This window comes from Oncorhynchus nerka, linkage group LG10, assembly GCF_034236695.1.
Source record: "Oncorhynchus nerka isolate Pitt River linkage group LG10, Oner_Uvic_2.0, whole genome shotgun sequence".
Classification (NCBI taxonomy): Eukaryota; Metazoa; Chordata; class Actinopteri; order Salmoniformes; family Salmonidae; genus Oncorhynchus; species Oncorhynchus nerka.
This window is the reverse complement of record NC_088405.1, coordinates 42,325,049-42,377,967: the sequence shown is the minus strand read 5'-3', so window position 1 is coordinate 42,377,967 and position 52,919 is coordinate 42,325,049. Positions and strand designations below refer to the sequence as shown.

The window sequence follows — 52,919 nt, the reverse complement described above, 5'->3', positions numbered from 1 at the left end:
CCAGTATCTCTACTTGCACATTCATCTTCTGCACATCTATCACTCCAGTGTTTAATTGCTATATCGTAATGACCTCACCACTATGGCCTATTTTATTGCCTTACCTCATTGCACACACCGTATATATACTTTTTTCCCACTGTATTATTGACTGTATGTTTGTTTATTCCATGTGTAACTCTGTGTTGTTGTATGTGTCGAACTGCTTTGCTTTATCTTGGCCAGGTCGCAGTTGTAAATTAGAACTTGTTCTCAACTAGCCTACCTGGTTAAATAAAGGTGAAATAAAAAACATTTGAACTATTAACAAGGCGGGCAGGTCTCCATTGCCAACAATAGCAAAGCAGGCATTGTGACGTCGAACAGTAACCCGGGAATCGAACGTTCGGAAGGAGAGTTGGTCCCACGGTGTTCAATAGAACTAAGAGGAGCTGGCAGGGTGAAAAATGCCTTCAAGACTATGGCAAGCAGCTGGGACATATGGTGCTATTATGAAACTGGGCTCCACGGCGGATGCAGTGAACTCAGAACAAAAACATTGTTAAAAATGTCATATGTCCAGCCTACCACAGGTACACTCAGATCGACGTCGTAGAGGTTGGTGTTCAAAACATTGTTTGTTGTAAAAACTGCCTCCAATTATTGTGACAGCCTCGTACTGAACATATAATGCTTGTTATGTTGATCGTTTTGAGTATTTCGTGCGGTTCTGTCAGTCAAACTATCACGCTCTCAACTAAAAGTATCACAACTCGCCTCCCGCCACTAGCATGCGCTGGCGTCGCGCGAATGTTTCCGGAAATAGAAACACATTTATTTTCTTTCTTTATTATTATTTTTAACAACAAATCAATACAGAAAGTACATCAGGGAACACAATTATTTATATATATGTATATACAATGGACAATCGAGCTAGGGGGTACAATATTACATTACAATTACACAAGGACCTTAAGGGACATACATGCACTTATAATTCTAACAGCTTTTTTGTTCGGAGAGTATTTAATTTTCTTAAAATACAGTTCAATTTATTTTTGTAGAATAAGACAATGTGTGTTTTTTGTGTATATAATTTGGCCAAAAGAATAGAAACACAAATGGCATGTAACTCGCCGCGATCCACTGATGTTCCAAGGCGAATAGTGTTTTGCCACTGTCTGGTGGCGACTAGTTTGATCCAGTCTCCTGAACATGCGCAGTCGGTGTAAACAGGAAGAATCTGCGGAAACTAGGGCTAATCTAAAAAGACTAGTCGAGATATTCACAGGAACAAATATATACTTTATTAATCGTAAATGTATGTTTTTTTGTTGCGCACAAGTATGTCAACAGATATGCAATATGACATAATATTATTCTAAATTAAGTATTTTTTGCACAGCGGAAGGCAGAATTGCTAGCAACGTTAGCCAACGAGCAAGCTAACGCTACCTATTCATATTTTGACAGATTGGTAACTGAAGCTAGCTAACATCTAGCTGTCGTTTCGTTTTACTAGAAACTTGTTTGCGTGAATCTAATTTGAACAGACAAGCCGAGCAATATTTGTTGTGTTCTGCGGCCTGTGAGCATATCCTCAAATTCCTCGCTATCACCGGAGTTTCAGATCTTGTTCAAACATATATTTTTCTCTCTCAACCCTGTCTGGTGCTAGCTACGAGAACAGACCGTCTGTAGAAATGGTTCAGAAAGACACGCCGGTGGTGGATACGTCTCAAGCGGAGACTGAAACGAGCCCATGTTCGGGGCCATCTAAGGCTGGTTCCGAAGCATCTGGCCTTGTGGAAGAACCGATAAACATAGAGGTGGAGCTGTCGGGCCGCAGGAAATTCATTAGTGGAGTCGTGGAGGGTGAGCAGAACATATAACCTTCTTGATAAATTACGTTGTTTTGTTATAGTTACTGTCTTTGATGCATACATGATTTGCAGACTAGTCAGATGAGAGTGGCAGACACATTTGCCAGCTAACCATTACTTTTACAGCTGAGCTTGATACGTTTTAGAGAATAATTGTGATTATTCAGGACAACGTGTCATTAACTCTGTATTGTACAATTAACAATTGTTCAATTTCGATGACCCATCTATATGAATTATGGATGTCGTTATGTTTAAACCGATCAGCATAGCTGAATTTTATGTGGGGCAGAAATGAGCGTTTGAATCAGGAAAGACTCCTCTCACAAGCATGTCAATGGCACACTCCCATAAAACCTGAGACGTCTGTGGCATTGTGTTGTGACAAAACAGCACACTTTAGCGTGGCCTTTTGTTGTCCCCACCTGTGTAGTGATCATGCTGTTTAAATCAGCTTCTTCATATTCCACACCTTTCTGGTTGATGGATTATCTTGGCAAAGGATAAATGCTCACGTACAGGGATGTCTCAATTTTTTTGAACAAATTTGTTTACATTTTTTGTGCATATAGAACATTTCTGGGATTTTTTATTTCAGCACATAAAAACATGGGACCAACACTTTACAGGTTGCATTTATATTTTTGTTGAGTATATAATTGTAAACTTTTCAAAGCGCCGGTAGTTACTTCAGATTTCTATCACCTGAATCATGTGCACTAGATACAAATACATGCATACTTTCTGAGCTCGTGCACGTGTTTACATGGTTCTGCGCATGCTTCCGGTGAACGCATTACCAGCGCTTTGAAAAGTTGATGTAATAATACTTTCCTGTGGATATATTGTCTCACATTGCTACCGCCATGGCAAACGCGTGGCAGCTGAACGTACAAAGCCAGGGTAATAGATGGGGGTGGATGTCTGCAGACCTGAAATGTTTGCTATGTGTGTTAAAACTGACTGTTTGACTTTTGTTTTCAACAGGCTTCTACGGCCGGCCATGGACAATGGAACAAAGGAAAGAGCTGTTCAGGAGGTAATATAATGTCTGTGTACAGCAGGCTGGCGTATGGTGTTTACTAGTGCTCTATCATAATGGAATCGGTGAATGTACGGTCATTTTTAATGTCATTGGAAATGTTTTCAATGAACGTTGTCAATATGTTCTGTGATAAACAAAGCAAACCGTGTCACACAAAGCCTGTGTTAATCACAATATGTGTTGTGTTCCCCAGACAGCAGAAATGGGGCTTGAACACATACCTCTACGCTCCTAAAGATGACTACAAGCACAGGATGTTCTGGAGAGAGATGTACTCAGTAGAAGAAGCAGGTGAGCTTGTCTCATCATGGACATGGGTTGAAATGATTCCTGTCACATATACCTACATATAAAAGTGTACAGGTGTTGCTGTTTGTGCTTGTTGCACTAGATTTATTTTCGAATGAATGAGCTTACTCTGAAATACATCAGCAAGGGAAGGTTGCACAGTATATTTTCACAAATCTAGCAACTTAGATTGATATCCCATCAAAACAGTCTTTACGCAAAAGTGTATTTTAACAATAATAATACACTTCTATTTTTGAAATTTGAATTACATTTATCAAAAACTCATATACCAAAAATACATGGCAGCTTTGACGTCATGAGAAGAACTGGTAGGGGTGGCAGTGCACTGTTTACCTGCATTCATTTTGATAAAAAATGCGCTAGATGGGAAGACAGTCCTACCTCTTCGGGCAGACTAACAACAGCGGAAGAGTAGATTCAACATGAAGCTGATGCTAAGAAACCGCTCTTTGGCCACACTCAATGTAGGCTCCAAGTCCACTGACACCACCTGTGTTACTTACAGCACCACGGTGGGCGCTTTCGATGCTGGATGTGAATCGAGTAAGTAGGTACTAAAGTGCCAAAAGAGTTTTGGCATGTTAGGTTGTTAGTAGATGATGATAGCCAGCTAGCTAAGTGCCCGGGGCATGCAAAACGAACTTGCCTCACACGGATCTAGCGTGGGGTTTTGGGATGGAATAAGCTAGCTACAACAACAATTCCAACAGAATACTACACGTTTTGTAGAGATTAATGGTCGAATACCAATCGGATTAATGTCATTGTTATTGCAAGTACATCTTTATTTTTTCTGAACTGCCTGATCTTCATTGGCCTATATACAGTATACAAAAGTATGTGGATTCGGCTATTTAAGCCACGCCTGTTGTTGATGGGTGTACAAAATCGAGCGCACAGCCATGCAATCTCCCATTGACAAACATTAGCAGTAGACTGAAGACTTACTGAAGAGCTCATTGACTTTCAATGTGGCACCGTCATAGGATGCCACCTTTCTAACAAGTCAGTTCGTCAAATTTCCGCCCTGCTAAAGCTGCCCCAGTAAGTGCTGTTGTTCTGAAGTATAATCGTCTAAGTGTTGCAACCAAGGACAGACCATTTTTACGTCCTAAGCACTTTTGCACTTGCCGGGCTCGGCCCCAAATTGGTAGGAACGGAAGCACACAGGAACGGGACCGCCAAGTGCAAAAGTGCTTAGGATGTAAAAATTGTCTGTCCTTGGTTGCAACACTCACTACCGCGTTCCAAGCTGCCTCTGGAAGCAACATCAGCACAAGAACTGTTCGGGAGCTTCATGAAATGGATTTTCATGGCCGAGCAGCCGCACACAAAAGCCTAAGATCACCAACCGCCATTGGACTCTGGAGCAGTGGAAACGCGTTGTCTGGATTGATGAATCATGCTTCACCATTTGTCAGTCCGATGGGCTAATCTGGGTTTGGCGGATGCCAGGAGAGGGCCACCCACCAAAACTCAATGACCAGGCAAGGAGGGCATTAATCAGACAGGCAACAAAGAGACCAAAGATAACCCTGAAGGAGCTGCAAAGCTCCACAGTGGAGATTGCATTATCTGTCCATAGGACACCTAGACCCACTCCAATTTGCTTACTGCCCAAATAGGTCCACAGACGATGCAATCTCAACCACACTGCACACTGCCCTAACCCATCTGGACAAGAGGAATACCTATGTGAGAATGCTGTTCATCGACTACAGCTTGGCATTTAACACCATAGTGCCCTCCAAGCTCGTCATCAAGCTCGAGACCCTGGGTCTCGACCCCGCCCTGTGCAACTGGGTACTGGACTTCCTGACGGGCCGCCCCCAGGTGGTGAGGGTAGGCAACAACATCTCCTCTCCGCTGATCCTCAACACTGGGGCCCCACAAGGGTGCGTTCTGAGCCCTCTCCTGTACTCCCTGTTCACCCACGACTGCGTGGCCACGCACGCCTCCAACTCAATCATCAAGTTTGCGGACGACACCACAGTGGTAGGCTTGATTACCAACAACGACGAGACGGCCTACAGGGAGGAGGTGAGGGCCCTCGGAGTGTGGTGTCAGGAAAATAACCTCACACTCAACGTCAACAAAACTAAGGAGATGATTGTGGACTTCAGGAAACAGCAGAGGGAACACCCCCCTATCCACATCGATGGAACAGTAGTGGAGAGGGTAGTAAGTTTTAAGTTCCTCGGCATACACATCACAGACAAACTGAATTGATCCACTCACACAGACCGCATCGTGAAGAAGGCGCAGCAGCGCCTCTTCAACCTCAGGAGGCTGAATAAATTAGGCTTGTCACCAAAAGTACTCACAAACTTCTACAGATGCACAATCGAGAGCATCCTGTCGGGCTGTCTCACCGCCTGGTACGGCAACTGCTCCGCCCACAACCGTAAGGCTCTCCAGAGGGTAGGGAGGTCTGCACAACGCATCACCGGGGGCAAACTACCTGCCCTCCAGGACACCTACACCACCCGATGTCACAGGAAGGCCATAAAGATCATCAAGGACAGCAACCACCCGAGCCACTACCTGTTCACCCCGCTATCGTCCAGAAGGCAAGGTCAGTACAGGTGCATCAAAGCTGGGACCGAGAGACTGAAAAACAGCTTCTATCTCAAGGCCATCAGACTGTTAAACAGCCACCACTAACATTGAGTGGCTGCTGCCAAGACACTGACTCAACTCCAGCCACTTTAATAATGGGAATTGATGGGAAATTATGTAAAATATATCACTAGCCACTTTAAACAATGCTACCTAATATAATGTTCCCTACATTATTCATCTCATATGTATACGTATATACTGTACTCTATATCATCTACTGCATCCTTATGTAATACACGTACAGTGCCTTGCGAAAGTATTCAAAGTATTAACTTAAGGGGGCTGAATAATTTTGCACGCCCAATTTTTCAGTTTTTGATTTGTTAAAAAAGTTTGAAATATCCAATAAATGTCGTTCCACTTCATGATTGTGTCCCACTTGTTGTTGATTCTTCACAAAAAAATACAGTTTTATATCTTTATGTTTGAAGCCTGAAATGTGGCAAAAGGTCGCAAAGTTCAAGGGGGCCGAATAATTTCGCAAGGCACTGTATCACTAGCCACTTTAACTATGCCACTTTGTTTACATACTCATCTCATATGTATATACTGCACTCAATACCATCTACTGTATCTTGCCTATGCCGCTCTGTACCATCACTCATTCATATATCTTTATGTACATATTCTTTATCCCCTTACACTTGTGTCTATAAGGTAGTAGTTTTGGAATTGTTAGCTAGATTACTTGTTGGTTATTACTGCATTGTCGGAACTAGAAGCACAAGCATTTCGCTACACTCGCACTAACATCTGCTAACCATGTGTATGTGACAAATAAAATTTTATATTTGATTTGATTTAAGCCGTACACTCCACTGAAATGGGCTTCACGGAAGAGTGACCCGAAAAAAGCCATTGCTTAAAGAAAAAAAATAAGCGAACACGTTTGGTGTTCGCCAAAAGGCATGTGGGAGACTCCCCAAACATATGGAAGAAGGTACTCTGGTCAGATGAGATTAAAATTGAGCTTTTTGGCCATCAAGGAAAACGCTATGTCTGGCGCAAACCCAACACTTCTTATCACCTCGAACACCATCCCCACAGTGAAGCATGGTGGTGGCAGCATCATGCTGTGCGGATGTTTTTCATCATTAGGGACTGTGAAACTGGTCAGAATTGAAGGAATTATTATTATTATTTTTTTTTTTAATTTAACCAGGTAGGCTAGTTGAGAACAAGTTCTCATTTGCAACTGCGACCTGGCCAAGATAAAGCATAGCAGTGTGACAGACAACACAGAGTTACACATGGAGTAAACAATTAACAAGTCAATAACACAGTAGAGAAAAGAAAAAAAGGGGGGGGAGTCTATATACAATGTGTGCAAAAGGCATGAGGTAGGCGAATAATTACAATTTTGCAGATTAACACTGGAGTGATAAATGATCAGATGGTCATGTACAGGTAGAGATATTGGTGTGCAAAAGAGCAGAAAAGTAAATAAATAAAACAGTATGGGGATGAGGTAGGTGAAAATGGGTGGGCTATTTACCAATAGACAATGTACAGCTGCAGCGATCGGTTAGATGCTCAGATAGCTGATGTTTGAAGTTGGTGAGGGAGATAAAAGTCTCCAACTTCAGCGATTTTTGCAATTCGTTCCAATCACAGGCAGCAGAGTACTGGAACGAAAGGCGGCCAAATGAGGTGTTGGCTTTAGGGATGATCAATGAGATACACCTGCTGGAGCGCGTGCTACGGATGGGTGTTGCCATCGTGACCAGTGAACTGAGATAAGGCGGAGCTTTACCTAGCATGGACTTGTAGATGACCTGGAGCCAGTGGGTCTGGCGACGAATATGTAGCGAGGGCCAGCCGACTAGAGCATACAAGTCGCAGTGGTGGGTGGTATAAGGTGCTTTAGTGACAAAACGGATGGCACTGTGATAGACTGCATCCAGTTTGCTGAGTAGAGTGTTGGAAGCCATTTTGTAGATGACATCGCCGAAGTCGAGGATCGGTAGGATAGTCAGTTTTACTAGGGTAAGCTTGGCGGCGTGAGTGAAGGAGGCTTTGTTGCGGAATAGAAAGCCGACTCTTGATTTGATTTTCGATTGGAGATGTTTGATATGAGTCTGGAAGGAGAGTATGCAGTCTAGCCAGACACCTAGGTACTTATAGATGTCCACATATTCAAGGTCGGAACCATCCAGGGTGGTGATGCTAGTCGGGCATGCGGGTGCAGGCAGCGATCGGTTGAAAAGCATGCATTTGGTTTTACTAGCGTTTAAGAGCAGTTGGAGGCCACGGAAGGAGTGTTGTATGGCATTGAAGCTCGTTTGGAGGTTAGATAGCACAGTGTCCAATGACGGGCCGAAAGTATATAGAATGGTGTCGTCTGCGTAGAGGTGGATCAGGTAATCGCCCGCAGCAAGAGCAACATCATTGATATATACAGAGAAAAGAGTCGGCCCGAGAATTGAACCCTGTGGCACCCCCATAGAGACTGCCAGAGGACCGGACAGCATGCCCTCCGATTTGACACACTGAAATCTCTCTGCAAAGTAATTGGTGAACCAGGCAAGGCAGTCATCCGAAAAACCGAGGCTACTGAGTCTGGCCGATAAGAATATGGAGATTGACAGAGTCGAAGGCCTTGGCAAGGTCGATGAAGACGGCTGCACAGTACTGTCTTTTATCGATGGCGGTTATGATGTCGTTTAGTACCTTGAGTGCGCCTGGAGAAGCCAGGCGGAAGGCATGGCCAGCCGTTGAGAAATGCTTATTGAAGTTTTCGATAATCATGGATTTATCGGTGGTGACCGTGTTACCTAGCCTCAGTGCAGTGGGCAGCTGGGAGGAGGTGCTCTTGTTCTCCATGGACTTCACAGTGTCCCAGAACTTTTTGGAGTTGGAGCTACAGGATGCAAACTTCTGCCTGAAGAAGCTGGCCTTAGCTTTCCTGACTGACTGCGTGTATTGGTTCCTGACTTCCCTGAACAGTTGCATATCACGGAATGATGGATGGAGCTAAATACAGGGAAATTCTTGAGGGAAACCTGTTTGTCTTCCAGAGATTTAAGACTGGAATGGAGGTTCACCTTCCAGCAGGACAATGATTGTTTAACACTTTTTTGGTTACTACATGATTCCATATGTGTTATTTCATAATACAATGTAGAAAATAGTAAAAAATTAAGAAAAAGCCTTGACTGAGTTGGCGTGTCAACTTTTGACTGGGTGTGTGTGTGTATATTTATCATAGATTTTTTTGCTGATACAGAATTAAGAAAAACACAGGATATGATCGGATGATAAGTTGGCTTTATTCATAGTGCAAAATCTATTTTTCTAAAACAACCAGAGGACTAGGTATGATGTTGGTCTTCACTGTCTTATGTGGACAATGGCTTCACTCCTGCTGATATTCACTCGTGTGTCCTTTTCTTGACGTCACTTTTCCGAATGCTTTCCATCACGACTTCGGTCAAATTCAAATTAAGTATACATTTCTCCCAAAATACAAAGGTGAAGTGATATGTAATTTTGGGACTTTTATTTGGATGAAACAAATCAGGATGTTTTTAACAGTAACCTTATTCTGCAATATTTGCTTTATTTTCTTTTAAAGGGAATTAAGTTGCCTCCTTGAACATTCTCATAGCATTTCAGTTTTACATTTCTAGGTCTGAGCATCCCTTCAGCAAATTCATAACATATTTTATATGTTATAGTTATAATACAGCTATGTAATAAACAAACTGTCTCACATATTTCACATCAATACAAAGTGTGTGCGAGTGAGTGGCACATTGAATAGTAAAATTTAAAAAGACACTGCTGTGAAATAGTTGTGAAATAGTATCTATAACAACTAATGCATCTCTCTCTCATAGAACAGCTGATTACCCTGATCAGTGCTGCAAAGGAGTATGGGATTGAGTTCATCTATGCCATCTCCCCGGGCCTCGACATCACCTTCTCTAACCAGAAAGAAGTGTCCACACTCAAAAGGAAACTCGACCAGGTAACACAAACCTGTCTTAAAAAATGTATCCCAAGGCCTCCCGGGTGGCGCAGTGGTCTAGGGCACTGCATCGCAGTGCTAGCTCTGCCAGCAGAGACTCTGGGTTTGAGCCCAGGCTCTGTCACAGCCGACCGGGAGTGCCATGGGGCGACGCACAATTGGCCCTGTGGCGGGCCGGGCGCAGTGCATGCTAACCAGGTCGCCAGGTGCACAGTGTTTCCCCAGACACATTGGTGCGGCTGGCTTCCGGGTTGGACGTGCGCTGTGTTAAGAAGCAGTATGGCTTGGTTGGGTTGTGTTTCAGAGGACGCATGGCTTTCGACCTTCGTCTCACCCGAGCCTGTACGGGAGTTGTAGTGATGAGAAAAGATAGTAACTACTAACAATTGGATACCACGAAATTGGGGAGAAAGGGGGGTTCAAAAAATAAATAATAATCCCCAAAAATTAAATGCACCCCTCCTTCCCTTTCAGATAATGCACTAAAACCACTGCTAATGTGCTGATTGAGATGTTAGGATTGGGTTAGAGGAGAACTGTCTTGCTAATAACGGTAATATTTCATCACGGTCTATAGTCTTACATCCTTGACTGAGTACATAGTCTACCATATTAAATTACTAGAGTGGCTATGTTAATAGGTATAATCATGATTTTACTTACTTACAAGTCCCTAACCAACAATGGAGTTCAAGAAATAGTGTTAAGAAAACATTTACCAAATAATGAGGCAAAATGAAGGGGGTACCGAGTCAATGTGTAGGGGTACAGGTTAGTCAAGGTAATTTGTATGTGTAGGTAGAGGTAAAGTGACTATGCATAGATAATAAACAGAGAGTAGTAGCAGTGTAAAAGCAAAGAGGGGGTCCAATGTGATTAATTGTTCAGCAGTCTTATCGCTATATATGTCCTGGATGGCAGGAAGCTTGGCCCCAGTGATGTACGCTCCAGCAGGTGTATCTCACTGATCATCCCTAAAGCCAAAACCTCATTTGGCCGCCTTTCCTTCCAGTTCTCTGCTGCCAGCGACTGGAACGAATTGCAAAAATCTCTGAAGTTGGAGACTTTTATCTCCCTCACCAACTTTAAACATCTGCTATCTGAGCAGCTAACCGATCGCTGCAGCTGTACTTCACTATTGTAAAGTGGCTGTTCCACTGGATGTCATAAGGTGAAAGCACCAATTTGTAAGTCGCTCTGGATAAGAGCGTCTGCTAAATGACTTAAATGTAAATGTAAATGTACATAGTCCATCGGTATACAGCCCACCCAATTTACCTACCTCATCCCCATACTGTTTTTATTTTATTTACTTTTCTGCTCTTTTGCACACCAGTATCTCTACCTACACATGTTCATCTGATCATTTATCACTCCAGTGTTAATCTGCTAAATTGTAATTATTCACTCCTATGGCCTATTTATTACCTACCTCCTCATGCCTTTTGCACACAATGTATATAGATTATTTTTTCCTACTATGTTATTGACTTGTTTATTGTTTACTCCATGTGTAACTCTGTGTTGTTATCTGTTCACACTGCTATGCTTTATCTTGGCCAGGTCGCAGTTGTAAATGAGAACTTGTTCTCAACTAGCCTACCTGGTCAAATAAAGGTGGGGGAAAAAATGGCTGTACGCACTACCCTCTGTAGTGCCTTACTTGGTGAGAAAGGGGTGTTCTTGGTGTGTTTGGACCATGATAGTTTGTTGGGGATGTGGACACCAAGGAACTTATCTCTCGACCAAATCCTACAGCCCCGTCAATGTTAATGGGAGTCTGTTTGACCCTCCTTTTCCTGTAGTCCACGATCATCTCCTTTGTCTTGCTCGCATTGAGGGAGAGGTTGTTGTCCAGGCACTGCCAGGTCTCTGACCTCCTTCCTATAGGCTGTCTCATTGTTGTCTGTGATCAGGCCTATCACTGTTGTCCTCCGCAAACGTAATGATGATGTTGGAGTCGTGCTTAGCCACGGAGTCGTGGGGAGCAGGGAGTGCAGGAGGGGACTAAGCACGCACCCCTGAGGGGCCCCGGTTTTGAGGATCAGCGTGGCAGATGTGTTGTTGCCTACTCTTACCACCTGGGGGGGCCCGTCAGGAAGTCCAGGATCCAGTTGCAGAGGGAGGTGTTTAGTCCCAGGGTCCTTACCTTAGTAATGAGCTTTGTGGGTGCTATGGTGTTGAATGCTGAGCCTTGGTCAATGAACAGCATTCTCACGTAGGTGTTTCTTTTGTCCAGGTGTGAAAGGGCAGTGTGGAGTGCAATAGAGATTGCATCATCTGTGGATCTGTTGGGGCGGTATGCGAATTGGAGTGGGTCTGGGGTTTCTGGGATGATGGTGTTGATGTGAGCCATGACCAGCCTTTCAACGCACTTCATGGCTACCGATGTGAGTGCTACTGGGCTGTAGTCATTTTGGCAGGTTACCTTCGCATTCTTGGGCACAGGGACTATGGTGGTCTGCTTGAAACATCTAGGTTTACAGACTCAGTCAGGGAGCTGTTGAAAATATCAGTGAAGGCACTTGCCAGTTGGTCTGCGCATGTTCTGAGTACACTCCCTGGTAATCAGTCTGGTCCGCGGCCTTGTGAATGTTGACCCGTTTAAAGGTCTTGCTTACATTGGCTATGGAGAGTGTGATCACACAGTTGTCCGGAACAGCTGGTGCTCTCATGCATGCTTCAGTGTTGCTTGCCCCGAAGCGAGCATAGAAGGCATTTAGCTTGTCTGGTAGGCTTGCGTCACTGGGCAGCCCGCGGCTGGTTTTCCCTTTGTAGTCCGTAATAGTTTGCAAGCCCTGCCACATCCGAAGAGCTTCAGAGCCGGTGTAGTAGGATTCAATTTTAGTTCTGTATTGACACTTTGCTTGGTTGTTTGTTGAACTGAGGCAATTGTAGGATTTCTAATAAGTGTCCGGTTAGTGTCCCGCTCCCTGAAAGCGGCAGTTCTAGCCTTTTTCTCAGTGCAGATGTTGCCTGTAATCTATGGCTTCTGGTTGGGATATGTACTTATGGTCACTGTGGTGACGACTTCGTCAATACACTTATTGATAAAGCCAGTGACTGATGAGCTAAAATCCTTAATCCCATTGGATGAATTCCGGAACATATTCCAGTCTGTTCTAGCAAAACAGTACCCCAACCTTCTCCCTCTGTATCTCCGCATTTTCTTCATGCTAATGACAGGGATTTGGGCCTGGTCTCCGGAAAGCAGTACATCCTTTGCGTAGGACTCAGTAACTTTATGTACAAAATAAGTTATAAACAATGCGGAAAAAACGAACAAAATATAAAAGTTGGTTAGGAACCTGTAAAACAGCAGCCTGCGGCGTAATATATAATTATCAATACAGGTTTTATAGCACATTTTATGTATATATTGCCTCTAAAATATGTTAACCAATCATAAATGTCCACATTTGTGTTTTCTTGGAAAGAGGTGAGTGCAAATGTACAACTTGTCAAAGTCCTGTCATCAACTGATTTTGTCCAGTTTTTGGTTTGTTTGAGTGGAATGTTAGCATATTGGCAGTTAATTAGAAACATTTTTTGAATTATTTCAACTGACTGGCTAGCTAGCTAACAAACATACAGTGCAAATATATTCATTATTTTACACCATCTTATCACAGCACTGGCAAACCATGATTGACCCACCCCTTAACCAAAATGGCTGACCAATATCATCATACGGTTCATGTCCATTCTAATTCCTAATTCTATGGCCTCTACATCTTTGACTGTCTGCACTTACTCATTTACTGGAGTCTTAACACATCGTCTCATAATTAATACTCTCGCTCAGGTGACTCACTTTGGCTGCAAGTCATTTGCCTTACTGTTTGACGACATTGACCACAACATGTGCCCCGCCGACAAGGAAGTGTTCAGCTCCTTCGCCCATGCCCAGGTGTCCATCACCAATGAGATCTTTCAGTACCTGGGAGAGCCTGAGACCTTTCTCTTCTGCCCCACAGGTAACACACACACACACACACAAGCATTTCTTAGTTTATATGGTATCTCCTGGTTTCCCTCCTTTTCGGGATGTTTTCTTCAGTTTTGTGCCTACTGAACACGACCCTGGATAACCTGTATCTGTGTATCGACGTGCCCTGTGTTTATGTATGTAACTGAAATTTGGTCCGGATTCATAGTTGATGGAAGATATAGATTCTATGTATGTTTTTCTTTGTGTCTTACTAAACCAGAGTACTGTGGAACGTTCTGCTACCCCAATGTTGCCCAGTCCCCCTACCTGCACATAGTGGGAGAGAAGCTGCTACCTGGCATTGAAGTGCTGTGGACAGGTACAGTAGATCCGAACAAATTCAAATTACACATGTTTTGGCACTCATTAGATTAACCTTAAACACCAACAGACCTTGTAACATACTTTATAACTTTTATGACTCCTAGATGTATCTGAAATTATGTTTCCAGGTCCTAAGGTGGTATCGAAAGACATCACAGTGGAATCAATAGAGGAGGTCTCTAAAATCCTGAAGAGAGCTCCGGTAATCTGGGACAACATCCATGCCAACGACTACGACCAGAAGCGTCTGTTCCTGGGGCCGTACAAGGGGCGCTCCACGGAGCTCATCCCCCGCCTAAAGGGGGTTCTCACCAACCCCAACTGTGAGTTCGAGTCCAACTTCGTAGCCATCCACACCCTGGCCACCTGGTACAAATCCAACATGAACGGAGTGCGTAAGGATGTCGCCATGAGTAAGTCTGATTTAGACTTTAGTTTTAATCCCACAATAGATTTAATTTGTCCGTTCTGGCACTCTCGGGTACAGTGAAATTAGTCTGACTGGGATGGACTTTATTTATTTATTCTCTTTTAATAGATGTATTTTTTTCAGCGACATTATGTTCTGCAATTTGCCAGAGTTAACCTAAAAGGCAAACGTCTTAAAGCAGGGTTGTACAGCTTTGGTCCTCAAGGACTGCTGTTTGTGTTGGTTTTTTATTGTTGTCCTAAACTGGTGTGTTATTGCCAATTAATGACAATAATTGATCGATGAAGCGCCACAGAGAAACCAAGAGTAGTAGGATAGAAGTAACCCTTGTAATCAGTAATCATCCCGGTCTTAAAGGTGTAGGGTCTTTTAGCACTGTTATGCATGGTTAATCCACGTGTCTATTTGGAGGCCAAGTGAATGTTTGTTTTGGTGTTTATAGAGTAGAGTAGGGTCACACAATGGCTGTCCCCAAGTCTCATGTCTGTAGGTTTTTAGAATGACACAAAAAGATATGTTCTCGAAAGAGCACAGCATTCTGTCCGTTCAGATTACATGGCTTTCAGTTCCATCCAGTCACATGAGTGGTTTCTCCAATAGAGGAAGGGAAGGGGGCACTTTCACAGTATTCAAACAGGCCTGTACATTACACCTTGTTATGGTATCTATATCTATCCCTGTCCTTCCTTCCCCTTCTCTCCCTTCCTCCCTCTCTCTCCCTTCCTCCCTCTCTCTCCATCCTCCTCCATCCCTCTCAGCGGATGGAGAGGACAGTACTGTGTCTATCCAGATCAAGCTGGAAAATGAGGGCAGTGATGAGGAGTTGGAGACAGACATGTTGTATAGCCCTCAGCTCGCCCTGAAACTGGCCCTCTCAGAGTGGCTGGGGGAGTTTTTAGTGCCTCACCAGTACAACAGTAAGCACCGTGACCTACCTATCATCTTGCATATAACACCTGTGTATGTATTTCTGTTGCCTTACTTCATACTGTATCATTTGGAGCAATGTTAAATGCCTCTCAAATCCACCACTGGATTTTAAACACTCGTCAATCATCCATTAAAGCTAGACATTATATATTTTTCATAGTATGTTGATATTTGTTATTTAAGCCTTTATATATTTGTCGTGTATAGCATGTTGACATTGTCTCTGTTCTCGTCTCCTCTCCAGGTCGCCAGGTAACCCATAGCGGAGCTAAGAGTTCAGCTATTAACGTGTCATCACTAGGCGCCTCCTCCCTCTGCGCTGGTACTACAGTCACTACAGTGTTCCGACAGCCCATCATGGCCCCCACAGGTGCCCCCGACCCCAATAACCACCCCATGGCCAAGAGTCTGCAACAACAAGAGGTGGGGTAGTTAGTTACCAATTTAACTTAGATTATTTTAGATCATTTTAATATTAGATAGATAGTACATAAAGTATGTAATGCACATCCAATGGCTTTGAGCTCATTTCCCTTGTTTGTCTGTGTTGTCACTGAAGTCTCACATTAGTCTACATATGACAAAAAAAAAAAAAAAGATTTTCATTACAACCGATCGACAATAAACACGCAATAGTATGAAAAGATCCCCGGGGGATCACGGAGATAGTGAGGCGATAACTTGTTTCCCCAAACGCTTCTGTTGTTCAGGTGGATGTTGAGAAGAAGGAGTCTGACGAAGAGCCCATGGAGATGGTTGTGGAGAAACCATATGAGACGGAGCCAGAGCCAGACCCTGTAGCGGAGGCTGAAACTGAGACCAAGAACAGCCTGGTCCTTTTAGACAAGATGGTGGAGGATCTGAAGCCCATGGACACAGACCGGGAGGTCCTAGTTCCTGATTCCAAGTCTCCAGAGGAGGACATTGACATGGCCCCCATGCAGACAGACGAACAGCTCAAACAGGTAAGACGTTTGTGTGTGTCTCAGACCTGGGTTCGTATACGTGTGTATTTGATTGATTATTTGTTATTCTTATGTTCTGTGTATTTTAATATTTTAAATTATTATTTTCAAATACTTTTATTGGAATTTGAAAAGTATTTAAGTGTTTTCAAAACAATTCCTATAAATAATCTATTTATTTCCAAATACATTATGGGAGTAGTGTTGTCACGACACCGACATTTTACTAGCGATACCATGTAGGGGGGAGTTCTGCGCATGTGCTATGCAAAAACCTGTCACTGAAATTCACACTTCTACTCAATTCAACACATTTTAATTTAACTTCACGTGGTTCAGTGTGTAATATAATGCTGCGTATAATGGCATATTTGCAAAGGCCTACCTGTGATTTGGTTGAGGAGGAATGGGAGGAAGAGATATACAGTGCCTTTCGGAAAGTATTCGGACCTCTTGACTTTTTCCACATTTTATTAGGTTACAGCCTTACTTTAAAATTGATTTACATTTGTTTTTTCCACCTCACCAATCTACACACAATATACATGTTTGCTCATTTTAAAAAGATATCACATTTACATAAGTATTCAGACCCTTTATTCAGTATTTTCTTGAAGCACCTTTGGCAGCGATTACAGCCACAAGTCTTCTTGGTTATGACACTACAAGCTTGGCACACCTGTATTTGGGGAGTTTCTCCCATTCTTCTCTGCAGATCCTCTCACGCTCTGTCAGGTTGGATGAGGACTGTCGCTGCACAGCTATTTTCAGGTCTCTCCAGAGATGTTTGATCGGGTTCAAGTCCGGGCTCTGGCTGGGCCACTCAAGGACATTCAGAGACTTGTCCCGAAACCACTCCTGTATTGTCTTGGCTGTGTGCTTGGGGTTGTTGTCCTGTTGGAAGGTGAACCTTCGCCCCTAGTCTGAGATCCTGAGTGCTCTGTAGCAGGTTTTCATCAAGGATCTCTCAGCACTTTGCTCCGTTCCTCTTTGCCTCGATCCTGACTAGTATCCCCACAACATGATACTGCCACCACCTTGCTTCACCGTAGGGATGGTGCCAGGTTTCCTCCAGATGTGACGCTTGGCATTCAGGCCAAAGAGTTGAATATTAGTTTCATCAGACCAGAGAATCTTGTTTCTCATTGTCTGAGAGTCTTTTAGGTGTTTTTTGGCAAACTCCAAGCGGGCTGTCATGTGCGTTGTACTGAGGAGTTGCTTCCGCCAGGCTACTCTACCATAAATGCCTGATTGGCAGAGTGCTGCAGAGATTGCTTCTGGATGGTTCTCCCATCTCCACAGAGGAACTCTGGAGCTCTGTCAGAGTGACCATCGCATTCTTGGTCACCTCCCTGACCAAAGCCTTTCTCCCCCGATTGTTCAGTTTGGCCGGGCAGCCAGCTCTAGGAAGAGTCTTGGTGGTTGCAAATTTCTTCCATTTAAGAATGATGGAGGCCACTGTGTTCTTGGGGACCTTCAATGCTGTAGAAATGTTTTGGTATCCTTCCCCAGATCTGTGCCTCAACACAATCCTGTCTCGGAGCTCTACAGACAATTCCTTCGACCTCATGGCTTGGTTTTTGCTTTGACATGCACTGTCAACTGTAGGATATTATATAGACAGGTATGTGCCTTTCCAAATCATGTCCAATCAAATGAATTCACCACAGGTGGCCTCCAATCAAGTTGTAGAAACATCTCTGATGATCAATTGAGACAGGATGCATCTGTCCTCAATTTCATGTCTCATTGCAAAGTGTCTGAATACTTGTGCAAATAAGGTATTTCTGTTTTTTAAAATAATTTGCAAACATTTCTAAAAACCTGTTTGCTCAGGATTTTTATTTCATACATTTTGTAATAAGGCTATGAAGGAACAAAATGTGGGAAAAGTCAATCCGTCTGAATACTTTCCGAGGGCACTGTACATACAAATGTCTTTGAAAGTAATTGAAATACCCATAATTGTATTTGAACCCAGGTCTGGTTGTGTGTGTGTGTGTGTGTGTCTGACAATTACATACAAAGCTACTCAGATTATCCAAAGTGACTTACAATTAAATTACATATGTTTAAACAATTACATTTTGTTTGTTTTTCAGGATGTTTTTGTGCTTGGTCCCAATGAGAAGGTATTGTACACTGAAGAGTCTCTTTCTTTGGAGGACCTGATCCTGCTGGCTGAGCTCTTCTACCTGCCCTATGAGTACGGACCCAAGGCCCTACACATGCTCAAGGAGTTCAATTGGCTCCGGGCTAACTGCAGCACCGTCGGTGTCGACTGCAAGGGCAAGGAGCCAGAGAAGGTAGGTGGGGGGGAGGGGAGGATACCTAGTCAGATCCACAACTGAGTGCATTCAACCGAAATGTGTCTTCCGCATTTAACCCATACAAGTCTTAAGCTATATGGAATTGCTTTAAGAGTGTCATACCAAGGATCATTTTGTGGTTTGATTTTGATTTTTAAAACCCCTTGAAGTATCAAAATATATATATATTTTTTAATGTACATTATTTTTGACCTTACTGCTATTAGCCAGTACAAACGCATTGAATAACAGATTAGCTACATGGAAAAACAATTTGTGGAAGTTTGAAATGTCCTATAAGAATGATCAGGAAACATTTGTTATTTATGACATTTTTTGGGCTCTAAACAGTATCTTATTTATTTATCTATAATTTGTTTGGTACCGGGGGCAATGGTTCCCTCTGCGTGGTAGTCCCGGGGGAGCTGCGCAGCCTGCGCAAAGAAGCACGAGATTTAAATAACAGGATTGAAGTTCACTCTATCAATGTTTCCCTTTACTGTGGAAATTGTGATCGAACCAATGCAATATTAGCCACTTTCAATGCAACATACCTAAACAAGGTTTTGATGTAGGCAGAATGCACAGGAGTAGGATTATTTTGCATTGAAAGGCACGAAGGGGACCTTCTAAACAGGTCAACATTCACAAGAGCCAGACGGATTACCAGGACATGTACTGCGAGCATGCGCCGACCAACTGGCACGTGTCTTCGCTGACATTTTCACCCTCTCTGAGTCTGTAATACCAACATGTTTTAAGCAGACTGTTATAGTCCCTGTGCCCAAGAACACCAAGGTAACTAGAGAATCTTGTTTCTAATGGTCTGAAAGTCTTTAGGTGTCTTTTGGCAAACTCCAAGCAGGCTGTCGTGCCTTTTACTGAGGAGTGGCTTCCGTCTGGCCTGATATATATATATATGCCTGATTGGTGGAGTGCTGCATAGATTGTTGTTGTCCTTCTGGAGAAACTCTGGAGTTCTGACCATCGGGTTCTTTGTCACCTCCCTGACCAAGATCCTTATCCCCCGATTGCTCAATTTGGCCGGGTGGCTCTAGGAATAGTCTTGGTGGTTCCAAACTTCTTCCATTTAAGAATGATGGAGGCCACTGTGTTCTTGTGGACCTTCAATGTTTTGGTACCCTGCCCCAGATCTGTTCCTTGACACAATCCTGTCTCTTTTTTAAAGTAATTTATTGCATTGAACAACACAACATTTTCAGTCTCCTCCTTGTCTGAAGAACGAGTGGATAAACTGGTTAATGTCAAGCCCTGCATGTTTTTTTCAAAATGATCATGGAATGTAGGCCTACATTGAACACCACACATTGGCAGCTACTGTCAGCTTTTCTATCGTTCAGCCATTTCCATGTTAAAATGTTATGGGATGCATTTTCTCCATGGTTTTTGATGGTAGGCCCCTCCTGGTAGGCCTATTATGAACAAATAGCCACAGTAGCCTACTTGATCACTGTTAGTTTGAGTACAGCCTCAGTGTTCAGGGTAAACGCACACCGGAAGTTGCACGTATTTTGTGCTCAGCAGACCTGAAATTTGCTCAGTGCCGGAAAAACTGAGGCATCATTGACCGGGGGACCTTCAGACGAGTCTTGTGAGGTCTGTTGGTGTCCTAGAGCAAAACAACCAACATGTTCGTGAGAGGGTTCACCATAGAGTCATAGTCATAGTGTCATAATAGTTTGTAGGCCCAACTGTTCAGACGCTACAGGCGATTTTGTGAGAATACCGATTTTTAAGGATGTCCAATGGTCTGACAAACACCGCTCTCTAGCTCTGTCACCTTTTTCCCGCATGGCAGATTGTTCCACCTTCCACCGGCTATGGGATGCGAACCAGCGCCCTTCCAATTACTGGCCCAACGCTTTTAACCTGCAGGCCACCCAGGTATTGGTAGAGAGGAGGGAGATTCTATTTATGTTAATTTTGTTAGTCATTACATTTTCTTCTGATATTCAGAGCTGAAAAATATTCCGGGTTGATGGTGGTGACGACTGTGGTACAAAATGGTGTGTGTGTGGTATCCTGAGAGGTCTACCCCGGGGGGTGGTAATAGAAGGGAGGTACGTGCTGCAACGTTGGCTCCCTCTGCTGGGAGTACACGAGCTGGGCACCCCGACATGGATAGCTCCAAGTGGAGGTAATTAGGGGAAGTGCCAACCAGCTGTGGAGGCCACATAAAAGGAGCACTGTGGCACACCGCGGGAGAGACCGACACAGAACCAAAGCTGAGAAGGACTGTGCCAAACCTACGTGCTTTTCTTTGTTATGTTTATTTTATGGCCTAGTAAAGTTGTGTTTGCTGACTAAAACCTCCCGGTCTCTGTGTTAATCTCTGCACCCTCAACCCAACACCCCATGGTTTACCACAGGTGGTTGTGTAGTGTCTTTAAGCAGCCATTGAGATGTTTGTCTAAAACACCGAAACTTGATCCATGCAGTGGCACACACACTGGAAAGTCGATACATTTATTTCTGTCCAAGGCTGTGGATGAGTTCTATCAGTGACCATGTTACCATTGGATATGTATTTTAAAAGAGTCTCAACTGGCCCATGTTCATTAGTAGGACTAATGGCAGTCATGTGACCAAGGTCACAGTTATCATTTTTCAAATAGCCCACTTAAAAAAAAAAATCTCCACTCTGAACTAGAGACAACTGCATGTGTCATATTTTTTAAAGCCCGGCGGTCCCGTTTTCAGTCAGCTGTTTGTTCCACAACACAAAATTCTAAAACTTCCTGGTTTTTCCTCGTCTTGTCTATATCGGCTGTTATACCTAAACCAGGCTTACTTTGCTGCTTTTGGGTCAAGTTTATCGACTTTGAAATGAAATTGAAGGTTCTATTATTTTCATTACGGTCTTCATCCATAGTCGTCGATTACACAGTTAAACAAAAATCATCATAGCCCCTTCTGTTATGTGCCCTAATGAACACCGCCCTGTTTCCTGTCCTCCAGGTAGTGGAGTGGCAGTCCCGGGCGGAGAGGTTTGAGGAGATGTGTTGCTCGGTCATCCAGATGTTCACCAGGCTGTCTAACTCAGCCAACCGCACCATCCTTTATGACCTCTACCCCTACATCTGGGACATCAAGAGCATCATGTCCATGGTCAAGTCCTTTGTCCAGTGGCTAGGTACGCATGGACACACACACTCTCTCACAAACACACACACACACACACTGAATAGGTACATACGGTATGGACACCTGAAACGGTACAGCTTGACTCCGACTTCTCAGAGCCTCAGAAACAGTAAGTGTAGGACATGAAACACATATACAGTACTTGTCAAAAATTTGAACACGCCTACTCATTCCTGGGTTTGTCTTTATTTTTACTATATATATATATATATATATATATATATATATATATATATATATATATATATATACGAGCATATGATATATATATATATATATATATATATATATTTATTATTATTATAAAAAATAAAAAATCCAACATGTATCATAATAGTGAAGACATCAAAACTACACTGCTCAAAAAAATAAAGGGAACACTTAAACAACACAATGTAACTCCAAGTCAGTAACACTTCTGTGAAATCAAACTGTCCACTTAGGAAGCAACACTGATTGACAATAAATTTCACATGCTGTTGTGCAAATGGAATAGACAACAGGTGGAAATTATAGGCAATTAGCAAGACACCCCCAATAAAGGAGTGGTTCTGCAGGTGGGGACCACAGACCACTTCTCAGTTCCTATGCTTCCTGGCTGATGTTTTGGTAACTTTTGAATGCTGGCGGTGCTTTCACTCATGAGACGGAGTCTACAACCCACACAAGTGGCTCAGGTAATGCAGCTCCAGGATGGAACATCAATGCGAGCTGTGGCAAGAAGGTTTGCTGTGTCTGTCAGCGTAGTGTCCAGAGCATGGAGGCGCTACCAGGAGACAGGCCAGTACATCAGGAGACGTAGAGGAGGCCGTAGGAGGGCAACAACCCAGCAGCAGGACCGCTACCTCCGCCTTTGTGCAAGGAGGAGTACTGTCAGAGCCCTGCAAAATGACCTCCAGCAGGCCACAAATGTGCATGTCTGCTCAAACGGTCAGAAACAGACTCCATGAGGGTGGTATGAGGGCCCGATGTCCACAGGTGGGGGTTGTGCTTAGAGAACACCAAGATTGGAAAATTTGCCACTGGCACCCTGTGCTCTTCACAAATGAAAGCAGGTTCACACTGAGCACGTGACAGACGTGACAGAGTCTGGAGACGCTGCTGAAATCAGATGACCTGGCCTCCACAATCACCCGACCTCAACCCAATTGAGATGGTTTGGGATGAGTTGGACCGCAGTGTGAAGGAAAAGCAGCCAACAAGTGCTCAACATATGTGGAAGCTCCTTCAAGACTGTGAAGCTGTTAGGTTCGATTACTCGTTGGTTATTACTGCGTTGTCGGAACGAGAAGCACAAGCATTTCGCTACACTCGCATTAACATCTGCTAACAAAGAAAAACCCATGCATGAGTAGGTGTGTCCAGGCTTCTGACTGGTGCTGTAGGTATGGGAAAAATATGTCAAGTCTTTAAGCTTCATGGTGAAGTCTCATGGTTAGTTTAGATAAGCTCAATACATACACAAAGGTGAATATCATTTTGGTAAGCTTCTGTATGAGCATTAAAGATGTGTGTTTGGCCACATTGCAGTTTCTCCATGATAAGATTGATAGTGCCACAGTATGATCTTTCATCTGCCATCCAGTCTTTGGTAGTTTAGTCATGCACATAGGGGTGGCAGGGTAGCCTAGTGGTTAGAGTGTTGGCCTAGTAACCAGAAGATTGCAAGTTCAAACCCCTGAGCTGACGAGGTACAAATCTGTCGTTCTGCCCCTGAACAGGCAGTTAACCCACTGTTCCTAGGCCGTCATTGAAAATAAGAATTTGTTCTTACCTTTATTTAACCAGGCAAGTCAGTTAAAATAAAAATATTAATGAATCATCTGAAAATGTACTGTATCTATAGTGCCCACTCCCCAGTCTGCTTAACAGATGATTAAGCATGTTTGTGGACTTGGCGATGCAACATTTTAATCTCTGTCGCCTTTCACCTGTGTTCAAGGTGAGTCTAGAGCAGACAGACTCACTCTTATTGTCAGCTCTCCCAGTTAGTTTTAGGATCACTTCGGCTTCACTTATATATCCATCAGCGACAGACATTGACATCCGCTACATTGCTTTTCAATTGTTGTTTTTATTCTGTTTTAGTGCACTTTTTGATTTGTTAATTTTTACTTTGACTAACTGAATGCCGCTTGCACTGCTAGTCACCCCCTACAGTAACCCTAAATGAATTGGTCCACCACAACTAAGTGAATTGTCAGTATCAGTAGTGACAGGTCCAGAGATGGGGTACTGCTGCTTGCTGTGTGTGGTGGCTTCTGCGTTCACACACACGCACACACAGACACACACAGACAGAACCTGCTGCCAGCCTGTGTCTGGGGTGGGACGCAAGGGTAACCCCCCCCACACACTCTGTGAGCTTGGAGAGCGAGGTGACTGACAGTGAAAGGCCATTCTGGTGCATGAATAGATAGTGATCGAATATCTGAGCCAATTTTATTAGCGATCCGCATTGAAACGATTCATTTCATAAAATGCCCTCACTGAGTAATGCAGAGGTCAGCAAAGTCGGCGACGAGCCTATTCTCAGCACATGCTCTATGTACCAGTGTTATTGCTGGCTCAGAGTGCTTAGCCTCCACTGAATACTTTCTTCTATCTGTATCAAAGCCCATACTCCTTGAAATTAAAATCACTCCAACTCACACACTACTCACGGATGCATGAACGCACATGTGCGCACAGACACACTTCACCTGCATGTAACATGTCTTGATAAGAGTCAGAACAACATTTCTGTGAGTGATCTTCTGTAGCCATTGGAAGCTATTTTGATCAACGCTGAAGCACCAGCATGGCCTGTATGTTACACAATAACCATGTTTCATTCACAGGTTTTTGTCCAGAGCTGAGAGCTCTAACCTATACAGTACACAGCAGGCAGCAAACCCACACTGGCAGAACTACAGCTAAATCGAAGCTATAACAGCGTTATGAACCCTTAAACCAGTAGAACAATTTAGACGCTAGAGAACCATTTTGTAGGTCTTTCTAAAGCGTGACCAGCTGGGGGCTAGCTAGACTAGAACATAAAGCAATCTAAAGGCTTTCCCACATCCGGTGAACCAGTCGGTATGTAGATGACTTGTCACGCTTCTCTATTATAACTAAACCGCGCTCGAGGCCCGATCAAAGAGCTTATGTTCTATGTATCTGTCCCCTTATTGGTCTGTAGCTGTGCAGCCGGCAGTCAGTCTTACCTCCTCCCCCCTGGTGTTGTGACTGAGACACATTTACTAACGACTATCTTCTACTGTTCTCTCCCATCACCGTGTGCAGATGGACAAATCCTCAGTACCAGTTTCTACTGCTAGTGGATCACCACTGGCCAATGTCTGCGCAGGCCACCTTTTCTGATTTGGTTATTGTTTTTAATTGTTTTTTTGATTTTCATATCAGATCCGGATGTTTTGATATGGGTGATGGAATGACAGTCACATTTTGCGCAGCGAACTTGAGGAGCGGAGAGATAAACGTCAATGTTTTAGATCTTCTTTTCTCTGGCGCCGTTCATTTCTCTCTAACATGTTTGTTTTTACAAGTAGGCCTTTTCATGGAAGAGGCTTAAACCAGCACTGGATGCACCTACACACTGGAGTTCACATCTGGCTTTCAGAATGTTAGTTTCTCTACTGTCTCTCGCAGTCTGGTGTGTACTAACTATAGTACACACCGTATTTTCCAAATGCTGCTTTGAAAGTGACTAGTCGTTTGTTCACAAAAGCGACGAGCAACTTGCATTGCAATGTGAAACACTGAGACAAACAACTGTGAAATAACTGTTGTTTTATTTACATAGATATGTGTCTCCAATAATTATTTGATATCAACAAATGGCATGTGGTGCTGCTTTACTCCCAAGCACCTGAAAGCGAGCTGTGAATTCCTCCCTGTGGATGCATCTGTATGCTGAGTGGGGCCAGCCTCACCAGAGGAAGTGTTCTAGGTGTCAGGGTGAGGTTGCTACTGGATGTTTATAGCAGGAGCGTTGACTCTTCTGTCCTCTTCTCGCGCTGTGTCTGTCTCATCACATGACAGGAGACCTCATCACCAGGTTTGGGATCGTCTATCAATCTAATCTTACTCTATAGCACCTTTTTTTGTCACAAACTGCTTCACAGGCACAGCAACCAATGATGGCAATGGCAATCATTCATATGTTTTGAAAGGTGTGACTGACAATAGTAGGTTCAAGGTTGCTCTCGTAAGAACGGAGCGGCGTGCCAACACCAAAGTAGGTGTAGGCACTTGAGGTGCACTGAACTTTGCACCCCTTTTAGTTTTGTGTCTTTGCACAGAGCTGTCCTCTCCTAGTTGTCCTCTCTTCCTGTTTTGAGTCCTGCTCCCTGGTCATGTGATGAGGCAGGTTAGATGAGAATGTGACTTCAGATGAGGTGCTGGGGGGCAACGGCAGCTGAAGCTTACACGGTAGGACGAGTTCCCCCTAGACACTGATCCAAGGTCAGATTAGGCTAGTTGGAGCGTGAATGACTTGGAAGTTCTCACTGCAAGTGAACCGGAATCCGACTGTCGAATTGATTCAGGCTTTATAACCTCAATGATTCCTCTCAGTTGAGAAACACCAAAGTAAGCTTTAGTTGCTCGAGCCCAACGTCCAACCAAACCATTTTCATACGAATATATATATATATATTTTTTTAAATATAATTTTAAAAGCATTTTCTTTGGAGTGATGGGTTATCATTATTTTCCAAAGTCCCCCCCCCACCTGCGACCTGTCAGTTAGTCCCGTTTTATCTCTGGTCCCCATGGTAATGATGTGTCCCTCCGCCACTGTGTGCTCCTAACAGGGTGCCGTAGTCAGGCTACTGCACAGTTCCTTAGTGGAGACCAAGAGCCTTGGGCCTTTAGGGGCGGTCTAGCAGGAGAGTTCCAGGTATATGCTTACGCACTGACTTCACAGATTATAAAACTGTTTGTAATGCTAGTAAAGAAAATGAATTACGGGTTTTGTGTTGAAGAGAAAGTGGTTTGTTGTGCAACAGCAGATGTGAAAGGGTTTGGTCTGTCTAAGGTGGGCTGATCATGACTAGGAAGGGTTTATACCTCTGAATCATGAGAATTTTTTAATAAAATGTCCATGTCTTGGACAGTGTGCCTGTAAGTTTCTGAAGGCATTGGTCCAACCAGCATCTGGTATGGTCTGATCAGTCTGAAAAGGGCGAACTGACACCATAAAAAGCTGAAGGAGTCCCTCCAAGGCAGTGTTTTTCTAAAATTTGAATTTCTCTCAGCCGACTGCCCAAAGGAGATGCTGCTTTTCCATGGGGCACGCATATTCTGCCTATTCTCTGCGTGGCATTGCTAGGGTTAGATTTCCATGGCATCTCATTTATTTGCAGGAAAAGCTTTGCAAAATTCTACCCTTTTGCACACGCAAGGGTATGCATCGTAGCACCAACGAGAACGCAAGTGACACCGCCCGCCTAGAAAAACTCCATGAGCAAACACAATACTCCTAGACTAACATCAGATATCCCATGTTTATTTTTTATTTGTAGTAGTTGATCTTTAAAAGACTCGGTGGTTGGTCTTCAAATAAAAATCAAATCAAATGTTAATTTGTTACATGCTTCGTAAACAGCAGTTGTGGACTAACAGTGAAATGCTTACTTAAGGGCCCATACCAACCATGCAGAGAGAAAGAAAATGGAGAGAGAATAGAAAAGTAAAACGTGTAACAATACTATTAATACTAGATTTTAAAAAACTACTAACGATAGCTGATCGATACCGATCAATGTGCAGGGGTCTGAGGTAATGTAGGTAGATACAGGGCATTCGGAAAGTATTCAGATGGGTCCCTTTTCCCACATGTTGTTATGTTACAGCCTTATTCTAAAATTGATTACATAATTGTTTTCCTCAATCTACACACAATACCCCATAATAACAAAGCAAAAACATTTTTTTTTTTTTAAATGTTTGCAAAGGTATTCAAATTAAAAAACAGAAAACTTATTCACATAATTATTCAGACCCTTTATGAGACTCAGTTGAGCTCTGGTGCATCCTGTTTCCGTTGATCATCCTTGATGTTTCTACAACTTGATTGGAGTCCACCTGTGGTAAATTCAATTGGTTAGACATGATTTGGAAAGGCACTCACCTGTTTATATACGGTCCCAGAGTTGACAGTGCACGTCATTACAAAAACCAATCCATGAGTTTGAAGGAATTGTCCGTAGAGCTCCGAGACAGGATTGTGTCGAGGCACAAATCTGGGGCAGGGTACCAAAACATTGAAGAACACAGTGGCCTCCATCATTCTTAAATGGAAGACGTTTGGAACCACAAAGACTCTTCCTAGAGCTGGCTGCCCGGCCAAACTGAACAATCGGGGGAGAAGGTCCTTGGTCAGGGTGGCGACTAAGAACCTGATGGTCACTCTGACAGAGCTCCAGAGTTTCTCTGTGGAGATGGAAGAACCTTCCAGAAGGACAACCATCTCTGCAGCACTTCACCAATCAGGCCTTTATGGTAGAGTGGCCAGATGGAAGCCCCTCTTGAGTAAAAGGCACATGCCAGCCCGCTTGGAGTTTGCCAAAATACACCTAAAGGACTCTCAGACCATGAGAAACAAGATTTTCTGGTCTGATGAAACGGAGATTGAACTCTTTGGCCTGAATACCAAGCGTCACGTCTGGAGGAAACCTGGCACCATCCCTACGGTGAAGCATTGTGGTGGCAGCATTATGCTGAGGAGATGTTTTTCAGCAGCGGTAACTGGGAGACTAGTAAGGATTGAGGCAAAGATGAACGGCGCAAAGTACGGAGATCCTTGATTTAAAACCTGCTCGAGGGGCTCAACCTCGGACTGGGGCAAAGGTTCACCTTCCAACCGTACAACGTCCCTAAGCACACAGCCAAGACAACGCACAACTGGCTTCGGGACAACTCTCTGAATGTCCTTGACTTGCCCAGACTTGAACCCGATCGAACGTCTCTGGAGAGACCTGAAAATAGCTGTGCAGCATCGCTCCCCATCCAACCTGACAGAGCTTGAGAGGATCTGCAGAGAAGAATGGGAGAAACCTCTCAAATACCGGTGTCCCAATCTTGTAGTGTCATACCCATGAAGACTCAGGGCTATAATCGCTGCCGAAGGTGCTTCAACAAAGTACTGAGTAAAGGGTCTGAATACTTATGTAAATGTGATATTTCAGTTTTTGTATTTTTGGAAATGTGCAAAAAATTCTAAAACCTGTTTTTCCTTTGTCATTATGGGGTATTGTGTGTAGATTGATGGGGGGGGGGGGGTGTTATCCATTTTAGAATAAGGTTTTAATGTAAAAATGTGGGAAAAGTTAACTTTATGAATGCACTGTGTGTACATATAGCTGTGAATAAAGTGACAGATAGTAAACGATAGCAGCAGGATATGTGATGAGTCAAAGTTTGTGCAAGAAAGGTCAATGCAGAAAGTCCGGGTAGCTGTTTGGTTAACTAGAAGTTGTTCAGGGTCCTGTTGGTTCCAGACTTGGTCTTTAGCTGTATCTAATGTTTAATATACTGTCACTGATGAAAATTTACACCCCTTGCACAGTTTTCACATTTTGCTGCCTTAAAATTCAATCGAAAAAGGGATAAAATTAGAAGAAGAAAAAAATATTCTCCAATCTACACAATCTACTACACATTTTTAAAGTGAAAGAAAAATTATAGAAAATGGACAGCAATATTCAAACCTTGTCTATGATTTTCAAGCAAGTCATGACTGAGACTGGACCACTCAGGAACACTCAACACGTCTTGGAAAGCCATTCTGGTGTGTCATTGAAGAAGATCTATCGCAGGGCTAGGTTTTCAGAAGACTGAGTTGGGTGTTTCTCCAACTTTTTACCTGGGCTTTGGTCCGTTTCACATTTTTTGGGATCCTGACAAACTCCCCCAGTCCCTGACGATGACAGCATACCCATAACTTAATGATGCCACCAAATATAGGGTTTCACTCTGTGTTGTATTGCATTTGACCCAAACCTGTTTCTCTTTAAATTTAGGACCAGAAGTTATTGTGTTTGCTGTGTTGCCTTGCAGTATTAATTAACACAGGATTCCTCCTTTTCACTTTGTCATACATGCCTGTAATGTGGAGTGAATGCAATGCTGTTTATCGTCTGTGTTTCCTAAGTATTGTGGTGGTGGCATCATGTTATGGTGTTTGTCACCGTCAGGGAATGGGGAGTTTGTCACAATCTAAAAAAAAATCTAAAAGGAGAATGGCTCAGTTAAAACGTTAGAGAAAACCCCGCCTCAGTCTTCTGAACACCTAACCCTGGATTTTTCAGTGGGAAAATACAACACATTTTAATGCCAAATACACATTAGAATTACTTTCCAATAGTTGTTGAGTGTTCCTGAATGATCCAGTCTTAGTCCTGACTGAAATCTGCTTGATATCAGAGACGAGGTTTGAATATGGCTGTCCATCCATGATCCCCAACCAAGTTGACTTACCTGGAGCAATTTTGACAGAACCAATGGACTTGTCCAAAGCTGGTAGAGTCTTATTCAAACTGGTTTCCTAAGGTGCTTCCACCAAGTACTGCGGGGTGAAAACATACGCAAACAAGACCTCTACGTTTTATTTGATTCATTTGGAAAATGTTTTATCATTTTTCTTTCACTTTGTTTTCCTACTGATGTACACAACCTACTCCACCTTTTCAATCGAATTGAATGTTTTTTAATTTTTTAATGACATTTTAAGGCGGCAAAATGTGAACATTGTGCAAGGGGTGTGTAGACCTTCACGAGGCATTGTATGTTAGAATAGTGTTTTGCTCCTGGAGTTTTGTCTCATTGTCAGCGCCAGCATCATGACTTTTCTCTACAGGAGGGCCACGGGCCCGGCCCTGCGCAGCACGGCAGCTCGAAGCGATGCCTTAGACCAGCCACGGGGAATGGATCAGCAACATCTCCTTTAGCCAGCAGCACCTTTTCTGAGACCAAGCCTTTGCTCTTCCAATATACACCTATAACTCATATTCCTGTCTTTAAAAAGAAAACATGCTGTATACGCTATGCTCTCATAAGAACAGATGTGATGATTTGCTGCTGCTGTTCACTGTTGAGCCAAAAGTACCACAGAAGCCCAGCAGTAAGTCTTGGACCATTGGCTGGTTTTAGCCTGCCTTTGACATGCAGCTGTTGTTGGTGCCACAGTGTCCCAGCAGTAGCAAAGGTGTCTGAAACGGTGAATGCAGAGACCCGGTGCCTGGTGTCAGTTTGACTGAAACGGTTTCTTTTGATCCCCGACAGAGATTTTTGCCGATCGACGGTGCAAACGATCTTTTCTTCCAGCCTCCCCCCGCACTGCCAACATCCAAAATCTATTCCATCAGGCCCTGCTATCCTAAAGATGAGGTGAGGAGAGTTTAATTTTTATTTTATTTTAATTACAGCATTTTCCCTCTACATCAGTGGGTGTGTCTGTGGGTATGGGTGAGTGTAATTTCCCCTCTGGATCACTGATTCCTGTATTCACTCAGTGATTAGCTGAACATACTGGGTGTAACGGCACGCTGTTGGTATTCCCATCTGAGCTATCCTTGTTTTTAAATACTGCTTCTAGGCTCATCTGTGTGTGTCTGTGTGTGTGTTCCAGCATGCAGTGTATAAGATCTGCAGAGAGATGTACTCTGAAGGAGTGGAGGAACTGCCCTTCGGTGGAGAGGAGCCAGACCTCATAGGAGACAGGTAAGGTCCTTTTTTTTACATTTTAGTTGTCGCCCAACATTATTTTGAAGGGAAAAAAATGGAAGTGGAGACAATTCACCCTAATGAAGGTTCTATTGAGATTGAAACAATGGTTACAAACAAACAAAAAATCATTAAATCTGTGCAGCAAAATGATTGGTGGGCTGGAGTTTCTTTTCAATGTCGTATACCTAACTAACAGTATGTTTCTCTGTTTTTCCAGGTTAGTAGGAGGGTTCCTGAACCTGAGTCCAGACTATGGGTTTGTCCTGGAGGACGAGGAGGGGATCTGCGGTTATGCACTGGGCACCGTGGACGTCAAGCCCTTCGTCAAGAAGTGTAAGATGAGCTGGATCCCCTCCATGCAGGAGAAATACAACAAGCCTGACTGCCAGAAGGACCTTTCTGATGCTGAGGTAGGAGACTGGGTTCACTCCGTTTCTTTAACTTTTTTTTTATTCTAACACACTGACACTTATTCTTTTTTATAAGCTGTACAATGAACGCGATATCTGTTGCCTACTTTGGTCAAATGCACAAATATCCCTTTCACACTATTGAACTGAGCCAATCAGAGCTGCACTAGACTGGCCTGTGAAAGGAAAATAACCAAGCCAGTACGGTTCAGCTGGGCATTGTTCCCCTGGAAAGGGTATTATTGTACGTTGCCCTGGACGAGAGCATCTGCTCAATGTCTAAAATGTCAAACAATTTCTCTTTCCTTCCTGTAGAAGATGATGTTGAGTTTCCATGAGGAGGAGGAGGGCCTCCCAGAGTCGTTCCTCTCCAACTTCCCTTCCCTCATTAAGATGGACATCCATGCCAAGGTCATCGATCCCAGCGTGGCCAAGAGCATGATGGGATGCCTGCTTTCCTGCCTCAAGGCCAATGGTAGGTGGTGTCTACAGAACCTGTCTCAATAAAGCACATTTGCTAGTCTATGAATGGTCCCTCGCAACCATCTATGAATCTACTATCGGAAACTTCAGTTGTCCGCATCCCAATTCTAACGCATAAGGATGGTTGTCATGAGCATGTAGGACCCACTTATTGTAAAGTTGTATTATCATCTCGTAATGGTCCTAACTATAAGTGCCAGCCGTTTTGAGTCATACATAGACGTGACATTATTAGCCTTATAATAGTACATTCAGGCTCACACATGCTTATAACAAATGACATAAAGCATGTCAGCAGGTTTGAAGTAGTGTTACCGTAACTGTTACTTGACGTCCCCCCCAGGTTCCATCGGTGCGTTCTGTGAGGTGCGTCAGGCGGACAAGAGGATGATAGACTTCTACAGTAAGCTGGGCTGCTTCGAGGTCGCCAAGATGGAGGGCTTCCCCAAAAACATCATAATCATGGGCCGCAGCCTCTGAGGACAACGACGACATCACGGGACGCAGCTCCTGAGACAGCCCGGCGAGCCAAGCAACCACGGAGCTGTGTAGAGCGCTTCAGTCATCTGGGCCTAAGGATAACTGTCTGTTACTTTTACAAACCTACCGGTACTTGACGATTTTACACTTCAACCACCTGGACTAGACAAGGCTAGAGGCATCCCTGTTTTTAGATAGTGATCAGAAACAAAGCGGCTTGTACAGATTCACTGTGCTGCCACTAGAGGCCCAGAGCTCTGCCGGAATGAAACAGAATCCAAAACTGTAAGAGCCAAAGTAGTCGTCTGCAGCCCTGTAAAGCCGTGTGTGTTTATGGTGGACGGTTTCCCTCTTGTCATTGGTGTCCAGAGTGGAGTGGCAGTGACTGATCCCCATGCGGCTCCATGAAGTAGGAGCTGGTCAGGTGCCATCTACTCCCATTAGCCTTTCAGACCATGTGACCTGACTGTCAGCAGCCGAATGGGCGTCTGTGCCTGTCTCTCACAGACAGTCGGGGGGTGTATTTAGATACTGCTGCATCTCAAATTGCGCTCTCTTCTCAATGTAACACGTTATTTTTGTCTGGTCGAAGGTAGTGCAGTGTATAGAGTATAGGGAGTGATTTGCGACTTGGCCGTATATGCTGACACTTTGGTATAGGCCTAGCTGACGGGGGGGAAAGGGACCTTTGAGCAGGTGGTCCCTGTAGCTTACAGAGTAAAGAGCGGTTTATGCTTCCACCTATACTGTAGTTTAACTCCCGAGTGATGTGTTACAGGTTCTCTTTGTGGTGTGTTACAGGTTCCTCAATAGTTTACTTAAACTTAAGTGACTTGCATGCAGAGGAAAGCATACGCTTGAGTGTTCAAGGAGATGTACGGAGACTTCCTGGAAACCCACCGGAGTAGAAATGAATAACCCCGAAGATGTGGAATTGGCCACGTGTGTTTCCACTCACTAAAAACATGGTTCTCAGTCTAGTCCCTTAACCCTTTTTGTTTTTGGCCATGCTTTTTTTTACAGTGCTATTTTTATGTTTATGTATTGCCTGCCTTTCAATAGGACTTTTGTACCTGTGGAGATCTCCAAGGGGCCTATTGCACTGTACTGTAGATCGCCGATGATTACCACGCACTCTTATCTACTGTCAATCCACCTGACAAATACATTAGGGGACATGAGAATGGGATGCGTTCATTTTAGCTTGCCCGGTTGCCCTTGGATGGTCTAAAATGGGCAAACTCCACCCTCCCGGTGCACGCTAAAACGAACGCGCCTCGCCTCAAAAGGTGGGCCATCGGCTCGAAAACGTCTCTCGCTTTTCTTTTTTTGTTGGTCACCAATCCAGTGCTCTGGCCCTTTAACCAAGAGAGACGAGCCCTAACCTCCAAATCGTTTTCAAATTGTGAAGATGTGACGAGACGGTTTAGACGCTTCAGCGCTCCTTCTGTAATGCAGCTGCTCTCGTTCTCGACTTCACGAGGCGCGGCCAGGAACATGTACCACTAACCAGCTGCTTATCCGGGAGGACAGAACGTTCAGGTAGAAAGATACTATGTAGAACAGGTGGGATTCCATGCTAAGCAGAATGAGGGAACCATGTCGGCTGTGTACGCCACATTTCCATCTGCGGCGTCATACGTTGCAGGCACTTGAATGTCTACTGAGCTACTGAGCGACGGCTCTTCTCCTGGTTAGGACACTACCTACATCGACATGTCAATTCAAATATGCTTTTTAAAGGAATACCTCGTTACCTGATTTGTCTTCTGCCAGCCTGGATGTTTATAAATGAGTCTGAACGTTGAGCTAGTTCGATTGCAGTCCTTTTAGTCTGCTTTATTCATCCAACTCATCGCCCTCTGGACTAGTATTCTGTGGTGGACAAGTACGTTTCCCAGAGAGAATAGCAACATGTATCCTAGTTCTCCACTGGTATTAAATGATTTCCTTTAGTGTGTGTGTTTATATATATAACAGACATTTTGTCATTGCTTGTGCTATTGTGAACTTTTGCTTTTTTTCCCCCTGCATCTGCTGATTTTATGTTTAGCTGCAATTTGAAAGGGTTTCAATTATAGGCCTACATTGATGATCCATACATTGTTCGGTTTTTTTTTTTTGGTGGGGAGGAGTTTATCGATTAAAATGTACACTTTGTATGTGAAAGGAAAATTGTTAATAAATATTAACTCATGGAAAGGTGATATGATTTCTTAACTCGACACCCAGTCATATCAGGAAGCAGCTGCAACAATGTAATAACAGTTATAACGGTGCACTCGCAAATTATTCAGACCCCTTGACTTTTTCCACATTTTGTTACGTTAGACTTATTCTAAAAATCCACACACAATACCCCATAATGACAAAGCAAAATCTGGTTTTTAGAAATGTTGGCAAAAAAATCTGAAATCACATTTCACTTAAATATTCAGACCCTTTACTCAGTACTTTGTTGAAACACCTTTGGCAGCGATTACAGCCTCGAGTCTTCTTGCAGATCCTCTCAAGCTCTGTCAGGTTGGATTGGGAATGTTGCTGCACAACTATTTTCAGGTCTCTCCAGAGATGTTCGATCGGGATTAAGTCCGGGCTCTGGCTGGGCTACTCAAGGACATTCAGAGACTTGCCCCGAGGCCACGCTTGCGTTGTCTTGGCTGTGTGCTTAGGGTCGTTATCCTGTTGGAAGGTGAACATTCGCCCCAGTCTGAGATCCTGAGCACTCTGTAGCAGGTTTTCATCAGGGATCTCTCTGTACTTTGCTCCGTTCATCTTTCCCTCGATCCTGACTAGTCTCCCAGTCCCTGCCGTTGAAAACATCCCCACAGCATAATGCTGCCACCACCATGCTTCACCATAGAGGTGGTGCCAGGTTTCCTCCAGACGTGACGCTTGGCGTTTAGGCGAGAGAGTTCAATCTTGATTGCATCAGACCAGAGAATCTTGTTTCTCATTGTCCTTTAGGTGTCTTTTGGCAAACTCCAAGTGGGCTGTCGTGACACTTGGTGGTTCCAAACTTCCTCCATTTAAGAATGACGGAGGCCAATGTGTTCTTGGGGACCTTCAATTCTGCAAAAATGTGTTGGTACCCTTCCCCAGATCTGTGCCTCGCCACAATCCTGTCTCGGAGCTCTACGGACAGTTCTTTTGACCTCATGGATTAGATTTTCAATTCCCACATATGCTGAGCACTTGTTGGCTGCTTTTTCTTCACTCTGCGGTCCAACTCATCCCTAACCATCTGAATTGGGTTGAGGTCAGGTGGTTTTCGAGGCCAGGTCATCTGATGCAGCAATCCATCACTCTCCTTGGTCAAATAGCCCTTACACAGCCTGGAGGTGTGTTTTCGGTCATTGTCCTGTTGAAAAACAAATGATAGTCCCACTAAGCGCAAACCAGGTTGGATGGCGTATCGCTGCAGAATGCTGTGGTAGCCATGCTCGTTAAGTGTGCCTTGAATTCTAAATAAATTACATAGTGTCACCAGCAAAGCACCAACACACCTCCATGCTTCACAGTGGGAACCACACATGCAGAGATCATCCGTTCACCTACTCTGCATCTCACAAAGACATGGCGATAGGAACCAAAAATCTAATTTGATCTCATCAGACCAAAGGACAGATTTCCACCAGTCTAATGTCCATTGCTCGTGTTTGTTGGCCCAAGCAAGTCTCTTCTTCTTATTGGTGTCCCTTCATAGTGGTTTCTTTGCATCATTTTGACCACAAAGGCCTGATTCCTGCAGTCCCTTCTGAACAGTTGATGTTGAGATGTCTGTTACTTGAACTCTGTAAAAGAATGGACATTAGACCGGTGGAAATCTGTCAGAGGACCAACACAATCACCGACCTCAACCCAATTGAGATGGTTTGGGATGAGTTGGACCACAGAGTGAAGGAAAAGCAGCCAGCAAGTGCTCAGCATATTTGGGAACTCCTTCAAGACTGTTGGAAAAGCATTCCAGGTTAAGCTGATTGAGAGAATGCCAAGAGTGTGCAAAGCTGTCATCAAGGCTACGGGTGGCTACTTTGAAGAATATATTTTGGTTTTTTTCAACAATTGTTTTAATTATTTAAATATTATTCTACAATGTAGAAAAAATTTAAAATAAAGAAGGTCCCTTAAATGAGTAGGTGTGTCCAAACTTTTGACTGGTACTGTGTGTGTGTGTATATATATATTACAGACACACTACTGTTCAAAGGTGTCAAAACATGTCTGTCTTAGGGTCAGTTAGGATCACCACTTTATTTTAAGAATGGGAAATGTCAGAATAATAGCAGTGAATTATTTCATTTTTTACTTCTTTCATCACATTCCCAGTGGGCCAGAAGTTTACATGCACTCAATTAGTATTTGGTAGCATTGTCTTTAAGAAGAATGCTTGGGGTCATTGTCCATTTGGAAGACCCATTTGCGAACCAAGCTTTAACTACCTGATGTCTTGAGATGTTGCTTCAATATATCCTCATGAAGCAATCTATTTTGTGAAGTGCACCAGTCAACATGAGCACCCCCACAACATGATGCTGCCACCCCCGTGCTTCACGGTTGGGATGGTGTTCTTCGGCTTGCAAGCCTCCCCCTTTTTCCTCCAAACATAACGATGGTCATCATGGCCAAACAGTTCTATTTTTGTTTCATCAGACCACAGGACATTTCTCCAAAAAGTATGATCTTTGTCCCCATGTGCAGTTGCAAACCGAAGTCTGGCGGTTTTGGAGCAGTGGCTTCTGCCTTGCTGAGCTGCCTTTCAGGTTATGTTGTTATAGGACTCTGTTTCCTTCAACATCTTCACAAGGTCCTTTGCTGTTCTGGGATTGATTTGCACTTAACGCACCAAAGTACGTTCATCTCTAGGAGTCAGATCGCATCTCCTTCCTGAGCGGTATGACGGCTGCGTGGTCCCATGGTTTTTATACTTGCGTACTATTGTTTGTACAGATGACCATGGTACCTTCAGGCGTCTGAGGCCTTGGCTGATTTATTTTTCCTGTGATGTCAAGCAAAGAGGCACTGCATTTGAAAGTAGGCCTTGAAATACATCCACATGTACACCTCCAATTGACTCAAATCAAATTTATTTATATAGCCCTTCGTACATCAGCTGATATCTCAAAGTGCTGTACAGAAACCCAGCCTAAAACCCCAAACAGCAAGCAATGCAGGTGTAAAAGCACGGTGGCTAGGAAAAACTCCCTAGAAAGGCCAAAACCTAGGAAGAAACCTAGAGAGGAACCAGGCTATGTGGGGTGGCCAGTCCTCTTCTGGCTGTGCCGGGTAGAGATTATAACAGAACATGGCCAAGATGTTCAAATGTTCATAAATGACCAGCATGGTCGAATAATAATAAGGCAGAACAGTTGAAACTGGGGACAGCAAGGAGTCATCATGTCAGGTAGTCCTGGGGCACGGGCCTAGGGCTCAGGTCCTCCGAGAGAGAGAAAGAAAGAGAGAATTAGAGAGAGCATATGTGGGGTGGCCAGTCCTCTTCTGGCTGTGCCGGGTGGAGATAACAGAACATGGCCAAGATGTTCAAATGTTCATAAATGACCAGCATGGTCGAATAATAGTAAGGCAGAACAGTTGAAACTGGAGCAGCAGCATGGCCAGGTGGACTGGGGACAGCAAGGAGTCATGTCAAGTAGTCCTGGGACATGGTCCTAGGGCTCAGGCCAGTTGAAACTGGAGCAGCAGCATGGCCAGGTGGACTGGGGACAGCAAGGAGTCATCGTGTCAGGTAGTCCTGGGGCATGGTCCTAGGGCTCAGGTCCTCCGAGAGAGAGAGAGAGAGAGAAAGAAAGAGATAAGGAGAGAATTAGAGAACGCACACTTAGATTCACACAGGACACCGAATAGGACAGGAGAAGTACTCCAGATATAACAAACTGACCCTAGCCCCCCGACACATACACTACTGCAGCATAAATACAGGAGGCTGAGACAGGAGGGGTCAGGAGACACTGTGGCACCCCCGGACAGGGCCAAACAGGAAGGATATAACCCCACCCACTTTGCCAAAGCACAGCCCCCACACCACTAGAGGGATATCTTCAACCACCAACTTACCATCCTGAGAGAAGGCTGAGTATAGCCCACAAAGATCTCCGCCACGGCACAACCCAAGGGGGGGGGCGCCAACCCAGACAGGATGACCACAACAACTCAAATGATGTCAATTAGCCTATCAGAAGCTTTTAAAGCCATGGCAGTTTCTGGAATTTTCCAAGCTGTTTAAAGGCACAGTCAATTTAATTTATGTAAACTTCTGACCCACTTGAATTGTGATACAGTGAATTATAAGTGAAATAATCTGTCTGTAAACAATTGTTGGAAAAATAACTTACGTCATGCACTAAATAGATGTCCTAACCGACTTGCCAAAACTATAGTTCGTTAACAAGACATTTGTGGAGCGGTTTAAAAATGAGTTTTAATGACTCCAACCTAAGTGTATGTAAACTTCCGACTTCAACTGTGTATCATTCCATCCAACCCATAACACAATGGTCACTACCCCTAATGCACTTCTACAGTTGTAAACATACTGAAACATTCTCAAATCAATTAGTAAATATACATCAATCCCTCCTCTGGAACACCTAAAAACATGTTGACTTGAACAGGGAATGAGAAAAATGGATGTTTAATAATTTCACACCACCCTTGATGAGACTAAGACTGAGGAAAGAACCGTCCAGCCGTTCCATTCTATGCCCATGGGATGCTAGTCTCCATGCCCGTCTCCTTAATTTTCATCCTTTTTGCTTACGCAAAGACACAGAACATATTTGTAAGTCGCTCTGGATAAGAGCGTCTGCTAAATGACTTAAATGTAAATGTAAACATGAGTCTTGTATGCAATTAATTGTACCGTATCATCCAGCAATCCATATGTATTGATGCGATTTAACATACAAATTCTGACGACATGGTAAAACAAAAACCCATTCATGGTTGACTCAAGCTATCATCTAGTGTTCTCTAATTACCTCCCTCTTCAGAGGACAGTTGGAGAAGGTTTCTAGAGACAAAACCCTCCCTAGACCCAGCAGTTCACCCACCCCTCACAGTTTGAGAGCAGTGCTTTCTCTCGCTGTATCGAAATAATAAATTATCCAACCCAAATGTAGAATGACAGTCCTTAGTGCTTTACTTTGAGTAGCTCACTCGAATTCAAGCCCCTCTACCCAGCACACATCGTCACGGTTTCAATGTACATTTACAAATGGGACCATATGTTACCGGTATTAAATGTTCTCATTTACAACCCTCATTTGTCCATGGTGTCATGTTGTGAGTGGCATGGTAATGAAAGATCGGTATCTCAATGCATTCTTAGTATAAATTACTATGAATTTCTCATTTTGCATTCCTCTTCAATAAACCTGACACCCCAACTAAACAATTACGGGCACCGTTGACCACCCCCCCTCTTCTCCTGGCACTTATCCTTCTAGCGTGTCTTCATTGGTTCTTCTTCAGATAGCGTTACAGTTGGTCTTCCCAACGACACACATGTAACTTTTGCCTGTCACATTTGATATCCAAATAAATTCATCTGTTTTTTTTTTCCAAATACACGAATCTCTCACCTGAGCCACCACCATCATTCTGTCTGGTCCATTTTTACACCAGTACGCCAGCAGTATGAGACAAGTTTGAATGTGATCTCTCTCTCTCCATGCTCACTCCACATTCACGGTCTCAGGATTCATGGCACACTCCTGCCGCACGTACCCAGGTTTATGACTCGGACTCAGGTCACAGGTCGTATTAAACGCCTTTGTCGCTCTTCCTTCAACCGGTTAGGGAGCGTTTTGAGGTTCACACACTGTTCGTGGTCAAATGATCCCTTCCATGAATCAAGACACCATCTGACGCCACCCTTGCCATTACTTGAGAGAGGACAGAGCAAAACAACACTTCTGAATCTGGAAATCCAGATCGTCCTTTCACTGTATGATCAATTATTACATTCCCAATTTTCTTAATATCATTATCTCTAAGACATGTCAAAGAGCATACTGCTGAAACCATTTTCAAAATGAGTTCATACGCCCTTATTTTACTGGCGACCTCTCTGAAGAGTCATCAGATCAGGGAGTTAAAACTCCAACCCATCGGGGAAATCCAAAACAATCCAGCAGAACCCAATCTGGTGAAATTTGTATCGAAACAAAAATGAAATCAGCAATAAACATATCACAGTCCAGTTGGCTTAACTGTCAACCCTTATTAACATGTATTTTTCCTTCTATTTGCAGACTGAACAAAATACATTTGTGTTTTTACCAAAGGGCCAGGGCTCCAGGGAACTGGTAATTCCCCCTTTGAACACATGATTTACATCGTTAACTAAAAAAGAAAGAAATTAGAATAACCAATCAACTTAGAATTACAACTCTTGATAACTCCATAAGGAAATAATGGTATCCCGTAAGGTAATGGTGAAATAGACTAGAGACTGATGTCACTCCTTCATATTATTATTATTATTTTATTTTTTTATTTCACCTTTATTTAACCAGGTAAGCAAGTTGAGAACAAGTTCTCATTTACAATTGCGACCTGGCCAAGCTAAAGCAAAGCAGTTCGACACATACAACGACACAGAGTTACACATGGAGTAAAACAAACATACAGTCAATAATACAGTAAAAAAAAACAAGTCTATATACAATGTGAGCAAATTAGGTGAGAAGGGAGGTAAAGGCAAAAAAGGCCATGGTGGCAAAGTAAATACAATATAGCAAGTAAAACACTGGAATGGTAGTTTTGCAATGGAAGAATGTGCAAAGTAGAAATAAAAATAATGGGGTGCAAAGGAGCAAAATAAATAAATAAATTAAATACAGTTGGGAAAGAGGTAGTTGTTTGGGCTAAATTATAGGTGGGCTATGTACAAGTGCAGTAATCTGTAAGATGCTCTGACAGTTGGTGCTTAAAGCTAGTGAGGGAGATAAGTGTTTCCAATTTAAGAGATTTTTGTAGTTCGTTCCAGTCATTGGCAGCAGAGAACTGGAAGGAGAGGCGGCCAAAGAAAGAATTGGTTTTGGGGGTGACGAGAGAGATATACCTGCTGGAGCGTGTGCTACAGGTGGGAGATGCTATGGTGACCAGCGAGCTGAGATAAGGGGGGACTTTACCTAGCAGGGTCTTGTAGATGACATGGAGCCAGTGGGTTTGGCGACGAGTATGAAGCGAGGGCCAGCCAACGAGAGCGTACAGGTCGCAATGGTGGGTAGTATATGGGGTTTTGGTGACAAAACGGATTGCACTGTGATAGACTGCATCCAATTTGAGTAGGGTATTGGAGGCTATTTTGTAAATGACATCGCCAAAGTCGAGGATTGGTAGGATGGTCAATTTTACAAGGGTATGTTTGGCAGCATGAGTGAAGGATGCTTTGTTGCGAAATAGGAAGCCAATTCTAGATTTAACTTTGGATTGGAGATGTTTGATATGGGTCTGGAAGGAGAGTTTACAGTCTAACCAGACACCTAAGTATTTGTAGTTGTCCACGTATTCTAAGTCAGAGCCGTCCAGAGTAGTGATGTTGGACAGGCGGGTAGGTGCAGGTAGCGATCGGTTGAAGAGCATGCATTTAGTTTGACTTGTATTTAAGAGCAATTGGAGGCCACGGAAGGAGAGTTGTATGGCATTGAAGCTCGCCTGGAGGGTTGTTAACACAGTGTCCAAAGAAGGGCCGGAAGTATACAGAATGGTGTCGTCTGCGTAGAGGTGGATCAGAGACTCACCAGCAGCAAGAGCGACATCACTGACGTATACAGAGAAGAGAGATATTATAATGAAATCCCACCTGACTCGATCATTTCTAGCGAGGTTGATCACGCCTCACCAGATATTCAGGACGCAGGTCATTCAACACCATTAATATTTTCTTTCACTGTTCTTCAGAGACCATTTACAAACATTTCCATCATTCTACGTACACAGTTTAAAACCAAATTGAAAAGACCCCACACAATAAATCCCACAGTATTAACACCGATAACAAACATGCATAACTGGTGAGTGGTGTGTGCATGCTGGTGTGTGTGTGTGGTAAACCATAGGTCAAAAACATACACACGAACAGGCCTTACTTATCTGGGAGCCCCTTCTACGGACTAATCCGGGGACTTTTATACTTATAAAACTGCCTAATATCACTAACTGATCTCCCCAAGACCATAGTCTCAGGAAACATTCCAAAGAGATAATGAATCCCCCTCTTCTTCTGGAAAAGAAAGTGTACAGTTCGTTAGCATTCACTACATCTTAATCAGCAATCCAAAAGTATTAATTATAAACCAAACATGATAATGGTATATCCACTGTCCTCACTCCAATCATTAAACGTTTGTTTTAATCCACCCCGTCGTTTATATATCTCTTATTTGGCATGTACCACCCTTTAGACTCGGTGGCGAGATAATGACGCCGTGTCTAACGATTCACTGGTCTCTTTTCCCCATGATTCTCCATATCCACCACCATATCCACATTGCTCTTCATGTTCATGAACTAAAAAAAAATGTAAAGTTCATTTTAGGTTTGGAAACCCCAATGCAAATTTCTCTTGACCCCTTCTCCCTTTCGTCCATTCTATAAATCTATTACAGAATAAGACATAAAACGTAAATCTATTTCATAATAAAACAACATAACATGTCTCACGAGATTAAAACCCCCCCAAGGTTTTCTGAGTTGGCAAGGAGTGTTTGGCCAGATAACAAATTCTAACAGATTCTTCAAGACAAAATACTTTTTCCTGAGGCAATTTTTGCCAATTTCTCATCATAAGGAATCAGTGATATTTGATCCCTGGCATCAATTAAAAAGTTGTAAGACGTGAGCTCCTACGTCTCCCCTCACTAAAAACTGTCATCTCTATGAACCGCTAACAATCGAACCGAGGCCATACACTGGCCATTACAGTCTTTTATGTCCAACAAGTCCAGCACCCAGTGACACAGGAAAGCCAAGACAATCATCCAAGACCTCAGCCACCAGAGCCACGGCCTATTCACCCCACTAACATCTAGAAGGCAGAGACAGTACAGGTACATCAAAGCTGGGACCGAGAGACTGATAAACAGCTTCTGCATCCAGGCCATCAGGCTGTTAAACACTCATCACTAGCCGGCCTCCGCCCCGCCCTGAACCCTAGTCATGGTTATTAGCCGGCTCCCACCCGATAATCTACCCTGCGCCTTAGTCTGTTGCCCTATGTACATAGTCATTGAACACTGGTCACTTTAATAATGTTTACATACTGTTTTACCCACTTTATATGTACAGTATATACTGTATTCTAGTCATGGCTCATCCTATATAACTGCTTTTGTACACACATTTCCTGTTCATATACTGTCTATACACAAATTCCTAATATTGAGTTGCCCCCCACACCTTTTGCCCTCAGAATAGCCTCAATACGTCCGGGCATGGACTCTATGGTGTCGAAAGCGTTGCACGGGGATGCAGGCTCATGTTGACCCTAATACTTCCCACAGTTGTGTCAAGTTGGCTGGATGTCCCTTGGGTAGTGGGACCATTCTTGATACACACGGGAAACTGTTGAGTGTGAAAAACCCAGCAGCTTTGCCGTTCTTGACACAAACCGGTGCACCTGGCACCTACTACCATACCCCGGTCAAAGGCACTTAAATCGTTTGTCTTGCCCATTCACCCTCTGAATGCCACACACACACAATCCATGTCTCAATTGTCTCAAGGCTTAAAAATTATTCTTTAACCTGTCTCCTCCCCTTCATCTACACTGACTGAAGTGGATTTAACAAGTGACATCAATAAGGGATCATAGCTTTTACCTGGTCAGTCAATATCACGGAAAGATGTCCAACAATAAAACACTTAGATATCTTGAGGAGCCAAATAAAATCGCCCGCTGACCAAATTCGGCCAGCCGTCCGCCAGTTGGGGAATCCTGAGATACAGTGTTTGCTAGCTAGCATGTACTAGCTACCTGCACACGCAACATTGGTTGGCATAAACGCCCTGGACCAGAGCTTGTGTGCCAACTGGTATGTGCATAGCACACTGACGCTCTGGAACAAAGCTACTGACTCATGCTATTCACACGAAACCAACAAATGTCTACATGTTGTGCACGCACATACCAATTCAAATGCAAAAATACAATTTGGGACGCATATGCTTTGAGGTTCGCATATCAAACGCTGTCAGCGCACGTAATCTGCAGCTGGATGCTTCACCTTTGTTTTGATTCCAAACATTCTTTATGTTGGGGTAATGAAAGACATACTGTCTTAGGCTACACAACTGTCATTTGACCAAAAAGATCTTTCAACTATAGAGTCTAAATTGATTGGGTGAAGTGATCAAAGTATCTGATGTGTCAATGACTGTTAAATTCAACAGTTGGTAGTTAGTTTAATGAATGTATTTGATGCGGTTAACAGTTGTATCTCTTGGTTTGTTTGAAACAACTGCCTTTTTGACAATTTCCCAACAAGTCAGGCAAAAACGCAGAGCGCCGTCTACTTATCAAAAAGTTGTACACAAGCAACTTAATCCGGATCGGTCTACACATTTTAAACTTTGAATGGGGTTTCTAGTGTTTGTGTGTGTGGAGTAGACTCCTCTCAGAGATACTGCTGGCCCCTGTTCTACACAGCTGGCCAGAGAGAGAATGAGAACAGGAGAAAGGAATGGGCAAAGGATGTAGGGCAAGGTTCAGGGCCAACATTCCTATGACTTGAACCAGAAGGAGAGGGATGTAGAGATGGATACAGGGGTGGGGTATATAGGGGTGACGACTGACACTCCCTTCCGTAGAAATCCAAGAAAAGAAAGAGAGAGGAGGGAGGAGTGTTGCTATGCAGTCTTGACGTGTCACCTTCTTAAAAATATGTGTCTGTACGTGTGGGCGTGCAACCTTTTTCTCCCCCATTTCCTTATTCATAAAGTCTGAGTCGTCCCGAGGGTTCAGGGGCAGACATGAATGAACCAGATAACATCCTGTTGCTACATAGGCCTCCACCCACACACAGTCACCACTTTCTGTTTGACTGATCGACATCACCAACCGTAACTCATGGCACTGGGGTGATGGGGCAATGCTCAGATGAAAAGGATGAAGTTTTCACAAATTTCCATAGACTAATCTAAGGTCAGTATTGAATCCCCCCCCCCCTAACCAGAGATAATGCCGCAAAGATATGAGCAATAACTGTCTTGTTAAGTGATTGAGAGAAAATGCCTATTTGTCAAATGAGCAGACACCTGTTTCTGAATTGATGATGATAAACATTATCAGGATGAGGACAAGGATGTGCATTTGATCAGACATGCAGACATGTTTGATCAGACACAGATGTGATCGACTGGTATTGAACGTGTTTCTCTAGACCTTGTTAGCCCGCTGAGCTAAAGCTTGAGAACCAACATGATAACATAGATATCAGATGACTAATTTCAAGAACCACTGCTACTATAATGACACACTCAGTATGCTTTATTTCTCGATGCATCGGTGTAGATCTGACATTTACATAAAAAATATGCAAACTTCAAGAGCTTCAAAAGCATTCTGTCGGGCTGTATCGCCGCCTGGTATGGCAATTGCATCGACCTGGGGCGACAGGGTAGCCTAGTGGTTAGAGCATTGGACTAGTAACCGGAAGGTTGCAAGTTCAAACCCCCGAGCTGACAAGGTACAAATCTGTCGTTCTGCCCCTGAACAGGCAGTTAACCCACTGTTCCTAGGCCGTCATTGAAAATAAGAATTTGTTCTTTCCTTGTTATAAAAAAATGTTTTTAAACACAGTGCTCTCCAGAGGGTGGTGCGTTCAGCCCAACACTGCCTGCCTTCTAGGACATCTACAGCACCCGGTGTCACAGGAAGGCCAAGAAGATAATCAAAGACCTCAGCCACGTCCTGTTCACCCCGCTAACATCTAGAAGGCGGAGACAGTACAGGTGAATCAAAGCTGCGACCGAGAGTCTGATAGAAGCTATTTATCCCCAGGCCATCAGGCTGCTTAGCAGTCATACCCTGCCCTGAACCTACTACTACCCGGTACTCTACCCTGCACCTTAGAGACTGCTGCCCCTCTGTACATAGTCATTGAACACTGGAAACTGTTGAGCATGAAAAACTCAGCAGCGTTGCAGTTCTTTACACAAACCAGTGCGCCTGGCACCTACTTCCATACTCCGTTCAAAGGCACCTAAGTATTTTGTCTTACCCATTCACCTTCTGAATGGCACACATACACAACCGACAAATCCATGATTATCGAAAACTTCAACAAGCATTTCTCAACGGCTGGCCATGCCTTCCGCCTGGCTACTCCTACCTCGGCCAACAGCTCCGGCCCCCCCGCAGCTCCTCGCCCAAGCCTCTCCAGGTTCTCCTTTACCCAAATCCAGATAGCAGATGTTCTGAAAGAGCTGCAAAACCTGGACCCGTATAAATCTGCTGGGCTTGACAATCTGGACCCTCTATTTCTGAAACTATCCGCCGCCATTGTCGCAACCCCTATTACCAGCCTGTTCAACCTCTCTTTCATATCGTCTGAGATCCCCAAGGATTGGAAAGCTGCCGCAGTCATCCCCCTCTTCAAAGGGGGAGACACCCTGGACCCAAACTGTTACAGACCTATATCCATTCTGCCCTGCCTATCTAAGGTCTTTGAAAGCCAAGTCAACAAACAGGTCACTGACCATCTCGAATCCCACCGTACCTTCTCCGCTGTGCAATCTGGTTTCCGAGCCGGTCACGGGTGCACCTCAGCCACACTCAAGGTACTAAACGACATCATAACCGCCATCGATAAAAGACAGTACTGTGCAGCCGTCTTCATCGACCTTGCCAAGGCTTTCGACTCTGTCAATCACCATATTCTTATCGGCAGACTCAGTAGCCTCGGCTTTTCGGATGACTGCCTTGCCTGGTTCACCAATTACTTTGCAGACAGAGTTCAGTGTGTCAAATCGGAGGGCATGTTGTCCGGTCCTCTGGCAGTCTCTATGGGGTGCCACAGGGTTCAATTCTCGGCCGACTCTTTTCTCTGTGTATATCAATGATGTTGCTCTTGCTGCGGGCGATTCCCTGATCCACCTCTACGCAGACGACACCATTCTATACACTTTCGGCCCGTCATTGGACACTGTGCTATCTAACCTCCAATCGAGCTTCAATGCCATACAACACTCCTTCCGTGGCCTCCAACTGCTCTTAAACGCTAGTAAAACCAAATGCATGCTTTTCAACCGATCGCTGCCTGCACCCGCATGCCCGACTAGCATCACCACACTGGATGGTTCCGACCTTGAATATGTGGACACCTATAAGTACCTAGGTGTCTGGCTAGACTGCAAACTCTCCTTCCAGACCCATATCAAACATCTCCAATCGAAAATCAAATCAAGAGTTGGCTTTCTATTCCGCAACAAAGCCTCCTTCACTCACGCTGCCAAGCTTACCCTAGTAAAACTGACTATCCTACCGATCCTCGACTTCGGCGATGTCATCTACAAAATGGCTTCCAACACTCTTCTCAGCAAACTGGATGCAGTTTATCACAGTGCCATCCGTTTTGTCACTAAAGCACCTTATACTACCCACCACTGCGACTTGTATGCTCTAGTCGGCTGGCCCTCGCTACATATTCGTCGCCAGACCCACTGGCTCCAGGTCATCTACAAGGCCATGCTAGGCAAAGCTCCGCCTTATCTCAGCTCACTGGTCACGATGGCAACACCCATCCGTAGCACGCGCTCCAGCAGGTGTATCTCATTGAGCATCCCCAAAGCCAACACCTCATTCGGCCGCCTTTCGTTCCAGTACTCTGCTGCCTGTGACTGGAACGATTTGCAAAAATCGCTGAAGTTGGAGACTTTTATCTCCCTCACCAACTTCAAACATCAGCTATCTGAGCAGCTAACCGATCGCTGCAGCTGTACATAATCTATTGGTAAATAGCCCACCCATTTTCACCTACCTCATCCCCACAGTTTTTATTTATTTACCTTTCTGCTCTTTTGCACACAAATATCTCTACCTGTACATGATCATCTGATCATTTATCACTCCAGTGTTAATCTGCAATATTGTAATTATTCGCCTACCTCCTCATGCCTTTTGCACACATTGTATATAGACTCCCCTTTTTTTCTCTACTGTGTTATTGACTTGTTAATTGTTTACTCCATGTGTAACTCTGTGTTGTCTGTTCACTCTGCTATGCTTTATCTTGGCCAGGTCGCAGTTGCAAATGAGAACCTGTTCTCAACTAGCCTACCTGGTGAAATAAAAAATAAAATTAAAAAATCCATGTCTCAAGGCTTAAAAATCCTTCTTTAACCTGTCTCCTCCCCTTCATCTACATTGATTGAAGTGGATTTAACTTGTGACATCAAGTACACCACCATGTTCATGAAACGGTTCGCTCCTACATATAGTGAGTCACGTGGCTGTAGTGTGCTACATAAAGAAGGCAGTTAGGCATCAAGTTACTCTTGGAATGAACGTTAGAAATGGGCAAAATTTGCCAGCAGCATACCACCCTGCATCCCACTGTTGGCTTGCTTCTGAAGCAAAGCAGGGTTGGTCCTGGTCAGTCCCTGGATGGGAGACCAGATACTGCTGGAAGTGGTGTTGGAGGGCCAGTAGGAGGCACTCTTTCCTCTGGTCTAAAAAAATATATATCCCAATGCCCCAGGGCAGTGATTGGGGACACTGCCCTCTGTAGGGTGCCGTCTTTCGAATGGGACGTTAAACGGGTGTCCTGACTTTCTGAGGTCATTAAAGATCCCATGGTACTTATTGTAAGAGTAGGGGTGTTAACCCCGGTGTCCTGGTTAAATTCCCAATCTGGCCCTCAAACCATCACCCTCACCTAATAATCCCCAGTTTACAATTGGCTCATTCATCCCCCCTCCTCTCCCCTGTAACTATTCCCCAGGTCGTTGCTGCGAATGAGAATGTGTTCTCAGTCAACTTACCTGGTAAAATAACGGATAAATAAAAAATAAATAAATAACCTAAGAGACTTTGAGTGTGTTGTATGATCCTCGGTGCCGGTTCCAGTATCTAAAAAAATGGCAGGCTCCCGGGTTTGTCACGCACAAGGGTCTATGGTTTACCAAGAATTGCGTGACAAACAAAAAACATCCAGTCAGTAGCAGGCCTGTGGGCAAAAAAATGTCATTGATGAGAGGTCGAAGGAGAATGGCAAGAATCGCGGAAGCTAACAGGCAGGCCACAAACAGGCAAATAATGGCACAGTACAATAGTGGTGTTCAGAACAGCATCTCGGAAAGCAAAACACGTTGGTCATTGTGACGAATGGGCTATTGCAGCAGACGACTGCACCGGGTTCCACTGCTGTCAGCGGAAAACAAGAAGAAGCGGCTCCAGTGGGCATGCGATCACCAACGCTGGACAATTAAGGAGTGGAAGAGCGCCCCCTGGTCCGATGAATCCCGGTTCCTGTTGTGTCATGCTGACGGCAGAGTCAGGATTTGACATAGGCAGCATGAGTCTATGCCAACATCCTGCCTGGTGTAAATGTTACAGGCTGGTGGCAGTGGTGTAATGGTGTGTGTAATGTTTTCCTGGCACACGTTCGGTCCCTTGATACTAATTGAGCAATGTTTCCATGCCCCAGAGAATTCAGGCTGTTCTGGAGGCAAAGGGGGTCCAACTATATGGGTGTACCTAATAAACTATACCTAATATATGGCGGTATTGACTCAAGACGGGGGTTTGCTTTCCGCTCTCCGTAGTCGTTTTCTGTGTTTGCCATATATAACCATGCTTGAAAAAGCCTCCAGTAGCTTAATCCAGGTGAATAAGGGGATGTTAGTCGAAGTTACAATTAAATACTAAAACCGTACTTATGTGTCCGGTGTCATCAACCTAAGAAGACTCTTAAGATACTACAAACACTGATATACAGTGCTTCGGAAAGTACTCAGACCCCTTAACTTTTTACACATTTTGTTACGTTACAGCCTCATTCTAAAATTGATTAAATAAAAACATTTTATCAGCAATCTACACACAATACCCCATAATGATTGAAACAAAATAGAATTAGCTTACTTACATAAGCATTCAGAACCTTTGCAATGAGACTCAAAATTGAGCTCAGGTGCATCCTGTTCCATTAATCATCCTTGAGATGTTTCTACAACTTGAATGGAGTCCACCTGTGGTAAAGTCAATTGATTGGCCATCATTTGGAAAGGCGCACAACTGTCTATACAAGGCCTCACAGTTGACTGTGCATGTCAGAGCAAAATCCAAGCCATGAGGTCGAAGGAATTGTCCATAGAGCTCTGAGACAGGATTGTGTCGAGACACAGATCTGGGGTAAGGTAACAAAAAATGTCTGCAGTATTGAAGGTCCCCAAGAACACAGTGGCCTCCTTCGTTCTTAAATGGAAGAAGTTTGGAACCACCAAGACTCTTCCTAGAGCTGGCCTCCCGGCCAAACAGAGCAATCGGGGAGAAGGGCCTTGGTCAGGGAGGTGACCCTAGAACCCGATGGTCACTTTGACAGAGCTCTTGAGTTACTCTGTGGAGATGGGAGAACCTTCCAGAAGGACAACAATCTCTGCAGCACTCCACTAATCAGGCCTTTATGGTAGAGTGGCCAGACGGAAGCCACTTCTCAGTAAAAGGCACTTGACAGCCTCTTGGAGTTTGCCAAAAGACACCTAAAGACTCAGACCATGAGAAACAAGATTCTCTGGTCTGATGAAACCAAGATTGAAATATTTGGCCTGAATTCCAAGCATCATGTCTGGAGGAAACCTGGCACCATCCCTACGGTAAAGCATGGTGGTGGCAGCATCATGCTGTGGGGATGTTTTTCAGCGGAAGTGACTTTGAGACTAGTAAGGATTAAGTGAAAGATGAATGGAGCAAAGTACAGAGGGATCCTTGATGAAAACCTGCTCCAGAGGGCTCAGGACCTCAGACTGGGGCAAAGGTTCACCTTCCAACAGGACAACGACCCTAATTACGCAGTCATGACAATGCAAGAGTGGCTTCAGGACAAGTCTCTGAATGTCCTTGCCAGAGCCCGGACTTGAAACCGATTTAACATCTCCCTTGTGACCTGAAAATAGCTGTGCAGCAATGCTCCCCATCCAACCTGACAGAGCATGAGAGGATCTGCAGAGAAGAATGGGATAAACTCCTCAAATACAGGTGTGCCAAGCTTGTAGAGTCACACCAAAGAAGACTCAATGCTGTAATCGCTGCCAAAGTTGCTTCAAGAAAGTACTGAGTAAAGGGTTTGAATACTTATGTAAATGTGATTATATTTTTTAAATGAGCAAACATTTCTAAAAGCCTGTTTTTCCTTTGTTATTATGGGGTATTGTGTGTAGATTGATGGGGGAAAAACTATGTAATGGAGTTTAGAAAATGTGGAAAAAGTCAAGGGGTCTGAATACTTTCCGACGGTCCTGTATCTTGATTAAAGTTAGAATGACCTTTGGCAGTGATTTCAACTGTGAGTCTTTCTGGGTAGGTCTCTAAGAGCTTTCCACACCTGGATTGTCCAAAATTTGCCCATAATATTTTCAAAATTCTCCAAGCTTTGTGAAATTGGTTGTTGATCATTGCCATTTTCAGGTCTTGACATAGATTTTCAAGCAGATTTAAGTCAAAACTGTAACTTGGACACTCAGGAACATTCACTGTCTTCTTGGTGAGCAACTCCAGTGAAGATTTGGCCTTGTGTTTTAGGTTATTGTCCTGCTGAAAGTTTAATTAAATCGGTGGTGGAAAATGTACCCAAATGTCATTCAATAGTAAAAGAAAATGACTCAAGTGATTGTCACCCAGTAAAATACTACTAGAGTAACAG

General features: G+C 43.9%; 1 protein-coding gene across 3 annotated transcripts; it reads left to right on the top strand.

Moving 5' to 3' along the window:
• The first annotated feature begins 1,006 nt into the window (after nt 1–1,006).
• Nucleotides 1,007–35,235, top strand: LOC115135339 (protein O-GlcNAcase-like). 3 transcript variants are annotated; one of them, XM_065023388.1, is made up of 19 exons: nt 1,104–1,303; nt 1,661–1,857; nt 2,853–2,904; nt 3,104–3,201; nt 9,684–9,814; nt 13,620–13,791; nt 14,026–14,124; nt 14,258–14,542; nt 15,318–15,476; nt 15,734–15,912; nt 16,200–16,454; nt 18,557–18,764; nt 21,747–21,917; nt 26,746–26,831; nt 31,217–31,321; nt 31,563–31,654; nt 31,878–32,070; nt 32,386–32,545; nt 32,897–35,235. In XM_065023388.1, the coding sequence occupies exons 2-19, from the start codon at nt 1,686–1,688 to the stop codon at nt 33,031–33,033; spliced, it is 2,754 nt and encodes a 917-aa protein (XP_064879460.1). In that variant the 5' UTR covers nt 1,104–1,303; nt 1,661–1,685; the 3' UTR covers nt 33,034–35,235. The 3 variants fall into 3 exon arrangements, with proteins under 3 accessions (XP_064879461.1, XP_064879460.1, XP_064879462.1); XM_065023390.1 differs by lacking the exons at nt 1,104–1,303; nt 1,661–1,857; nt 2,853–2,904 and having other exon boundaries at nt 3,112–3,201; nt 9,689–9,814; XM_065023389.1 differs by lacking the exons at nt 31,563–31,654; nt 31,878–32,070; nt 32,386–32,545; nt 32,897–35,235 and having other exon boundaries at nt 1,007–1,857; nt 30,792–31,309.
• Nucleotides 35,236–52,919: the final 17,684 nt, after the last annotated feature.

What these genes read in the sequence shown, in the direction of transcription:
- LOC115135339 (XM_065023388.1), top strand. Translation starts at nt 1,686, where the DNA reads ATGGTTCAGAAAGACACGCCGGTGGTGGATACGTCTCAAGCGGAGACT. An exon ending in CATTAGTGGAGTCGTGGAGG is followed by an intron (nt 1,858 to 2,852) that starts GTGAGCAGAACA and finishes TGTTTTCAACAG; the next exon opens with GCTTCTACGGCCGGCCATGG. An exon ending in AGGAAAGAGCTGTTCAGGAG is followed by an intron (nt 2,905 to 3,103) that starts GTAATATAATGT and finishes TGTGTTCCCCAG; the next exon opens with ACAGCAGAAATGGGGCTTGA.